This window comes from Lontra canadensis, unplaced genomic scaffold (genome assembly GCF_010015895.1).
Source record: "Lontra canadensis isolate GAN:19392208 unplaced genomic scaffold, GSC_riverotter_1.0 scaffold545, whole genome shotgun sequence".
In the NCBI taxonomy this organism is placed as follows: Eukaryota; Metazoa; Chordata; class Mammalia; order Carnivora; family Mustelidae; genus Lontra; species Lontra canadensis.
In genome coordinates, this window is record NW_022631535.1 from 1 (window position 1) to 57,529 (window position 57,529).

Below are 57,529 nucleotides of genomic sequence, written 5' to 3' on the forward strand. Positions count from 1 at the left end.
CTCCCCCTCTTTCCCTCCGCCAAATAAATAAAAATCTTTTTTTTTTTTAAGATTTTATTTATTTATTTGACAGACAGATTACAAGTAGGCAGAGAGGCAGGCAGAGAGAGAGGGGGAAGCAGGCTCCCTGCTGAGCAGAGAGCCCGATGTGGGGCTCGATTCTAGGACCCTGGGATCATGACCTGAGCCGAAGGCAGAGGCTTTAACCCACTAAGCCACCCAGGCGCCCCTCTGCGAAATAAATAAAATCTTAAAAAAAAAAAGTTCCAGCAGTTTTTGTTTTGTTTTGTTTTGTTGGAACCTTTAGGGTTTTCTACTTATAAGGCCAAGTCTGCAAACAGAAATCATTTTACCTCTTCCTTTATAGTCTGAGTGCCTTTTAAATCTTTGTATTTCCTATATTCTCTGGCTAAATCTTCCGGTACTATACTGAGTCGCTGGGGAAAGGGAGGACTTTATCTCGTTCATGGTCTTTCACCACTGAGTATGCTGTTAGCTGCGGGTTTTTCATATATCGCCTTTTTTATATTGAGGAAGTTCCCTCCTATTCCTAGTTTATTACCATGAAAGGTCATTGTTTTTAAAGATTTTATTTTATTTTGGGGGGTGCCTGGGTGGCTCAGTGGGTTAAAGCCTCTGCCTTAGGTTCAGTTCATGATCCCAGGGTCCTGGGATCGAGCCCCACATCGGGCTCTCTGCTCAGCGGGGAGCCTGCTTCCCCCTCTTTCTCTCTGCCTGCCTCTCTGCCTACTTGTGATCTTTGTCTGTCAAATAAATAAATAAAATCTTTTAAAAAAAAGGAAGTGCTGTGTGTAAAAATAGATCATAACACAAGCAAACTATCAAAACTCATTCAAGAAATAGATAATCTGGGGACACCTGGGTGGCTCAGTCAATTAAGCATCTGCCTTTGGGGTGCCTGGGTGGCTCAGCTGGTTGGGCAACTGCCTTCGGCTCTGGTCATGATCCCAGAATCCCAGAATCAAGTCCTGCATTGGGCTTCCAGCTCCGTGGGGAGTCTGCTTCTCCCTCTGACCTTCTCCTCTCTCATGCTCTCTCTCACTGTCTCTCTCTAAATAAATAAATAAAATCTTAAAAAAAAAAAAAGGCATCTGCCTTTGGCTCAGGTCATGATCCCAGAGTCTGGGATAGAGCCCAGCGTTAGGCTCCCTGCTTACCAGGGAGTCAGCTTCTCCCTCTCCCCTGCTTGTGCTAACTCATGCTCTCTGCTGCTATCTTCGTCTCTCTCTCAAATAAATAAGTAAAAATTTTCAAAACAATTAAAATAGAGCACCTGGGTGTCTCAGTCGTTAAGGGTCTGCCTTCAGCTCAGGTCCATGGTCCTGGGATAGAGTCCTACGTCAGGCTCCCTGCTCAGTGGGGAGCCTGCTTTTTTTCCCCCTGCTCCCACTTCCCCTGCTTGTGTTCCCTCTCTGGCTGTTTTTCTCTGTCAAATAAATAAATAAAATCCTCAAAAAAATTAAAAGAAAAGAAAAAAAAAGAAGAATTAATACCAGCATTCCTGGCTGGCTCAATCAGAGGAGCATGAGGCTCTTGATCTCAGGGTTGTGACTTTGAGGCCCACACTGGGTGTAGAGATTACTAAAAAATAAATTTTTTTTTAAAAAGTACTAGAACAATTGGGGTGCCTGGGTGGCTCAGTGGGTTAAAGCCTCTGCCTTCGGCTCAGGTAATGATCCCAGGGTCCTGGGATCGAGCCCCACATCAGGCTCTCTGCTCAGCGGGGAGCCTGCTTCCTCCTCTCTATCTCTGCCTGCCTCTCCGCCTACTTGTGATCTCTCTCTCTCTGTCAAATAAATAAATAAAATCTTAAAAAAAAAGTAGTAGAAGAATTAACACCAAACCTTCTTAAACTCTTCCAAAAAACAGCTGAAAGAACACATCCTACCTCATTTTGTTACATCAGCTTTACCTGGCCCTCTAACACCAAAGCTGGACAAAGACATGACAAGAAAACTGCAGGTCAATATCTTTTATGAATAGCTGCAAAAATCTTCATCAAAATCGGGCACCTGGGTGGCTCAGTTGGTTGAGCGACTGCCTTCAGCTCAGGTCATGATCCCGGATTTCTGGGATCGAGTCCCACATCGGGCTCCCAGCTCCTTGGGGAGTCCGCTTCTCCCTCTGACCTTCTCCTCTCTCATGCTCTCTCTCACTCATTCTCTCTCAATAAAAAAAAATCTTCATCAAAATAATAGCAAACTAAATACAGCAACAAGACTGTTGCGCACTTCAGATGCCAATTGCAAATAGTGGGTCTCCAGGTTATCTACACTTCTGTCCAACGTGGCTACAAATTGTGAATTATCATGATTTTTCAGGTTTAATAGTTTGCTCTGGTAGTTTACAGAATTCAGGGAAATGCTTTACTTATCTTACTGGTTTATTATAAAGAATACAAACAACCAGATGAAGAAGCACATAAGGTAAATTCTGGAAGGGTCCCAAGCACAGGAACGTCTGAGCCTCTGTGGTTTAGGGTATGCCATCCACCTCCTGGCATGTGGATATAGTCACCAATGTGGAGTCTCTCTAAACCCCATTGTTTGGGGGGCGCCTGGGTGGCTCAGTCAGTTGAGAATCCAACTCTTGACTTTGGTTGAGGTCATGAACTCATGATTTGGCTCAGGTCACAATGGGCATGGAGCCTGCTTAAGATTCTCACCCTTTCCCTCTGACCCTCCCCTTGCTCTCTCCTCAAAAGAAAAAAAAAAAAAACAAAAAACAAGTGGGGAGGTGCTCCTGGGTGGTTTGGTGCGTTAAGTGTCTGCTTTTGGCTGAGGTCATGATTCTGAGATCCTGGGATGAGCCCCATGTCAGGCTCCTCCTTTAAATCTTAAAAAAGAAAAAAAAATTTTTTTTATGGCGTTTCCATTATTTAAGGCATGATTAAATCATTGGCCACTGGTGATTAACTCCCTTCCCAGCCTCTCCCATCCCTAGAGATCAGGAGTAGTGTGGGTAGGGTTAAAAATTACATCTTCCAGATGCTTGGGTGGCTTAGTTGGTTAAGTGTCCCACTCTTGATTTCAGCTCGGGTTATGATCCCAGCATCCTGGGGTAGGGCAGAATGCTAGGCTCTCTGCTCAGTAGGGAGTCTGCTTCTCACTCTCCTTCTTTCTCTGCCTCTCCCTTCCTCTTGTGTTCTCTCTCTCTCTCTCAAATAAATAAAATCTTAAAAAAAAAATAGAAAGCGGGGCGCCTGGGTGGCTCAGTGGGTTAAGCCGCTGCCTTCGGCTCAGGTCATGATCTCAGGGTCCTGGATCGAGTCCTGCATCAGGCTCTCTGCTCAGCAGGGAGCCTGCTTCCCCCCCTCTCTCTCTGCCTGCCTCTCTGTCTACTTGTGATCTCTCTCTGTCAAATAAATAAATAAAATCTCAAAAAAAAATAGAAAGGGACTTATTACATATAACAAAAGAAGCTCCTCACCAGTTCAGGAAGTTTTAAGAGTTTGAGGAGCTCCATTCCAGGAATCAAGCATAAAGGCCAAATATGTTTGGTTTTATGTGTTTGTTTTTGTTTTAATTATATCACAACATCTCAGTATGTTTCTAGGGATTTGTCCATTTGTTATCCAGTTTATTGGCATACCATTGTTCATAATAGTCATAATCCTTATTTCTGTAAAGTTTGTAGTAATGTCACCAGTTTCATTTCTGATTTTATACTTTTTAAAAAGATTTATTTATTAATGAGGGAGAACGAGAGGATAAGCAGGGTGAGGGACAGGGGGAATCTTCAAGCGGACTTCCTGCTGAGTGCAGAGCCCTATGTGGGTCTCCATTTCACCACCCATGAGATCATGACATAAGCCAAAACCAAGAGTCAGATGCTTACCATAGTGAGCCACCCCACTGCCTCTATTTTTTTTTTTTAAGATTTTATTTATTTTAGAGAGAGAGCATGAGAGCAAGTCCAGGAGGCAGAGGGAGAATCTCAAGCAGACTCTTTACCCAGCGCAGAGGCTGATGCAGGGCTCAATCCCACCACCCCAAGATCATGACTTGATCTGAAATCAAGAGTCAATGCTAAGCCGACTGAGCCACCAGGTGCCCCTTGTTTGATTTTAATTTTGAGCTTTTTTTTTTCCTTCTTAGTCAATCTAATTAATGGTTTTTCAGTTATCCTTTTTCAAAGAACCAGCTTTTGGTTGAGTTTTTTTTTTTTTCTATTTTCTATTTCATCTCCACTTTAATCTTTATGTTTATTTCCTTCTGCTAATTTCAGGTTTAGTTTGTTCTTTTTGTAGTTCCTTAAGGTGTTTAATAATAGTTATTTATTAAACAAAGTTTAATGACAAAGTTATAAACAAAGTTTAATAACAGTTTAGTACTTTGAAATCTTTCTTTTCTAGTGTAGGCATTTACAGCTATGAATTTCCCTCTTAGCACATTTTTGTTGCATCTCAGAAGTTTTGGTATATTGTGTTTTGGCTTTTACTCATCTCAAGGTATTTTTAAATTTCCCTTGTGACTTCTTCTTTGCCCCATTATTATTTAACAGCATTACTTAATTTCCACATATTTGTTAATTTTCCAGTTTTTATTTTTAGTTTCAATCCATTGTGATAGGAAATGATATTTTGTATGATTTCAGTCTTTTAACATTTATTAAATTTGTTTTGTAGCCTATCATACAGTCTCCAGTTCTTTAACTTACAGAGGAACACAATGTTTGCTGAAGGGCACATATTATAGAATAGAATTAGGACTGGAACCCAGATGTTTTCTCACCTTTACCATTAAAATTTTTTTTAAAGGTTTTATTTATTTATTTGAAGTCAGAAATCACAAGTAGGCAGAGAGGCAGGCAGAGAGAGTGAGAGAGAGGAGGAAGCAGGCTCCCCGCTGAGCAGAGGACCCTGAGATCATGACCTGAGCTGAAGGCAAAGGCTTTAACCCACTGAGCCACCCAGGCGCCCAAAAGTAGGTATTCTCCAAGGTCTGTTTGGTCTTCTACGTGCACATATTCTCCAGCTGCTTCCATGGCAGCCTCCTTTCAGTTTGGAAGGCCAGTCGCCTTTTCAAATTCCAAGTTTCTATGATCTGTGGGTGATCTGTGAGAACCTTAGAACTAAAACGTGCTAAAAGGAACTCATGTCTTTCTGTGGCATCCATCAGCAACTTTCCCCATCAATCTTATTTTTTGTTAATGGTACTACCACTCATTATCCCAGGAACTCAGGGTGGGAAGATGGAAAGTCAATTTTAATTTTTGTTCTTCCTCACAAAATCTACATATCTGATCAGCTATAAGCTTTTTCCCTCCAAATCTTATTTACTATGTTTCACGATTTTTTTTTAAGATTTTATTTATTTGACAGACAGAAATCACAAGTAGGCAGAGAGGCAGTCAGAGAGAGAGAGAGAGGAGGAAGCAGGCTCCCCGCCGAGCAGAGAGCCTGATGGGGGGCTCCATCCCAGGACCCTGGGATCATGACCTGAGCCGAAGGCAGAGGCTTTAACCCACTGAGCCACCCAGGCGCCCTGTTTCATGATTTTTTAAAAAAGATTTGACACAGAGCAAGCAAGAGAGAGAGAGAAAGAGAGTGAGCAAGCACAAGCAGGGGGAACAGCAGCCAGAGGGAGAAGCAGGCTCTCTGCTGAGCAAGGAGCCCAATGCGGGGCTCAATCCCAGGACCCTGGGATCATGACCTGAGCTGAAGGCAGACGCTTAACCAACTGAGACACCCAGGCGCCCCAAGTATTTTTTTTTAAGATGTTAATTTTTAAGTAATCTGTACACCCAGAATGGGACTCAAACTCACAACCCTGAGATCAAGAGCTGCATGCTCTACCAACTGAGCCAGCCAGGTGCCCCCAGTTACAAACTCTTGCAGCTTTTCTCTGCAATACTATTCCTATTTGTCCTTTCCTTCCCATTTTCACCACAACCGTGTATTACCTTTTACCCGCATTATTATAGCCTGATAATTTAATCTCTTCTTTAATCACGACTGTGTGATCTTTTTCGTATAGTTTTTATTTTATAATCATAAATGTAACTCTGCAATCCAGCTAGACTTGGAAGGGAGTAAAGAAAGTATGTAATCTATAGAATTGCAATGAGAGCACAAAGATAGGATATTTCAACCAGATGGGTGTGGAAGATGTGCTCTCCTGAGCTACAGAAGGAATGTTGTGGTAGTCAAAACACAAGTCAAATTTGTTAGATTTGTCCACAGTCAGCAATGGTGATCATCGGCTGATCTTGCCATTTCTGTACCCAAGGCTCTCAATGGCTTCCACAATAACCTTGCCAAAGACCACATGCTTGCCATCCTTCCAATCTCTCAATCTTGGCAATGCAGATAAAAAACTTTGTGTTGGGTCCTTTATTTGCCACGCACAGATGCTAGAATCTATATGCTTCAGGATGAAATTTTCACCATTAAATTTTTACCCATAGATGGCCTTGCCACCATTGCCATTGATGGTGTGTGAAATCATCACATTGGCGCATACAATCCCGTGAAAGCAGGAATCTTCATAACCAAATCCTTTCTCCCCAGTGCTCAGAGCACGAAAGTTTTCTGCTGTCTTTGCAACTTTGACTGCAAACAATTTGAAGGAGGAGGGCCCAAGGGCTCCCCATCTAGAGCCTTGACGGAGGACACGGTGGCATTATCCTTCGCTGGGTGGCACAGATGGCTCTGGGGCAGCAGCTCTGCAAGGACTGCTGTGCAATCTTTATTGATCTTTTCAGAGTCTATCTATGATGGCAACCTCCATGCAAAATCATAGAAACATAACTCCCTTGTGCCCACAGAATAAGGTGCATCTAAGGTTCTTCATAATTTGGTTACAACCTAAGGGTTTTTTTTTTTTTTTTTTTTTTGGGGGGGGGGGGGTTTTTTTAAAAATAGGTTCCACGCCCAATGTGGGACTTGAACTCAGGACTCGGGATTGAGAGTTGCGTGCTCTAAAGACTAAGCCAACCAGAAGCCCCCAACCTTGTTTTTATTCCACATCTATTGCACACCCCACCACATGGTTTGTATTTTAACGTGAGCTCCAGCCTTGCAACCAATACTTTATTGGGTACAAGGTGCTGGGGATCCACTGGGAAGCAAAACAGGCCAGGTTCTTTCTCACTTCTGCCTCTTCAATCTCGATTAATCTTGGTCCCACTCTTTCACAACTTGCAGTCCAGACTAGACTTCTCTAACTTCCTTGTTCCTATCCATGGCAGACCTAGGGTGAAAAGGAAGGCTAAAAGGGAGCAGACTGCAAAATCTTCTATGTGAGCTGAGGTGCGAAAACTGCGAGGCCCCTTCCCTTACCATTTATAGCAGACTCCCACTCTTTACCCCGTGTCAAAAGGGTGTGAAAAAGGCCCAGGACTGGGCTTGGCTGGGAAAACAGGTTAGGTAGAGAAGTTGGTTTCAGTGAGGAAGGCCTGCCATTACAAAAACCGTTAGAGCTTTCTCTGCCCTCAGGTCTAGGCGTGGGCCCTCCGCACACTCAGGATCCCTCGCTCACTCTCTTCAGAATTGGTCCAGGCAGCTCCCCCCACCCCCGACTCTGTCTCCGGGCTGCTCTCCCTCCCAGCCGTCGCAGTTCCCGCCTTAGCCCTCCAACGCCCTCGGAGTCCACGGAGGAGGGACCGCTAGCTGGTTCCAGCCTCTTCGGGCTCTGAGCTCCCGGATCCGCCCCCCGCGCCAGTTGCCAGGGAGCGGTTGCCATAGAGCTGAGCAGTTGTCCGCGTGCGCAGGCGGAAGTCCCGGATTGAGGCGCCGCCATTTTTGCTGCCCGGACACGGAGCGAGAGGCTGAGAGAGTCGGAGACTCTATCCGCTTCCATCCGTCGCGCAGACCCTGCCGGAGCCGCTACCGCTATGGATGATCGGGAGGATCTGGTGTACCAGGCGAAGCTGGCCGAGCAGGCTGAGCGATACGACGGTGAGTTGGGGGGGCAATAGGGGGCTGGAATTCTCGGACCCTCTGCCGCCGCCCACAGAGGCCGGGAGCAGGAGACAAAATGGCGGCATCGTCTCCGAGCTTGGCCGGGGACGTGGATTCGGAAAGTAGGAAATGCCCTGTGGGCTCCCGGAGCGGCGGGAGGCCCCAGACCCGGGAATTTGACCCCTTTGGCGTCTTCTGCTACACACACTCGCGGGCCAGGAGGCCGAGGGGAAAGGGTGGAGGAGTTGGTTGTAAAATGGCGGCTGGGGGGAGGGCGAGTCCCGGGGCGGGGGAGGGGGAGGAGATGGCGGGTGCTATCTCCGGGCGAGCGAGCCCCAAGGGAGCATCTGGGCCGTCTTCGGATGTGGAGAACAATTGGGTGGGGTGATGGGGGGGGGGGGAAGAAACACTCTCCACATTAGGGAGAGTAGCACCAGGAGCTGCACGGGCGCCTTTCACAGAAATATGGCGGGTGGGGGCGGTGGCTTGTCCCCGGAGGCCCAGTGTGGGGCGGCGGCTGTGGAGTCTCACAAAGGAGAATCCTTGCGAGCGGAGGGCTGCTTTGGGTTTGTGGTGGAGGGCAGTCTTGGGTGAGGGTTGGGGAAGGACAGAGTGGGAATCACTGCAGTTCATCCTTGAGCGGAGGCCAGCTGAGATGCTGCGATCGGATTTCCTTTCTGTAGGCCGACACACCTTGTGTTGAGGGTTTTTAAGGCTTTCCGTTCAACCTCGCCTTCTTCTGGGGAGGTCTAGAAAAACCTCACGGTCCCTTTCCTGGCCTTATCCTGGAGAGCTCGAAGTTCTTGTAATCATTTTCTGGCACCGTTAGCTGGAGGTTCTGGCGGATAGAGCTTTGAACAGGGAACAAGGAGACCATGACTCTGAATCCCACAAATGCCCGTGTCTCAGTTTACCAGTGTGTAAAAATGTTGATTTTCCTATTTACACGAACCATCATGATAAATGGAAAGACCTGTGGGAAAATAAAGTTATTTCAAATAAGGTTTAGTAATTGTATCTTGGTCACTCCCCGGGATTGGAATGCGTGTTTGTTGTACTTCGTTGGGGATCGTAACCTATCCCAGGCACTCACCCGATGCTTGGGTTTTTGGATTTTGAACATAGGGCATCCCGGCAGATCCTATTTTCTTTTTTCTCTTTTAAATAAATGGCTCTGTGTACAGTTTTGAACAGTTCTTTGTTCATTGCTTCTTTGCCTTCTAGGTTCTTTAGTTTTTTTTTTTCAGAACTTGATCGAAATGTCCATTGTGTCCGTTTTAGTGATTCTCAGGCTGCTTTTTAAAATTAACCCCCCCCCCACTACCTTTAGTTTTGACCTAGGTACTTGAATTACCCCCATATCTGTTAAACTGTAGTATTATAAAAAAAAAAAAAATTCTTAAATGTGGCTTCTGTGCTTCAGAGGCTCTCCAGGGTGAGAGAAGTTTGGAATCCAGTGCCATCGATGTTCAGATTTTTTCGTAATTACTGAAGCCACTTACTTTTCAAAATGCTTTGTAGGGCCCTTGCTTTCCTTGAATGCCTGGTTGGTCATGTGTATAGCCACAGGGGTAGTCCCAGTGTATCGTACATTAGGATTCAGGAATTTGAAAATTAGGCTAGGGACTCAAATTGAAGAAGGGTGTAGTGCACTAAAATTTGTGTTTTAAATCCTTAAATGTCTCTTTGTATTGAACAAGATTCTTGGGAGGGGGAGGAAAATAAGATGGGGAAGTACAGCTCGAGGTCGGATTTGTCTTTATTTCAGTGTTTAAAAGTGAAACAATGTAGGTGTGCTGGTAGTGAAAGTTCTTTCTTTTCCCCCCTTATGCCCCCAGTGGGTTCCTCTCTTAATCTGTTAGTCTCCTTGGGAGGAAACCTGAAATTATATTTGAATGCTTTCTGGTCTGTGAGAATTTAGGTTTTGAGTCAGCTTGCTAGGATAACCAAAAAGGATGTGGAGGAAGGGTTTTTTGTTGTTGGTTTCTTCTTCTTCTTCTTCTTTTTTTTTTTTTTTTAATTTGTTTTAAAAACTGAATTGGAAGCTCATGGTTGTAGCTTCCAAGTGAATGACGGTTTAGTAGTAATATTTTGGATTTGAGTGTTGAGGAATTTTAATGAAACCCTTACTAGTTATTCAGCATAGCACTGTATAGAGAGAGCCACATCGTTAATTGTATCTTCTTCAGGATAGAAAGCGGGAGGGAAATAGGATCTACCCGGTGGGGAGGAACTCCACTGTCTGTCGGGCACAAGATAGGAATTTTTTGGAAGGGAAGAAAAGAAAGGCAGTCATCAGGAATCAGCCTCTACCTGTGTCCATTCTTTCATTGGGTACAACAGTTGAGTTTTGTTTGTGGTGACTAAAATTTCCCATAGTTTTAGTCACTGAACAGTATGTGGTGTGGGAGTGGAAGATAGGAAAAGTGAGTTTGAATGATTTGGTTTTGGGTACTTGGATGTAAATATCAGCTTTTCTTGTTTCCTGCAGTATCTTTTATTTTGCATAGTCTGTTGACCTTAATACTTATTTGTAGCATTATTTAGTTATGTCCTGGGGAATTGGAATCAATTTATATGGATCATTTAATGGTACTAGAGGAAGAGCTAAGCTGTGTTCAGGAAAAGGCTGCTGGTGGGTTCCAGATAGGCTAGGACTGTTCATCTTGAAGATTAAATCTAGCCTCTCATCACTTAATAAGTCTGAAGTCTAAGGGATAGTTTTTACAACATTTGTAGCTGTATGAGTCAAATCTATTACCTTTTAACATTCCTTAACCAAGTCTTACTCTCTCATATATATATATATATAAACCCCATTGGTAAAGAAAAGAGAAGATTTCACGTTTTTCAAATTCGAGGGGGTCAGCATAAAGTACGTTTGGGTTTGTGAGGTAGTTGCTGGCTTTGTCCTTCCCTTACCTTTTCCCTGTGATGATTGCTCCATGTGGGGCAAGAGTAAAGTTTTGATGGTTGCTGTTGATTATTCATTCTCTCTCTGAATGCATCGATACTAGGAAGGCATTTATTTTGAGTCTACTTATTGAGAGCTGTCCTTTTAAAACACCAGAGCCTTATCTCTAGCTTATTTTGGTAGTCAGTGAAAGGTGGGGAAATGTTTTAAAATAACTCCTTAATACATGTTATGGGGAAAATAGGTAAATAGTAAATTAACTTTAGAGAGGGAGGGAGTGAGAGCAAGGTGTGATCAGGGGGAGGGGTACAAGGAGAGGGGGGAGAGAGACTCCTAAGCAGGCTCCACAGCCATCTAGAAGCCTGGTGCAGGGCTTGATCTCACAACCCTGAGCTGAAACCAAGATCCCTACGCTTAACCGCAATTGAGCCACCCAGGCACTCCAGCAAATTAACTTTAGTAATGAGTTTAAAACAGGTTGCTGTCAATTCTTTACTTAGGCCAGTAATTTTTATTACTGCATTTTCAGTTAATGGAGTTAACTTTATCGTATATATTTTTTCTCCTGCCTAAACGTAAGCTGAATTGGATACTCTGCTCATTAAAGCAAATGCTCCATTGTGTTTAGAGGGGTTTTTCTTTAAGCACTTAAAAAAATTTTTAAGTAAACTACATCACATGTGGAGCTTGAAGTCACTGACCCCAAGATCGAGAGTCACATGGTCCACCACCTGAGCCAGCTGGGCACCCCTACTTTAGACTTCCATACAATATTGTGTGTAATGAGCAAATTTCAGTTTATTTTATTGGCTTCCCAAACTATGGAATATAATGAAATTGTAATCTGAGATGATGGGAGTAAATGCTTACTACTGTGCACATACCTAGGTATCCTTTTCACCTTTATGTGAAAAGGTCTCAGCTTGAATTATATGAGGTAGAACACATAGTCTGAGCAAAATTTGGATTCAGTAAGTACAAGAAAACACACTGAAAATTTATATAAACAAGCAGGCTTATCATAATTGTCTAATAGTTCGGTCAAGGGAATATGAAATATTGGAAAAATTTCCTGACTTTAACCTGGTATAGCAAGTGAATTTTCAGTCTGGTAACTTAATGTACTGAATTTTACAAATGAGTTACCAATACTTTTAAGAAGTTGAAAGCATGATTAAAAAAAAGGCCTGTAGGCTGAATTTGCAGCAGATTTCCTTTTTACCTTACATTTGTGTATTTAAGCAATAATGACAGGAGTAGGGTAAAGTTTAAATTTTTAAACTATTTAATGCCGCATTTATATAGAACTTCACTCAGGAACCACTTTCACAGACATTTTTACCTATTTCAGGTATCAGTGAACTAGATAATGTTACTTCCATTTAGTGGTTCAGAAACGTGAATTTGAGATGTCGTGATTTTTTTTTTTCTCTGCCACATGACTGGTACGCTAGTAAATGGCAAAGCCAGAACTTGTCTGCTGACCTTTAGATGAGTACTCTTATTTTCCTAAGCCACTGACAAAAGACCTATGTGTAACTAAGTAAGGTAGTACCTTGGGAGTGTGCCTATTTCTTTAGCAGTTACTTCAAATAATATGTCTTGGTGTTTATGACTGGTATCCATCATAAATAGTAGATAAAATATCTTAATGCTTTTCTGAAGAAACCTTGTACTTCCAGAACAATCCCACCTTGGGGCACCTGGCTGGCTCAGAAGAGCATGCAACTCTTGATCTTGGGGTCCTGAGTTCCAGCCCCAGGATGAGTGTAGCCATTACTAAAAAAATAATAAGCTTAAAAAAAAAATCTCATTTTAAGGCACAGTAAATTAAGTTAGAATGAGGGATTTTAGGTAATCTCAAAATGTGTGTTTGCATATTGTTTTCTTGGTTTGTCATGGTGTCTGTGCTGGGGTATGGCTAATGCGTGCATTTCTGCAAATTGCTTTTTTAAAGGCAATCCCCACCCCCCCCAGCGTTGTCTTGATGGATGCAGCCTTTTAGTTAATGGTATAGTCATAACACTTTCAGGAGGGGGAAATGTTGGCAAATAATTTGCAGAGGTTCCAAATATTAACCTAGATAACTATCAAAAAGAATCTGTTAAGGGGTAGTGGGGAACAGCAACAAAAAGTTTTGTCTGTTTTTGAAGTGGTCACGTAACAATTTGGTACAGTTAAATACTGATATACCCTAGTTGACAAATTGGTTTGCCAACATAATTGTATGTTTTAAGCTCATTAACTAAATATAACTAAATAAAAACTAAAACATGTTAATGAGGTTACATCATAATAACTGGGTCGTAATAACTGCCATAATAATTAAAGGGTCATCAAGATTTATCATTCGAATCAGGATGCCTTGAAACGAAGGGGTACCAGTTCATAATAGTGCTGGGATAGCAAGCGTAAACTAGGATTGTCCTGAGCTGCAAACTTGCCTTATGGTTATCATACTTATGACCATTTGTTCTACTCATCTCATTTGGGTTCATACAAAAGTTCTTTTTTTTTTTTTTTTTTTTTTTTTTAAAGATAGTTATTTATTTGAGAGAGAGACAGACACAAGAGAGGAAATACAAGCAGGGGGGAGTGGGAGAGGGAGAAGCAGGCCTCTTGCCGAGCAGGGAGCCTCATACGGGGCTCAGTCTCAGGAAAGACCCTGGGATAGTGACCTGAGCCGAAGGCAGACGCTTAACGACTGAACCACCCAGGAGCCCCTAGATTGATACAAAAGTTCTTAAGCTTTGTCCATCCCCTCTACCACAGAAGTATCTTAGATTCAAGTCCCCTTTCTGAAATGAAGTTAACGTTTGGCAGAACATAAGAGAAATCAAAGGCAAAGTAAAAGATTTCCTCCTCCCCTCTCCCCCAGTTGGGAACTTGAAAAGTCAAGGATAGTTGCTGAAAATAGAGCTTGCTGGCATACCAACTAGTCAACCTGACTGATAGTGTCCAGGCCAAGTATGTTGGTTTTATGTATGTCTACCTTGAGCTAGATGAGTGTTTAAAAATACTTAGAAGCAGTATTTGTCCCTAAACTCAGAACTTTTTCCCCAGATATGTGTTTATAGTCTCACCCATACCTTGTTAGGACTATTTTGTTTAGAACACCGAATTCTGTTTTAGAAACATGGCCATGATCCTGGTTTATCTTGTTTGAAATTTAATCTTGAATTTATTGCCCCTCTTCCAGTGATCTAGCTCAGTAGTTGGGCAGATCTGTCATTGGTAGCCTTGTGATCAGGTCAGGATTTTATTCAGCTAAAGTGATAAGTATTTTTTTATATATAAAATTTGAAGGAGACACTTTATACTAAGGGTTATGGCTATTTCATACTTTGGCAGATGCAGTAGTGCAAAGGCCTTGGAATCATCTGGATTCTCTATCTTATAAAATGGCGATTCCGGTAACTTGCGTTGCCTGCTGATTTACAGGGTTGTATTGAAATTAAAGGGTTTAGTAAAGGGCAGAGTATAATACTTGGCCAGGTAATATTACTTATTGTGAAAAACTCCTTCTTTCCAGTGTGAAAGATGGAAGTGTATGTTTTTGCTACTGATACACTATGGTTGTATTAGAAGATGACCTACCCGCCCCCCCCCCTTTTTTTTAAAGATTCTATTTATTTGACACAGAGAGAGAGATCACAAGTAGGCAGAGAGACAGGCAGAGAGAGAGGGGAAGGAGGCTCCCCGCTCCCAGGACCCTGAGGCCATGACCCAAGCCAAAGGTAGAGGCTTAACCCACTGAGCCACCAAGGTGCCCCATGACCTACGATTTTTGAATTATTCCTAGCAAGCATTCTCTTGTCATTTTAGTACCCAAGTTATATTTGCATAAAGAAAAGTTAGTTCTCAAAATAAAATCCTTAATTGTAATTCAGATGTGAAAATACTCATATCCTGAAAGTGAATGTGGCTAAATTAAATCCAATCAAGATAATCTATAATTTGGCCATTTTGAGCTGCTATGTAGTATTTTTGATACTAATTTCAGGTTAATATTCAGGAGAATATGCATGTGTCCCTGGCAGATACAACACTTGTTATATGTGGATTTGGAATGAAAGGTTCCATAGAATAAAAATATAAAGTAATTCAGGGTTAAAATATTTTTGTTAGCGGTCTCAGATTACTGACTAGGAACCTAGAGCCAATTTTGTGAATTGTGATTCTAAAGATGTATGGTAAGCCTTGGGTAGTGAATGGGTTCTGATTTAATAAAATGTTACCAGTTAATACTACTTAATCCTTGGTGGTTAGTCGGTTGAGGTCTTTGGAAAAGTTATTGTGAACACCTTTGTTTTGTAGAAATGTGTTCTGCTTAAGTTTGTGTGATTAATTGATTCTTTCATTAGTTGATTTTTTAAAAAAAAATTATTTGAGAGGGAGGGGAAGGGCAGAGGGACTGGGAGACTCCCCACTGAGCAAGTAGCTGGACCCTGAGATCATGACCTGAGCTGAAGTCAGATGCTTAACTGACAGCCACCGAGGCACCCCTTAATTGATTTTGTTGTTGTTAATAGGTTAAATTTTATGTTACATAGTAAAACTTTATGAAAGTACTACCATGAAAATTTCAAAACATCTTGTGCTCTTTGACAAGAAAATATCTGACAGTTATGATACTATTTTTAGATTTTCCAAAAGGAATTCATTAATGAAATTTCTTTCTGTGCAGTATAGACTTCTTCCTCACAATTTTAAAACTGTTGAAATTTTGATGATGTTTTTTTTTTTTGTCTGTTCAGAGACTTAGGAAAAGTCAAATTGGTAATAAATCTGAATAAATAGTATAACTTCCCTCTTAAAGTGTATCAGTACAAGGGTTATTTCTGTTCATTCCCCTCTCCCCATGTATTTCACAACAAAATGTTAATGTTTCTTTTTTGTGTCTTCTAATTCTATAGAAATTATGAGAAGAAATTTAGACCTTGAGCTCTTTTTTCCTTTTTCCCCAGTATATCAGTGTCTTAGGTAACTTACCTGGCCAATCTTTTACTTTCTACCTCTATTTTCTTTGCACCTCATCTTTAAAAAAAATTTTTTTTTACTTTGAAGATTTTATTTGTTTATTTGACAGGCAGAGATCACAAATAGGCAGAGAGGCAGGCAGAGAGATGGGGGAAGCAGGCTCCCTGCTGAGCAGAGAGCCTGGTGCGGGGCTTGAGCCAAGATCCGGAGATCATGACCCTATGACCTGAGCCGAAGGCAGAGGCCCAACCCACTAAGCCACCCAGGCGCCCCACACCTCATCTTTTTGTTTCTAGCACAGCTAAACATGTTAACTGCCTGAGGGAATATCGTCCTAAACTCTGAAAGGAGAAATCTCCTGTTTTGATGGGGTAAGGGAATTCCGCACCTCCCCCAATATTGAGACTGATGGGAGAGGTACATTTTTGCAGTCAAAATTATAGAATCTGGGTAGAAGGTTGTCTTGTTTTTTACCTAACAGGATAATTGGAAGTTCTTTAGAAGGCTTAAACAAATTTTTTTCCTGTTTCTAGGGAAGTAAATTTTACAGTGAGAGGTAGTTCTGTTTAGGGTGGTACCAGAAGAAAAAAATAGTATGTGCTTGAATGTCGAGATTATTGTGTTTTGAAAAGTTTTAGTATTCAGAGTATTAAAAGTAAGTTCCAAAGGCATTTGACAAGTATACATATTGAGATCCAACTATGTACCAGGCACTGTTCCAGACACTTGGGATTCATCATTAAACAAAATAGACAAAGGGTTTCTTCAAGGAGCTTACATTGTAGTGAATGTTATAAACACTTTAGAATTATTCTTCTGTTAGTATGTGTAATAGAGTTAATTTGAATTAGTAACAACAGTGGTATTGGACATAATGCACTATATATACCTAATGCAGGTCCCTGTCCCATATCAAAGACTATAGAAAACTTGAAAGTGTGCTTGTTTTCTCTTTTCTTTCTCTTTCTCTCTTTTTCTTTCCTTCTCTTCTCTTCTCTTCTCTTCTCTTCTCTTCTCTTCTCTTCTCTTCTCCTTTCATAGGCTCCACGCCTAGCGTGGGGCTTGAACTCAAGACCTGAGCAGAGATCAAGAGTTGGATGCTTAGGGGCGCCTGGGTGGCTCAGTTGTTACGTGTCTGCCTTAGGCTCAGGTCATGATCCCGGGGTCCTGGGATTGAGCCCTGCATGGGGCTCCCCACTTGGTGGGAAGCCTGCCTCTCCTCTCCCACTCCCCCTATTTGTATTCCCTCTCTAGCTGTATCTGTCTCTCTTTCTCTCCCTTTCTCTCTGTCAAATAAAATCTTTAAAAAAAGAAGAGTTAGGGGCACCTGGGTGGCTCAGTGGGTTAAGCCTCTGCCTTCAGCTCAGGTCATAATCTCAGGGTCCTGGGATTGAGCCCTGCATCAGCTCTCTGCTCTGCGGGGAGCCTGCTTCCTCCTCTTTCTGCCTGCCTTTCTGCCTACTTGTGATCTCTGTCAAATAAATAAATAAAATCTTAAAAAAAAAGTTAAAAAATTTTTTTTCATGGACTTTATGATTATAAAACTCTATAATTACTACTAACAACTATATATATGCCAGGTTCTTATTATTTCTCTGAATCTTCAAAAAAACCAAAAAACAAAACCCTGCATAGTAAATACAACACCCATTTTACAGGTAAGGATTAAGAATTTTAGGAAAGGTGACAGGTAATAGGTAACATCACTGGGATGCATCTGTTTTACTCCCAGGCTGATAAGACTTCCATACTTGTGTAAAATAAACATTAGTCTAAACTGCTTTTGAAGCTCTATTTCTGTTCCTTAGATTTTAATTTGATTTAATTTTTAAAAAGATTTTTATTTATTTATTGTTAGAGACATAGTGAGAGACAGAACACCAGCAGGAGGAGTGGGAGAGGGGGAAGCAGGGTTCCTGCTGGGCGGGGAGCCCAATTCCGAGCTTGATCCAGGACCCTGAAATGACCTGAGCCAAAGGCAGCTGCTTAACGATTGAGCCACCAAGGTGCCCCTAGATTTTAATTTTATAACTTAAAAGTTGCCTCGAATGGTCTTTTGACTTCATGTCTCTTTGTAACATTTTCTTTCACACGAAGGAGACAGAAGGGTATGCAGATTGAGTATATTTTCCAGTGAAGAGGCAAAAAGAGATGGTAGAACAAACACTGGACCAGAAGTAATTAAATTTAGGGAAGGTCTGTCCTGTCCAGATTTTTTTTTTTTCCCTAAAGATTTTATTTATTTATTTGACAGAGATCGCAAATAGGCAGAGAGGCGGTATTGGGGGGGAGGGAAGCAGTCTTCCTGGAGGGAGCCTGATGTGGGGCTTGATCCCAGGACCTCGAGATCATGACCTGGGCCAAAGACAGAGGCTTAACCCATTGAGGTACCCAGGCGCCTCTCATGTCCAGATTTTATCTCAATTATTCTTCTTTTAGACATGTTACTTTCAGGGCTTGTTTTTCCCATCTGTATATTAAGAAATTTCTGAAAGTTATTTTATGAATTTGCAGGTAGATTTTTTAAAAAAATATTTGCCTTGTGAGTAGTGGATGGAGAGCTATGAAATCTAAATTCAGCTCTGGGATTACATCTATGCAGTTTTGATTCTACTCCAGCTAATTTAGCTACTGGTTTGTTGAATAGAAAAGTTGCGTTCTCCAAATTTGCATTTATATTTCTACTTGTGTTGAATGAGTTATAAGGTTGAACAATATGAAATTACCAGTTTCCATCATTTTTTTAGTCGAAATGTAGTTAACATATGATGTACAGGTGTACAATGTAGTGATTCAATAATTCTGTACATTGTGCAGTGCTCAGCACACATGTGTAGTTAACTGTCTCTAACCATACTAAGTTATTACAGTATATTTGACTATATTCCCTATGCTGTATGTACTTTTTATCATGGTGACTTTTTTATAACTGGAAGTTACCTCAGTTTCAGTCATTTTTGACCTACAAAAATGATCATTTTCTATGGTACAACCTAAGTTAAGTAGTGGTTGGAAGGTCTGGAAGGTGAGGCCTCAATATACCCCAAAAGACATTAAGGTTTTAAGGAAGTACCAGGGTTATTGAGGTACTGTACATGAATATTTTCTGAGGTTGGTTTTGCTTTTTTGTAATTGTGTAATTTTTTTTGTTGTTGTTATTTTGTAATTCTGTGTTGGCTGGTTTATTTTTTTTTGGTAATTGATTTTAACGTATTTTAGTTTTCTGGGTCTGTTGTCTTTTATTTCTTTTTCAGGATAATTAAATTTGTCCTGTTTGCAGGGTTTTTGTTTGTTTTGTTTTTGTTTTTTAAGATTTTATTTATTTGACAGAATTGAGAGAACAAGAGAAGGGGAGAGTAAGAGGGAGAAGCAGACTCCCCACTGAGCAGGGAGCCTGATGCTAGACTCTATCCTGGGACTCGTGGTTCATGACTTGAGCTGAAGGCAGTTTTCTTTTTTTTTTTAAGATTTTATTTATTTATTTATTTATTTATTTATTTATTTATTTATTTGACAGAGATCAAAGTAGACAGAGAGGCAGGCAGAGAGAGAGAGAGAGAGAGAGCGGAGGAAGCTGGCTCCCTCCTGAGCAGAGAGCCCAACACGGGGCTCGATCCCAGGACCCTTGGGATCATGACCTGAGCTGAAGGCAGAGCCTTTAACCCCATGAGCCACCCAGGCGCCCTGAAGGCAGTTTTTTAACTGAACTTCCCAGCTACTGGGTTTTTTCCCCCAAATATTTATTTATTTATTTGAGAAAGAGAAGGAGGGTGTGTGAGTGGGGGGGGGGGGGGGGGGGGAGAGAGAGAGAGAGAGAGAGAGAATCCCAAGCAGACTCACCACTGAGCATGGAGTCCCATCTCACGACCAATGAGACCACAACCTGAGCTGAAATCATGAGTTGGACACTTAACCATCTGAGCCACCCAGACGCTCCTGTTTGTAGTTTTTTTGTTTTTTTTTTTAAGATTTTATTAATTTTTTGAGAGGGAGAGGGCACAAAGGGAGAGTGAGAGGGAGCAGCAGACTCCCTGCTGAGCAGAGAGCCTGATCCAGAACTGGATCCTAGGATCCTGAGATGGTGACCTGAGCTGAAGGTAGATGCTTAATTGATCAAGCCATCCAGGTGCCCCAACAATTAATTAGTATTAACATATAATTTGTTCTTTCAGGGCTACAGGCTTGAGATCCTTCAATTTTATACAACACACAGTGCTCACCACAGTGCATATCCTCCCCATTGCCTATCACCCAGCCACCCTATTCCCCTACTCCCCTCCCATTCAGAAACCCTCAGTTTGTTTCCTGAGATTAAGTGTCTTATGCTTTGACTCCTTTTCTGGTTTTATCTTGCTTCCTTTTTTCCTCTCTTCTCCTTCATCCTCTGTCTTTTTTCTCAGATTCCTCATATCAGTGAGATCATATGATAATTGTCTATCTCTGATTGACATATTTTGCTTAGCATAATACCCTCTAGTTCCATCCACGTTGTAAATGGCAAGATTTCCATTTTTTTGATGGCTGCCTGATACTCCATAGTGTATAATATACACCACATCTTCCTCATCCATTCATCTGTCGATGGACATCTAGGCTCTTTCCATAGTTTGGCTATTGTGGACATTGCTGCTATAAACATGGGGGTGCACATGACCCTTTGGATCACTACATTGGTATCTTTGTGATAAATATCCAGTAGTGCAATTGCTGGGTTGCCCCTACAGTTCTTTTGATGAATCACTTTTAGGGTCACTGTGCAGTACAACTTCTGGAGCTGTGTAACAGGTACTGCAGATACATTTTGAAAATTTTGGAGAAAAGGTGGCCCATAAAATTCTTCCCCTCTCAAAATGAATTTTTTTAAGAAAAAGATTTTTTAAAATTTTATTTATTGGGGCGCCTGGGTGGCTCAGTGGGTTAAGCCGCTGCCTTCGGCTCAGGTCATGATCTCAGGGTCCTGGGATCGAGTCCCGCATCGGGCTCTCTGCTCAGCAGGGAGCCTGCTTCTCCCCGCCCTTCCTCTCTCTCTGCCTGCCTCTCTGCCTACTTGTGATCTCTCTCTGTCAAATAAATAAATAAAAATCTTAAAAAAAAAAAAGATTTTATTTATTTATTTGACAGAGACACAGCGAGAGAGGGAACACAAGCATGGGGAGTGAGAGGGAGAAGCAGACTCCCTGCTGAGCAGGGAGCCCGATGCAGGGCTCAATCCCAGGACCCTGGGATCATGACCTGAGCCGAAGGCAGACACTTAACGACTGAGCCACCCAGTTGCCCCAAAATATTTTGTTTTTATTTATTTAGATTATTTGAGAAAGAGTGAGTACACAAGTTGGGGTAGGGGCAGAGGGAGAGAGGGAGGGTAGCAGATTCCCTTCTAAGCAGGGAGCCTGACTTGGGGCTGGATCTCAAAACCCTGAGACGATCTGAGCGAAAATCAAGAGTTGGATGCTGACTCAACTGACCCACCCAGGTGCCTGTAAAGATTTTAGTTTTAAGTAGTCCCTGAACCTAAGAAGGGACTAGAACTCTCAACTCTGAGATCAAGAGTTGCATGCTCCACCATCTGAGCCAGCTGGGCAGCCCAGAATTTATCCTTTTTGGCTAGTTGTCAGAATAAAGAGAATGGAAAAGACCATGGTGCTCACTCACTTACTTAGTTTCTTTCTTTGTTTTTTTTTTAAGATTTTATTTATTTATTTGACAGATCACAAGCAGGCAGAGAGGCAGGCAGAGAGAGAGGAAAGGAAGCAGATCCCCCCGCCCCCCCTCAAGCAGAGATTCCCTATGTGGGGCTCGATCCCAGAACCCTGGGATCATGACCTGAGCCGGAGGCAGAGGCTTTAACCCACTGAGCCACCCAGGCGCCCCTGGTGCTCACTTTCAGAAGAAAATTGGTCTTAATGATATATTTCGCAGTTGGTAAACTACAATTGTAAAAAGATATTTGGATTTATTAGATTATGCAGTAGTAATATGCTTCCTTGACTGTAACCAGTAGAATCTCATTTATAAGTTTGGAAGTTATCTTACTATTTTATTTATTTTTAAAAGATTTTATTTATTCGAGAGAGGGGGGAGAGTATACAAGCAGGGGGAGGGGCAGGGGGAGAAGGAGAAGCAGGTTCCCCCTCTTGAGCAGGGAGCCTGATGTGGGCCTCCATCCCAGGAGCCTGAGACCATGATCTGAGCCAAAGGTAGCTGCTCAACCAACTTAGCCACCCAGGAGCGCGCCCCCCCCTCCCCCCCCCCGCCGCCTTTTTAAATAACTGGTGTTCTCCCTCTTTCCCCTCCCCCATTGTGAGATTCTTTGTTTCTAGCTTTGAAATCTTAGAAATCCTTGACATGTTTCTTAGCCTTCTAGCTTTCAACATGGTCATTGAATATGTTCAAATGTTATTTAATCAAGGCATAGAGAAATTAAAATGTCGAGTATAAGAAAAATACCACTGCTTGTAACTTTTTAATATCCAAGACAAAAGCTTTATAAAGGGCTGGCTAGGAAAGTAGTTCTGGGAACTTAATGATACAGCAATATGGCCCTCTGCTTTTTACTTTTTCTTTTTTTCTTTTAAGTTTTATTTATTTAAGTAATCTCTACCCAAAGCAGGGCTTGGAACCCCAAGATCAAGAATCAAGTGTTCTGACTGAACCAGCTGGGCGCCCCTGGCCCTCTACCTTCTCCTCATGTACCTTTTCAGTGTGTGACCTTTTTTTTAAAGATTTTACTTATTAGAGAGAGAGAGAGAGAGCGCGCGCGCGCGCACAAGCAAAGGGAGTGGCAGGGAGAGGGAGAAGCAGGTTTTCCACTGAACAGGGATCCCAGTGCGGGGGTCTATCCCAGGACCCTGGGATTATGACCTGAGCTGAAGGCAGACGTTTAACTGACTTAGCCATCTAGGCGCCTCCCGGTATGTGACTTTTAAAGCATGTAATTTGGGGGTGCTGGGGAATGGTCAACGAGGACCTTGGTTTTTTACTAGACTAGATGCTGTTATTTTTCCTCTTCCCAGTAATTGACAGATAATACACCATTAACATGGTTCGTTATACCTTCATCTTTTAGACATCTTTGCTGCAGCTTGCTTAGAAATTTGTTGATTTTAGCCTTCCTTGTTTCAGAGTGCTGTTGGCCAACATTTTTTTCTTTTTAAGATTTTTATTTATTTGACAGAAACACAGCGAGAGAGGGAACATAAGCAGGGGAAGTGGGAGAGGGAGAAGCAGGCTTCCCACTGAGCAGGGAACCTGATGTGGGGCTTGATCCCAGGACCCCTGGACCACGACCCAAGCCGAAGGCAGATGCTTAACTCTAAGCTACACAGGTGCCCCTTACCAATATTTCTTTAGTCATTTCAAATTTACCTTTTAGTCTTTCTTTTTTTTAAAAGGTTTTATTTATTTAACAGAGAGAGATCACAAGTAGGCAGAGAGGCAGGTGGGGGGGGGGAGCAGGCTCCCTGCCGAGCAGAGAGCCCGATGTGGGGCTCTGTGGGGCTCGATCCCAGGACCCTGAGATCTTGATCTGAGCTGATCTGATCCACCCAGGCGGCCCTTTACCTTTTATTCTTACCTATCAGACTGCATTAACATTGTTTCCCAATTTTCTGTCCTCCGCTTCTAAAAGCTGAAAGAGTTTTGGAACGCTAGTATATGTAGAGCAGTCTATTTTATTTTAGTTTTGTATGGCTTTGAAGATAATTAGATTAAAAGAATTCTTTATGCCTATTTTAGGGACCTTCAGATCAAGTCTAGATCATATAGATTTATTTCACTAATCAAGATGGGATTTAAAGAATCAAAATTACTTTTTTCTCTTTTATTTGACGTTCAGGTTTTTAAGCTTAAAAATCTGAAACTGATTTTTTTTTTTTTTTAAGGTTTTATTTATTTATTTGACAGACAGATCACAAGTAGGCAGAGAGGCAGGCAGAGAGGAGGGGGGAGAAGCAGGCTCCATGCTGAGTGGAGAGCCCGATGCGGGGCTCGATCCCAGGACCCTGAGATCATGACCTGAGCTGAAGGCAGAGGCTTAACCCACTGAGCCACTCAGGCGCCCCTGATTTTTTTTTTTTAAGTTTACTGACACTTGTGAAGCAGAGGAATTTAGGAGGACAGTCATTACTAAAAATAGTAGCTGGCTAAATTGCATTAAAATTAACTTGAGCCACTTGGATATTTTCCAGCTTACGTATCTTTTCAGAATATTTTCTGTATTTTTTTTTTCCAGTTTAGATGTATTTATATATTTGTGAAAAATCAAAGGTGGGAAGAAAACCTGTATTAACTGGTGTTTTCTGCACAGTAGTTTTTTGTTCTGTTTCATTGTGGGGTTTTTTTTTTGTTGTTTTATTTTTTATACATCTTTATGTCTGGTTTTACTTAATTTTGCACTTACTATTTTTTACATTTGGAAATACTTACTTAAAGTGAGCTGTATGCCCAACGTGGAGCTTGACTTTAGAACCCTGAGATGGAGAGTTGCATGCTTATGCTCCACCAACTGAGCCAGCCAGGTACCACTGGTTTTACCTAGTTTAAGGAGTTATTGTTTATTGTTTATATATTAGCAATAAGTATTTTATTTTTTATTTATTTGTTAGAGAGTGCAAGCACAACAAGCAGGGGGAGCAGCAGGCAGGGGAGAAGCAGGCTCCCCACTGAGCCAGGAGCCTGACATGAGGCTCAATCCCAGGACCCTGGGATCATGACCGCAGCCAAAGGCAGCCACTTAACTGACTGGGCCACCCAGGTGCCCCTGGTTTTACTTAGTTTTGTATCATGGACATTTTTCTTATATGAACTATTTGTAAAGTTTTTTTAAAAAGAATTTGTTATTTTGTTTATTTATTTTTAAGATTTTATTTATTTATTTGACAGAGATCACAAGTAGGCAGAGAGGTAGGCAGAGAGAGGAGTGGGGGGAAGCAGGCTCCCTGCTGAGCAGAGAGCCCAATGTGGGGCTCGATCCTAGGACCCTGGGATCATGACCTGAGCTGAAGGCAGAGGCTTTAACCCACTGAGCCACCCAGGTGCCCCAAAAAGAATTTGTTATTTTAGAGAGAGCGAGCAAGCTGAGTGCTCATTTAAGAGGGGAGGGGTGGAGAGAGAGGGAGAGAATCTCAAGCAGACTCCTAGCTGAGTGCTGAGCCCAGCGTGGGACTCAATCTTAGAGTGACCTTAGCTGAAATCAAGAGCTGGACACTTAACCGACTGAACCACCCAGGAGTCCCTGTTTGTAAATGTTTTTTATTGGCTATGGATCTATCCACTAAAAAACTACTTTAAGTTTTTGGTTAGTATATTGCTAGTGATAACTGTAGTGAAATACTTCTATCCAAAATAGATTTTCCTGTAATTTGGGCTATTTGCTTAGGAGAGATTCTGAGGAGTGGAATTTATTCGTCAAAGTAAATAAACCTGTAGCTTTTGGCTTCTTTGCTTTCACTGTTCTCTGAAAGGATTTTTTCATTTTACAGTACCACCAATTTATGAAGGTGCAGTGCATAATTTTTTCACTACAAAACTTCATGTATTGAAGTATTTTAAATGTTACTTAAAATATGAAATGTATACTTTAAATTTTTGAATTACAAAATCTAAAATAAAATGTAATAAAGTTAGGGTGCCTGGATGGCTCAGTTGGTTGGGCGACTGCCTTCGGCTGAGGTGGTGATCCCAGGATCCTGGGGTCCAGCCCCGTGTTTGGCTCCCCGCTCAGTGGGGAGCCTGCTTCCCTCTGCTGCTCTGCCTCCCTCGCTCTCTCAAGTGAATAAATGAGATCTTAAAAAAAAAAAGTAAGAAAGTTAAATTGTACAGCCCCATGAAATAAATACTGATAGCTACTCTGCCCTGCCAGTAGTTAATATTGTTATTGTTAATGTTTTGAATATACTTTGAGAATTTTCTTTTTGCTCAAGTGCCAGTGCATGTATAAGTGCAGAAACATACATCACTTTATAGACACCAACATTCTATTGGTTTAACATGCATTATTATTTTAAATAACACTAATAAAGAAAAATGCTGCCAATCACACCATTGACATAAAATCACTAAGAAATATCTGGATTTCATTGATGTGAAAAAATGTTTCCTGAAACGGCTGATGCATACATCTGTATTATATTTTTTTGTGGAAACATACACATTATTTAGCAAAATGGGATTTTCTTTTTTCCATCAAACATTGTGAATGTAAGGAAATACTTTGGGGGTGCGTGGGTGCCTCAGTGTGTTAAAGCCTCTGCCTTTGGCTCAGGTCATGATTCCTGGGATCCAGCCCCACATCATGCTCTTTGCTCAGCAGGGAGCCTGCTTCCCCTTCTCTCTCTGCCTGCCTCTCTGCCTACTTGTGATCTCTGCCTGTCAAATAAATAAAATCTTAAAAAAAAAAAAAAAGTTCTTTGGGGGCAACTGGGTGGCTAAGTTGGTTAAGCATCTAATTTTGATTTGGCTCAAGCCATGATCCAGGGTTGTGAGATCCACTCTTGGCATGGAGTCTGCTTAAGATTCTCTTGGGGCGCCTAGGTGGCTCAGTGGGTTAAGCCTCTGCCTTCGGCTCGGGTCATGATCTCAGGGTCCTGGGATCCAGCCCTGCATCGGGCTCTTCGCTCAGCAGTGAGCCTGCTTCCTCCTCTCTCTGCCTGCCTCTCTGCCTACTCGTGATCTCTCTCTCGTTCTGTCAAATAAATAAATAAAATCTTAAAAAAAAAAAAGATTCTCTTTACTCCTCCCCCCTCTTAAAAAAAATCTTTAAAAACAAATTGGATGGTTTTAGCCAGACAACATGAAGGTTAAGGTCAATCTAATCTCTAAAAAAGAAAAACTTCTTAAGGAATTTTAGTGTGCAGCTGGGGTTGAGAACAACTGGAATCAATCGTTATTTCTCATATGCCTCACTGAGTGTGCTTATTAAAAGTTTAAGCATTTGGTCTGTACTCTAAATTTCATGTGTGTCCTGGTTATATAGCTGGGTTTGACTAGATGACCTTGTAATGTTCCCTGCTGCAGACTGTCCTGTCTCAGCTGTTTTTTTCAGCAGTTAAGTAATTGCTAGGGATTGAGTTTTAGAATATTGGAAGCTATGTAGTAGTACTGCATAGCTTCTTGTCTAATTTTTGTCTGTTAAACTTTTAACAGACAGTGGTTAATGGTTATGGATATAGTTGCCCAAGCGTGCGGTATTAAGAGTTAGTTACTGCCTTGCAAATGATAGAATGAATATTTAACACAGCTTCAGCTTTACTTTTTTTTATTTTTAAAAATAAATTTATTTTAATTTTTATTTATTTATTTTAAAGATTGTATTTATTTATTTGACAGGGATCATAAGTAGGCAGAGAGGCAGGCAGAGAGAAAGGAGGAAGCAGGCTCCCCACTGAGCAGAGAGTCTGACGAGGGGCTCGATCCCAGGACCCTGGGATCATAACCCGAACCAAAGGCAGAGGCTTTAACCCATTGAGCCACCCAGGCACCCCTAAAAATAACTTTATTTTTAAAATAGGCTCCATGCTTAGTGTGGAATTTGAACTCACAACCTTGGGATTGAGAGTTGGGTGCTCTACTGAATGAGCCAGCCAAGCAACTCCATATAAGTTTAGGTTAAAGTTGGGCGCCTGGGTGGTTCAGTGCGTTGGGCCTCTGCCTGCGGCTCGGGTCATGATCTCGGGGTCCTGGGATCGAGTCCCATGTCGGGCTCTCTGCTCAGCGGGGAGCCTGCTTTCCCCCTTCTCTCTCTCTGCCTGCCTCTCTGCCTACTTGTGATCTCTCTCTGACAAATAAATAAACAAAATCTTTAAAAAAAAAAAAAGTTTAGGTTAAAGTTCAGCTATAAATGCTAATCAGATTTATCCTGACTTAAAAAATAGTATCTTGTTTTGTGGTTGCACTGCATGCCTTATGGTCTTCTTAATGTTTTTTCCCTTCATTTTACTCTAGCTTGTTGATTTTTGTCATTTTGTTCCCCTGTGTTGGCTTCTGTATTTTTTTCTTTAAGATTTTTATTTATTTATTTGACAGAGACTGCAGGAGAGGGAACATAAGCAGGGGGAGTGGGAGAGGGAGAAGTAGGCTTCCCATTGCCAAGGAGCCTGATGCAGAACTTGATCCCAGAATCCTGGGATCAGGACCCAAGCTGAAGGCAGACGCTTTAATGACTGAGCCACCCACGCACCCTGGCTTCTGTGTTTTTTTTTTTTTTTTTTTTTTTTTTAAGATTTTACTTATTTTAGCAAGTGGGGGAGAGAGTTGGTGCCTCTGCAAACAAGTTGGGGGAGGAGCTGAGGGAGAAGAATAGAGACTCCTTGCTGAGTGTAGAGTGAGTGCAATATGGGACCTGAGCGGCAATCAAAAGTTGGGTGCTCACCTGACTGAAGCCAGTAAGGTACCCCCAGTCTTGGGCTTTGTAATCAATAGGTATTTTAGTGAGTTTTGGGAGTTTCCCCTTAAGAATGATAAAAGAATTTATTATACCTCATGCAGAAGAGCTTACAGTCTAGTTTAAGGAAAACTGTGTATAAAAACAATGAGGGACACTTAAGTGGCTCAGTTGGTTAAGCTTCTGCCTTTGGCTCAGGTCATGATCACAGAGTCCTGGGGTCAAGTGCCTTGTGGGGCTACCTGCTGGGTGGGGAATCTGCTGCTGCTTCTCTGTCTCTCCCCCCTGCTCATGTCCTCTGTGTCTCTCTCAGATAAAGAAAATCTTTTTTTTTTTTTTTTTTAAGATTTTATTTATTCATTTGAGGGACAGATCACAAGTAGGCAGAGAGGCAGGCAGAGAGAGAGGAAGGGAAGCAGGATCCTTGCTGAGCAGAGAGCCTGACGGGGGTGGGGGGCTTCATCCCAGAACCCTGAGATCATGACCTGAGCCGAAGGCAGAGGCTTTAACCCACTGAGCCACCCAGGCGCCCCCAGATAAAGAAAATCTTAAAAAAAAAAAAAAATTATTGCTAACTTTGTGATACAGGAATTTCAGAAAAGGAAAACTGAAGGCATTACAGGCTCTGGTTATCAGGGAAAGCTTTGAGTAATAGAATTGAATAGATAGAATGAATTCATTGGGGTGGGTAAGATTTGGGTAGTGGGAGAAGGAGGTTCTTTCAGATATAGCATCAAAAGTACAGTATTGAAATTAAGCATATGAGGCTTAAGAATGGAGTTTCCCTGGGTGGCTTAGTTAAGTGGCTACCTTCAGCTCAGGTCATGGGTCCTGGGATCAGGCCCGGCATCGGACTCCCAGCTCAGCAGAGAACCTGCTTCTTCCCTCTCCCTCTGCTTGCTCCTATGTCTCCTTGTGTTCTCTCCGCATCTCTCTGTCAAATAAATAAATAAAATCTTACAAAAGGAAAGAATGGAGTATCTGGCCTAGAAAGAAGAAATGAAGTCAGATTATGCAAAAGGTTGTATTAGGTTTAGATTCTAAACTATTTATGTAGCTCATAACTGCATCAAGCACATTGTTAACATTCCTCTAAAGGGCTTACGTCCTCCTGGATTCCTCCTTCTCCTTTTTTTTAAATCTTGGAAGATAGACAAGCAAAGAAAAGCATTTTAACATATTGTCAAGTTCTCTTATGTGCCAGAAGATTTGCCTATGCACTCTTCTTTTTAACTCTAAGAACCCAGTGAGAGATGGGTATCGTCAGTTGGGAGTCTGCTTTGGTTTCAGGTCAGGATCCCCGGGCCTGGGCCCGAGCCCTGTGTGGGATTCCCTGCTCAGCGGGAAGCGCTACTTCTCCCTCTGCCTGCAGCTCTCCCTGCTTGTGCTTGCTTGCTTGCTTGCTCACTCTCTCGGACAAATAAATATTTTTTTAAAAAATTTGCTTAAAGAAAAATCCCAGGAGCGGTTTCCAAGCCTTGCCGAATTGTTCATTATAACTCTTCTTTTTCTTCTTTTTTTAAGGTAATTTTTACATACAGTGTGGGGCTCGAACTTGCGACCCTAAGATCAGGAATCCTTTGCTTTAGTAAGCCAGCCAGGCTTTATAATTTTTTGTTTTGTTTATAAAGATTTTATTTATTTATTTGACAAAGAGAGATCATAAGTAGGCAGAGAGGCAGGCGGGGCGGGGGGGGGGGGGAAGCAAGCTCCCTGAGCAGAGAGCCCAATGCGGGGCTCTGTCCCAGGACCCCGAGATCCCGACCTCAGTGGAAGGCAGAGGCTTAACCCACTGAGTCACCCAGGCTCCCCAGGCTTTATAGTTCTTAACCGACTCTTAGATACATATGCTGGGGTGCCTGGCTTGCTCAGTTGGTACAGCATGTGACTCTTGATTTCAGGTTGGGGGTAGAGCCTACTTAAAATGCATGCATACATACATACATATTATCCTAATATTTTGCGGATTTTAACTAAACATGTGTAGTGATTATTACAATGGCATTTTATCTTCCCAGGAAAATATAAGTGATACAAGACCCCAAAAAGCTTACCTTAGGTTTTCATTGTAATCTTAGATCCTTTCTACATTATTTGCTATTTTCTGGGGGTGGGGGTTGCCTGGGTGGCCTTGTTGGTTAGGCGACCAGCTCTTGATTTCAGATCAGGTCACGATCTTGGGATCCTGGGATCAAGCCCTACATTGGACTCTGTGCTCAGTGGGGAGTCTACTTGAGAATTCTCTCTCCCCCTCTCCCTCTGCACCCCACATCCCCATGCTTGCTCTCTCAATCTTTTTTTTTTTTTAAGATTTTATTTGTTCATTTGACAGACAGAGGTCACAAGTAGGCAGAGAGAGAGGAAGGGAAGCAGGCTCCCCGCTGAGCAGAGAGCCCAACGCGGGGCTCGATCCCAGGACCCTGAGATCATGACCTGAGCCAGAAGTAGAGGCTTTAACCCACTGAGCCACCCAGGCGCCCCAACAAATTTTTTTTTTTTAAAGGTTTTGTTTATTTATTTGACAGAGAGGGAGGGGGAAGCAGGCTCTCCACTGAGCAGATAGCTGGATGTGGGGCTCAATCCCAGGACCCTGGGATCATGACCTGAGCTGAAGGCAGAGGCTTAACCCACAGAGCCACGCAGGCGTCGCCAAATTTTTTTTTAAGTGTTTTTTTTTATAGATTACAGTTTTGAGTAATGTTAAATTTCAGACTGTGTTTTAGCATCCCATAGAGCTCTTAAGTGATTTGGAAGCACACTCATACCAGTGCAAATAGCCTTTAAAATGATGGTACCACCACCTTTGAGTGTACCTGAGCAGACAAATTATTTATTAAAAATGTATTTGAAAGAGGGAGATTGAGACTGTGAGCAGGGGAGGGGTGGGGGAGAGAATCCCAAGCAAACTCTGCTGAGTATGGAGCTTAAGTTGGGGCTCAATCTCACGACCCTGAGATCACCACCTGAGTCAATACCAAGAGTCAGATGCTTAACTGGGGTGCCCAGGTGGCTTAGTTTAAGCTTCTGACTTTTTTTTTTTTAATTTTTAAATATTTTATTTATTTATTTGACAGAGAGAGAGATCACAAGTAAGCAGAGAGGCAGGCAGAGAGAGGGGGGAGGCAGGCTCCCTGCAGAGCAGAGAGTCCGATGCCGGGCTCAATCCCAGGACTCTGAGACCATGACCTGAGCTGAAGGCAGAGGCTTAACCCACTGAGCCACCCAGGTGCCACCCTGCTATTCCCTTTTTAAGTAAAGATTCAGATGGTAAGTTCCTCTTACATCCCCCCCCAGAAAATTTGCATACATTTTGATAAAAATAAAAACAATTTAATGTCAGGCTTTTTTTTTTTTTTTTAAACAAATTTCATTTATTTTAGAAAAAGAGAACACAGGCGGGGGAGGGGCAGAGGGCTAAGCAGACTCCCTGCTGAGCAGAGAGGAGAGAGCAGGGTATGGGGCTGGAACCCAGGACCCTGAGATCATGACCTGAACCAAAGTCAGACACTTAATTGACTAAGCCACCTAGGCGCCCCATAACTTCTAAGTTTAAAATTGTTTCTTTAATTGCTGTTAACCATAGACAAAATTTGTGGACTTAATTGCTTACAATTCCTGTGTTTATCTCTAAACTAATGTTCAGTTTGACTTGACAGCCCCCCCCTTTTTTTTTTTAAGATTTTATTTATTTGACAGAGATCACAAGTAGGCAGAAAGGCAGGCAGAGAGAGAGGAAGGGAAGCAGGCTCCCCACTGAGCAGAGAGCCTGATGCGGGGCTGGATCCCAGGACCCTGGGATCATGACCTGAGCCGAAGGCAGAGGCTTTAACCCACTGAGCCACCCAGGTGCCCCCCCATTTTTTTTCTATTCATCTATGATGGAGAGATAGCAAGAGAGGGAACACAAGCAGAGGGAGCTGGAGAGGGAGTAGCAGGCTCTCCGCTGAGCAGGGAGCCTGATATGGGGACGTTGGGATCATGACCTGAGGTAGATGCTTAACGACTGAGCCACTCAGGCTATTAGATAGCAAGAGTGAGCACTAGCAGGAGGGGCAGACGGTCTCACGCTGATTCCACACCTGGTACAGTGCCCAACTCAGGGCTTAGTCTCACAACCCAGAAATCACTAGCCAAGCTGAAACCAAGAGTTGCCGCTCAACTGGCTGTGCCACCCAGGCACCCTGACTTGACAGCCATTTTTTTTTTAGTGTGGTTTCATTGGCTTTTCTTTTTCTTTTCTTTTGACACACTGCAGTGCTCCCTCCTCTCTTTTCCCAACTTCTGTACTTAGGTGGAAGGGCCATGAGCCATTCTTATCAGTGAAACTTAAGCAGAACTTTTATAACTATAGAGGCCTTGAAAACCCTTCCTCATTATTTTGTTTTTCCTTCTGCTTTGTCGAGGAATCCTCAAACACCAAGAGGCATAGATCCTCACTTAAGAAACCTTTGTTGTGTGAAGTCTCTGAAATTTGGGGGAGTAATTTGGTTCTCAGGCATTCATATCCTAACCTTTCAGAATACAGAATTAGCAGTCACAATTTAAGGTTATATTCCCCTTCCCCCAGGTTTATCAGTTCTTTAGAAAAGGTTTAAAACATGTTTACAGCCTGTTTTGTGTTTTCAGTTTTGAGATGCTAAATAGATTACATTCACGCTGTTATGCTTTCCAGAATCTTAGGGGATTGTTTAAAATTATGTGTTAGCTTCTTTGAAGATGAAAATCGTCCTTTGACTTAGGTTAAATATGTGCATGCTATATGAAGGATACTTTACTTCCATGGCAACCTCAGAACATGAATGAATCATAAAGGGGCATGACACTTAATCTCTGTATAGAGTAAGTCTCTGGTGGAGTTCCTTCTTTTTATTCCTTAATTTCCAAACTACATCTCTTTAGAACTATGTACTGAGATTTATTTATTTATTTATTTTTTGGTACTGAGATTTAAAAAGAGACATCACATTGAAGTTCTCTGGCCAGCCAGAGCTCTTTTAAAAGACTCTTAGGTCTTTTAGTTCTCCCATTGGCCCTCAGTCTAGCAATTCTCTGATTTATTTGCTGGCACAGGTCTGGATTAATGTTTTTTATTCATTTGGGACTCCCCCACACAGACATCAGGTTTTCCCTTGCTACTGTACTTACTCCCTTTTTAGCGCAGAAGACAGAAGTATTTTTTCTATGTAAGGTGCAAGATACATTCATCTTCATGCAGGGATCTCTCTTCCCATTGTTAATAGTATCTTTGATAATCATAAGATGGGAACATTGCTGAATTTAAGGTATTGACACTCTTCCTCCTAAGTTCAACTGTTTTTTATCATCAGAGGATAAAATACCTTTTTGCAGCAGCTGGGAAAATGCTGGAAAGATGTTTTTTCTCTTCCTTCTTGCTGTTTTCTTCTAGTGCAAATGACTTTCTGTGATGGTAAGTCCTCTCTATTATATTCTTGTTTTTAGGTTTTTAGTTACTTGTGAAGGGTCTGTGTGGTAATTAATAATCCTCACATGATAAACTCAAGATTTTTGGAGATTTATTGGAATGTACAGGTCTTAAACTGCCACTTAAAATTGTATGGTAGATTTTCCTTTTTTCGTAGAACTGCTTTTAATAGAAATATTTTATTTAATTATACCAAGGTGAATTTTACAGTTTTATAATTTACAGAGGTAGCTTGTTTTTTTCTCCCTCCCTCCATGGTAGTTCTGCCTCATCCCTGAGATAGCTTTGCATTCTTTCCATTTGACATAGTGATTTGGGAAACTTGCCCTCATGCAAGCCAGCCTTTGGAGAAGTTTCTTTTCAGCAAGTCTCTAGTCAGCTGAAGATTGCACTGTCGTCGTCATCATGTCTGTCATCCAAGTTACTTTTCATTGAGAAGGGGACTAGAGTTTGGGACATAGCTGTGTAATTCATCTTAGTTTATCTTTTTAATTTGTGTTAAAATACACAACAAAATTTAACTCTTCTTTTTTTTTTTTTTAAGATTTTATTTATTTCATACAGAGAGAGACCGTGAGAGAGGGAACACAAGTAGGAGGAGTGGGAGAGGGAGAAGCAGGGTTCCAGCTGAGCAGGGAGCCGAATGTGGTGCTGATGTGGTGCTCCGATCCCATGACCCTGGGATCATGACCGGAGCCAAAGGCAGCTGCTTAACCAACTGAGCCACCCAGGCACCCCGATTTTTACTTTTTTTTTTTTTAAGGTCTTATTTATTTCTTTTAAAGATAGATTGATTTAGGAGGGTGAGTGAGCAGGGGGTAGGGGCAGAGGGAGAGAGAGAGAATCCCAAGCAGGGCCCTCACCCCGCCCCCGCAGAGGATATAGCCTCACCCCAGGATCCTGGGACAGTGACCTGAGCTGATACCAGGAGTCAGATGGCTTAACTGACTGAACAACAAAGACCACCCCCCCCCACATCCCGCTGCCCCAGTATTTTATTTATTTGAGAGAAAGCGAACAGTTGCGGGCTGGGGGAGGAGGGGCAGATGGAGAGAGGGAGAGAGAGAGAATTCCAAACAGAGCTTGATCCCAGGACCCCAGGATCATGATCTGAGCCAAAATCAGAGTCTGATGATGAATTGACTGAGCCACCCAGGCATCTCTGTCTTAACCAGTTTTTTTTTTTTCTTTAAGATTTTATTTATTTGATAGAGACGATAGCAAGAGAGGGAACACAAGCAGCGGAATGAGAGAGGGAGAAGCAGGCTTCCTGCCAAGCAGGGAGCCTCATGGGGGGCTGGATCCCAGGACCCTGGGATCAGGACCTGAGCCGAAGGCAGATATACTTAACAACTGAGACACCCAGGCACCTGTCTTAACCATTTTTTTTTTTTTAAGATTTTATTTTTTTATTTGACAGAGATCACAAGTAGGCAGAGAGGCCGGCAGAGAGAGAGGAGGAAGCAGGCTCCCTGCTGAGCAGAGACCCCCCCGCCCCCCGCGATGCGGGGCTCGATCCCAGGACCCTGGGACCATGACCTGAGCCAAAGGCAGAGGCTTTAACCCACTGAGCCACCCAGGCGCCCCTGTCTTAACCATTTTTAAAAATACAGTTCAGTGGTATTAAATACATCACTTTTCTGTGCAGTCATTACCACCATCTATCCTCCTATCTCTTTTCATCTTTTCAAACCGAAACTATATACCCATAAAATAACTTCCTGTTTTCCCTCCCCTCCAGCTTCTGTTAATATCTGACTTTATGATTCTGACTAAGTACCTCATATAAGAAGAGTCATACAGTATTTGTCTTTTTGTGATTGGCTTCTTTCACTTGGCATAATGTCAAGGTTCATCCACGTTGTAGCATATTTCAGTTTCCTTTTTTTAAGGGTGAATAATATTTTATTGTGTGTATTTATTACATTTTGATTATCCATTTATCCAGTGATAGACACTTGGGTTGTTTCCATGTTCTAGCTATTATAGATAATGCTGTTATAAACATCAGGGTGCAGGTATCCCTTTGAATTGGTATTTTTATATTCTTTGGGTAAATATCTACTAGTGTGATTGCTGGATTGGAGGATAGTTATATTTTTAAAACTATTTTTAGACTTTTTTTTTTTAAAGATTTTATTTATTTGACACAGAGAGATCACAAGTAGGCAGAGAGGCAGGCAGAGAGAGAGGCGGGGAAGCAGGCTTCCTGCTGAGCAGAGAGTCCGATGTGGGGTTTGATCCCAGGACCCTGAGCCAAAGGCAGAGGCTTAACCTACTGAGCCACCCAAGTGCCCCTTAAGTGTCTGACTCTTGATCTCAGCTCCGGTTTTGATCTTAGGGTTGAGTTAGAGCTCTGTGTGGTGGAGGCTACAATTAAAAAACAAAACCAAACCGAAAAAAAAAAAAAAGACAAAACCAGTGTCCTCACTGGTTTCATGAGACCAGAAATATCAAAATGAAAACTGCTTCTTACATAAATCTAATCAAACATTTCCTACTCTTCCCTTTTTTTAAAGGTTCTTTTTTTTTTTTTAAGATTTTTTTTTATTTTTTATTTTTTTAATTTGACAGAGATCACAAGTAGGCAGAGAAGCAGGCAGAGAGAAGGGGAGGCAGGCTCCTTGCTGAGCAGAGAGCCCGATGCGGGACTCGATCCCAGGACCCTGAGACCATGACCTGAGCCAAAGGCAGAGACTTAACCCACTGAGCCACCCAGGCGCGCCCCATTTTTAGACCTTTTTAAAAAAATATTTATTTGAGGGCGCCTGGGTGGCTCAGTGGGTTAAGCCGCTGCCTTCGGCTCAGGTCATGATCTCAGGGTCCTGGGATCGAGTCCCGCATCGGGCTCTCTGCTCAGCAGGGAGCCTGCTTCCCTTCCTCTCTCTCTGCCTGCCTCTCTGCCTACTTGTGATCTCTGTCTGTCAAATAAATAAATAAAAATATTTAAAAAAAAATATTTATTTGAGAGCGCGTGAGTGAGAGTACAAGCAGGGGGAATAGCAGAGGGAGGGGGAGAAGCAAACTCCCCACCGAGCAGGGAGCCCAAGTGGGGCTCTGTTCCAGGACCCTGAGATCATGACCTTAACTGAGGCAGCTGCTCAACTGAATGAGCCACCCAGGCACCCCTGTTTTTAACCTTTTTTGAGGAACCTCCATACTGTCTTCCACAGTGGGTGCCCCAGTATGCATTCTTAGTCATTTATTTGTTTTAAAGATTTTATTTTATTTGACAGAGAGAGACACAATGAGAGAGGGAACACAAGTAGGGGGAGTGGGAGAGGGAGAAGCAGGTCTCCAGCAGAGCAGGGAGCCCAACGTAGGACTTCACCCGAGGACCCCAGGATCACTACCTGAGCAGAAGGCAGATACTTAAGGACTGAGCTACCCAGGCTCCCCCTTTGTCTATTAAAGAAAGACCTAGGATTTTTTCTTTACTCTCTTGGTCTAAATGAGGCTCTTGATTGGGAAAAGTGGCATTTTTTCAACCCTCTGTTATAGATTGATGGGCTTATTTTCCCACCCACCCTCCTTTTTTACACCGGCCAGTCACTTTCCTGTGTAAAAGACAAGTTACAGTCCTATTCCTTCTGCCTTCTATTTTCTTACTCCTTCCATAGCAGAGGAATTGGTAAGGCTTCTGAACCAGGTTCCTGGAATATCCTTAAATGCTTTGACTCCTGTAAATTACGAAGTGGTATTAGTTCTCCGTTAGTCATTTGGTGTATAGGATTCAAGGTCAAATCTCTGTATATAGTTTAGTCTTGTTAATTTTTTTTTTTTTTTAAACAGTGAGGGACGGGGGAGGCAGAGGGAGAGGAGAGAGAATCTCAGGGTCAATGCCCAGGGTGCTCTTCCGCGATCCTGAGACCATTACCTGATCTGAAATCAAGTCAGATGGTTAACCGACTGAGCCACCCCGGTGCCCTGTTAATTGGGGATATTATTTGAATGTATAGGCACTTTACCAAAGTGTGTTAACATAGGACACTATTAAATTTCCCTTTATATATTTAATGGACAGGCCTCAGGTCGTCTTGGGTCTCAGGGGACTTCTTTAGGGACAAATATAACAAAATTTTCTGCTAAATTATACTGGGTGCAGGAAAAATAGGTCTGTTGAAACTGCTGAGAAAGGACTGTAGACTCTTTGGTCTTACCCAGAGAGGAATCCTTAAAGATTCATTTACCTCTAACCTGTTCACTCAACCCCACCAGAATATATTTGTCAGTCTTTTATTTAACATAATTTGTCTTAACCATCTTTATTCTTTCATCAAATGTTTATGTGCCTTTTGTGGCATTTGATACTGTGCTCTTTTGGGAATATACAGATGAAGACACTATTGATGCCCTTTTAGATAATTTTTTTTAGGAAGGTAATATTTGATGGGGAGAAAAGCATTGATCCTCAATACAGAGAAATGTGAACACAGATTGGAAGGCACAGGAGGGCTTTACAGAAAAAGATGTTTGAGTTTGATTCAGAGAGATGCAGAGGAAGGGTCATTGGCCAACTGATTGACCTTTACATAAAGCAAACCAAAGATCCCTCTAGAACTTTGAGTGATAAAACCTTTTTAAATCAGTGTCTGGTGCTCTGACCCCTTTCTTTTCTTCTCTCAGGGTGATTACTCTCAGTGTTCTTGGACTTAAGAATTTGTTTCTGTGAGCACTTGGGAAAGATTGTCTGGGTTTGAATTGGTTTTACCACTTACTAGCTCTGTCGCTTGAGGCAAGTTATTCAGCCTTAATTTTTTTCTTTTTGTCTTTAAAGTCAGGATTACGATTTGTAACAGCAGTATTTTTTCTGTGTTGGATGTAATTACGGTTATAAGCCTGTATGCTTCTTGAGTACAAGGTACATTAATTCTGTCAGCCAGTACTGTGCCTGCTCATTTTCCCACGACTGATTCTGAACAGTTTGCTTCCATCCTGACTCTGGGTCGCATTAGGAACTGTAGAATTAGGCTTTGTGGTAACTTAAAGTCAGTCTAATAGGTGGAAACACAACCCTGTGTAGATTTGTACTTTGTCTTTATAATATTACAAGAGTATTGAGTCTCAGCAGAGACTTGCTTTACCAGCTGTCAGAGACCGTTTTGGGAGAATCTTGTTTACTGGGATGTTGATGTGGAAATACTATTGGCACGGGAGTATCTGCTCTAGTAGGCATTGGCATTAAGTTTTTTGGAGATAGTTGTTCTGGAGGGTTAACTTGGTGGAAAAGGGGAACTTTAAATGGGACTAAACCATGTTTTAATGCGCTAAGCTTGTGTCTCTTGTCATTGCAAGCATTTATTGCATCTGTTCTTAGAAAAGCAAAGGGTCCTGGGGCACCTGGGTGGGTGTCCCAGATGGTTGAGTGTCCGACTCTTGGTTGACTCTTGGTTTCAGCCCAGGTCTGATCTCAGGGTCCTGAGATGGAGCCCCATGGCAGGCACCTCACTCAGTGGGCAATCTGCATGAGGTCCTCTTCCTTTGCTCCTCCCCCTGCTTGGATCTGTGCTGCCTCTCACTCTCTAAAAATAAATAAATAAATCTTTAAAAAGTAAAAGCAAAGTATCCTGTCAGTTACACTTTCAATTTAAAAAAAAAAAAATCCCCCATTCAGAGGAATTCAGATACTCTGATTTGAGGTAATGTGATTAAATCAGAGTACAGCTCTGGAGTCAGATTGTCTGGATTTGTAATCTACTGAATTTGTGATTTTTTTTTTTTAAGATTTTATTTATTTATTTGACAGAGAGAGATCACAAGTAGGCAGAGAGGCAGGCAGAGAGGGGGAAGCAGGCTCCCCGCTGAGCAGAGAGCCCCATGCGGGGCTTGATCCTAGGACCCTGAGACCATGACCTGAGCTGAAGGCAGAGGATTAACCCGCTGAGCCACCCAGGCACCCCGAATTTGTGATGTTTGAACAAGTTTAATTTTCATATTCCACAGTTTCCTCATAAAGTGGGGATAATACTGCTACCTACTTCAAAGCTTCATTGAGAAGAGTAAATGCATTGATACATGCCAAGTATTTGGAACAGTGCCTGAACTCATTCAATGAGTTTATTGAATGAATGTATTTACACAAATGCTTCAAAGAGCAAAACCAAGAACCAAAGCTAAATTAAGGTCAGGATGAAAAATAATGGGACTCTCCTTCTGGCAGGATAGTCCAGTAATGAATAGGGGCAAGCTGGTTTAACGTAATGGATGTCTAACTAGGGCTGTTACACAGTGAAGGGGAAATGACCTGGAACTAAACTAGTATGTTTGATTAAGATGTCTTTTCAGTTGTGGATATTATAAATTTCAGAATTCTTGTAAATGGTGATTTTCAACCAGCCACCCATTGTCCCCAAACTGATTGGAAGTCCCCTGTGAAATTTTATTGCACAGACTTTATGTAACAAACGGCCTGTGCATCCACATGTAGCCGTTGACTCTCCATTCTCTGGTTCATCTAAGTTGTGATCATACCTGTTGGCAAACAGATTTGACAGCCATCCTCCATCCCAGAAATGCTTAGGTTACATTGATAAAATAGTTATTGTAAAGATTTTATGAGGGGTGCCTGGATGGCTCAGTCAGTTAAGCGTCTGAGTTTGGATCATGTCATGATCCCCTGGGGTCCTGGGATCGAGCCCTGCATCGGGCTTCTTAGTCAGGAGCCTGCTTCTCCCTCTGCCTGCTGTTCCCCCTGATTGTGTCCTCTCTTGTCAAATAAATAAATAAAATCTTTTAAAAAAGATTTTATGAAATACTAGTTACGTTGAGAATTTTATGTGAATATAATTGTATTAATCCTCTGCTGATGGTGGTTTTGAGGGTGTGGCCAGTTTTGGGTAAATCTGAGCTTTCATATAAAGTTTTGGGATAAGTTATAGTTAGAATCATGTTTCTGTTGCTGGTGTTAAAAGGGTAATAAGGATGACACCAGAGTTTTCATAAGAGCTTCATTATAGTTGTATTTTGTGCAAATTGGTATAGAATTCCTAGGGGATCGTAGGAAGTGCTTTCCTTTTCTGACTTAGGCTACTCCTGTCCTTTAATCTACTACCCTTAGGAATGGAGAAATTCCTGAAGATGAGGGACTAAGAGGAGGAGTATTTAGGGTTTTAAAAGTAAGTAACTCCCGAAGCCCCTGGATGGCTCAGTTGGGTAAGCACCAGACTCTTGATTTTGATCTCAGGGTCATGACCTCACGCTCCATGCTGGGAGTAGAGCCTGCATAAGATTCTCTCCCCTCCTCTTTCTGCATCTTCCTTCATAAATAAATAAATTAATTAATTAAATAAATGTAAATAATTTCTAAAACTCAGTAATAAAAAGGCAAATAAGCCAATTAAAAGGTTGGTAAAGCAGGGTGCCTGGTGACTCTTGGTTTTGGCTCAGGTCATGATCTCAGGGTCCTGAGATGATCCCATATCCGGGTCCTTGGATGGTCCCACATCCAGTTTCCTGAGGAGTCTGCTTGTAATTCTCTCTCCTCTGTCCCTCCCCCGTGTGTATGCACACACTCACTCACTCTCAAATAAATAATTGTTTAAAAAGGCAGAATGTCTGAATATTTTCCAAGTATTTTCCAAAGAACACACAAATGGCCAATACATTGCACATGAAAAGATAATTGATGTCATTAGCCATCACAGAAATCAAAATCATGACGTATATAACTTTACATGCACTAAGGTGATTTTTTAAAAAAAAAGATTTCATTCATTGATTTAGTTTTTAGTTATTTATTAATTAGAGCATGAGAGAACACAAGCAGGGGGAGCCGGGAGAGGGAAAAGCAGGCTCCCTGCTGAGCAGGAACCTGATGTGGGGCTCCATCCCAGGACCCTGAGGTGTAGGACCTGAGCCTGAGGCAGACACTTATCCCACACCTTTTTAAAGAAACTAACAAATGTTAGTTAGAGAAATTAGAATCTTCCTGTATTGCTGGTCGGAATGTAAAAATAGTGCATGCCTTGTGAAAAAGAGTTTGGCAGTTCCTTCTTCAAAAAGTTATTGTGATGACCCTGCAGTTTCACTTCTACATATATACCAAGAGACCTGAACGCGTACTTGCATAAATTTACGTTCATAGCAGTATTATTCATAATAGCCAAAAAGTGAAAATTCAGTTCAAATATCCATTAGCTGGTAAATGTATAAATAAAATGTGGTATATCCATGTAGAATGTGAAGTATATTGTTAGGTGCTACACTCTGGGTGAACATGGAGACATGCTAAGGGAAAGAAGCCAGTTATAAAAGACAACATATTACAGGCATACTTGGAGATATTGAGGGTTTGGTTTCAGACTACTGCAATAAAGTGAACATTGCAATAAAGCGAGTCATGAAATTTTTGGTTTGCCAGTGCCTATAAAAGTTACCTTTACAATATACTGTAGTCTTTTAAGTATGCAATAGCATCATGTCTAAAAAAATTTACATACCTTCATTAAAAATACTTTATTGCTTAAAAATGCTAACCATATCTGAGTTTTCAGTGAGTTTTCATCAGAGTTTTGCTGATGGAAGGTCTTTCCTCTGTGTTCATGGGTGCTGACTGATCAGGGTGGTGGTTACTGAAGGTTAGGGCAGGTGTGCCAGCAATGAAGTTTTTCTGCATCGATTGACTTTCTTTTAGGAGCTGTTTCTGTGTAGTACGGGATGCTGTTGGCATTTTACACAGGGTAGAAATCCTTTGAAAGTTGGGAGCCGGGCTTCTTAAGTCCTGCCGCTGCTTTATTAACCAAGTCTAAGTAAATTCATCTCAAGAAAACACTTTCTTTGCTCTATTCATAAAAAGCAACCTAACTTCTTGTTTTTTAGTTTTATCATGAGGTCAGCTTCAGGCCCACTTAATTTTGTTATTTGGCTTGGTTGGTAGGGCATCTGCCTTCAGCTCAGGTCATGATTTTAGGGTCCTGGGATCAAGTCCCACATCGGGCTCCTTGCTCAGTGGAGAGCCTGCTTCTCTCTGTCTACTATTCCCCCTGCTTATGCTCGCTCTTCCTGCCTAATAAATAAATATTACAAAAAAAAATACTTTATTTGAGAGCAAGAGAGCATGCATGTGAGCTCGAGAGCGTTCACACAGTTGGGGAGGGGCAGAGGGAGAGAGAGCAGCAGACTTAATGCTTAGCAGGGAGCCTCATGTGGGGCTTGATCGCACCTGAGCCAAAGCAGATGCTTAACCAGCTGAGCCACCCAGATGCCCCACCATACAACACTATTACAGCACCACTGACTGTGTTCCCTGTGCTGTAGCGTTCATCCATGTGACTTAACCCATTCCAAAATTGGAAGCCCATACCTCCCACTCCCCTTCACTCTTTTGCCCATCCATCAACATCCCTTTCCTCTGACAACCACCAGTTTGTTCTCCGTATTTATGGGTCTGTTTCTGCTTTTTTGTTCATTTGTTTTTTGGATTGCATGTATCGGTGAAACCATGTTATTTGTCTTTGTCTTACTTCACTTAGGACAATACCCTCTGTGTCCATTCATGTTGTTGCAGATGATAAGATCTCATTCTTTTTTATGGCTGAGTAATATTCCATTGTAAGGATTTAGGGGTGTATGTACATTTGTACACATATATCTTCTTTATCCATCTGTAGATGGACATTTAGTTGCTTCTCTGTCTTGGCTGTTATAATAATGTAATAAACAGGGGTGCATGTGTCTTTTCAAATTAGTGTTTTCATTTTCTTTAAGTAAATGCTCAGTAGTGGAATAACTCAATCATGGTATTTCAGTTTTTAATGTTTTGAGGAATCTCCATACTGTTTTCCACAGTGGCTGCACCAGTTTACCTTCCCACCAAAGGTGCATTAGGGTTCCTTTCTCTCCACATGCTTACCAACACTTGTTATTTCTTGTTCTTATTTTGTTTGTTTGTTTGTTTTTGATACTAGCCATTCTGACAGGTGATGTATCTTATTTTGGTTTTAATTAGGTCCACTTTTTAAAGTATATTTATTTAAGTAATATCTATATCCCACATGGGTCTTGAACTTATGACCCCGAGATCAAGAGCCTCATGCTGTACTGACTGAGCCAGTCAGGTGCCGCAGGTTAGGTCCACTTCTAATTCTAGTTCTTTTGCTGTTTCTATCACATCTGCAGTTAACTTCCTCCACTGAAGTCTTGAAGCCCTCAGAGTCATCCAGGAGGGTTGGAATCATCATCTTCACAAACTCCTATTAATGCTGATATATTGACCTCCTTCCATCAGTCATGTTCTTAATGGCATCTAGAATTATGATTCCTTTCCAGAAGTTTTTCAGTTTATTTTACCTAGATCTGTCAGAGGAATGACTATGTATGGCAGCTGTAGCCTTACAAAATTAATTCCTCCCTTACTCTCTTCCTTCCTCAGTAATTTCTACACCCAGTGTGGGGCTTGAACTCGTGACCCCAAGATCAGGAGTGGCATGTTCTGCTGACTGAGCCAGCCAAGCACTTCCCAAGTGTATTTTTTTTTTTTTGAAGATTTTTATTTATTTATTTGACAGAGAGATCACAAGTAGATAGAGAGGCAGGCAGAGAGAGGGAGGGAAGCAGGCTCCCTGCTGAGCAGAGAGCCCAATGTGGGACTTGATCCCAGGATCCTGAGATCATGACCTGAGCCAAATGCAGCAGCTTAAACCACTGAGCCACCCAGGCACCCTCAGGTGTATTTTTTAAATAACAACATTTTAAAGTCAGAATTACTCCTTGATCTTCGGGATGCAGAATGGATGTTGTGTTAGCAGGCATGTGAAAATATTACTCTTGTCCATTTCCATCAGAGCTCTTGGGTGACCAGGTGCATTTTCATTGAGAAGTAATATTTTGAAAGGAAAAAAAAATTTTTTTTCCTGAGCATTATGTCTCAACAGTGGGCTTAAAAAAAAATACTCGGTAAACTGGTGTGCCTGGGTGGCTTCGTTGGTTAAGCCGACTGACTCTTGGTTTTATCTCTGGTTGTGATCTCATGGTTATGGGATTGAGCCCCATGTTGGGCTCCTCACTTGGGAGGGAGTCTGCTTGGGATTCCCTCTCTCCCTTTCCCCCTTCCCCCCCCCAAAATAAATAGATTTTTTAAAAATACTTAGTAAACCATGTTGTAAACAGATGCACTGTCATCCAGGCTTTGTTCCCTTAAACAGCACAGGTAGAGTAGATTTAGTCTTACTTGTTTTTTCCTTTTTTAAAGATTGTGTTTATAAATAATTGCTACATCCAGTGTGGGGCTTGAACTCAGAACCCTGAGATCAAGAGTTGCATACTCTACAGATTGAGCCAGCCAGACACCTGGATTTAGCATAATTCTTAAGGGCCTAGGGTTTTCAGAATGGTCAGTGAGCATTGGCTTCAACTTAAATTCACCAACTGCATTAGCTCCTACCTAACAAGAGAGTCAGCCTGTCCTTTGAAAAAAAAAATTTTTTTAAAGATTTTATTTATTTATTTGACAGAGATCACATGTAGGCAGAGAGGCAGGCAGAGAGAAGGCAGGGGGGAGCAGGCTCCCTGCTGAGCAGAGAGCCAGATGCGGGGCCCAATCCCTGAACCCTGGGATCACGACCTGAGCTGAAGTCAGAGGCTTTAACCCACTGAACCATCAGGCACCCCTGTCCTTTGAAATTTTGAAGCCAGTCGTTGGCTTTTCTTCCGTTCTGAAAGTCTTAGATAAGGCTGTTTCTATTACAGTGAGAATCTGTTAGTGTAACCACCTTCATTAATGATGTTAACTAGATTTTCTGAATAACTTGTTGCAGCTTCTACATCAGCACTTGCTGCTTTCACTTGTTAGGGAGATGACTTCTTCCCTTGAACCTCAGGAATCAACCTCTGCTGTCCTGACCTTTTCTCCTGCAGCTTCCTCACTTCTCTTAGCCTTCATATAATAAAGTTAGGGCCTTGCTCTGGATTAGGTTTTGTCTTAAAAGAATGTTGTGGCTGGTGTGATCTTCTGTCCAGACCACTGAAACTTTCTCCCTGTTAATGATAGGGCTGTTTGCTTCTATTCCTGTGTTAACTGGTGAAGTACTTTTCATTTCCTTTAAGAACTTATACTTTGTATTCATAACTTGGAGGATTGTTGGCCTAAGAGGCCTAGCTTTTGGCTTGTCTCAGCTTTCAGCACACCTTCCTTACTATAAGCTTAATCATTGCTAGCTTTTGATGTATAAGATCTGTGAAACTTCCTTTCACTTGACTTAGGGGCCATTTTAGTGTTACTAATTGAGCTAATTTCACTATTGTAGAGTCTCAGAATAGGGAGGCCCGAGGGAAAAGAGGGAGAGGACAGTGGAGGGTGGGGAGACATGACATGGCACTGAATGTCAGGCAGGTCAGTGGAACAGTCAGAACACAACATTTATATTACTGAAATTTGACACAGAAACATGAAATGAACAAATGGTATTGGAAATAAGATGCCAATAGGCTTCCTTCACATAGGGTTGCCACAGATGTTCAGTTTGTAAAAAATACAATTCTGTGAAGCATAATAAAACAACGAATGCCTGTATATGGTTCTTTTTATATGGAATGTCCAGAATGGACATAAATCCATAGAGATGAAAGTAGGTGGGTACCTAGGATTGAGGAAATTGGGGATAGATGGGGAGTGACTGCTAATGGATATGGAGTATTTCTTTTTCAAGTGATGAAAATATTCTAAAATTGGTTGTGGTAATGGTTGCACAACTTTGTGAATATACTGAAACTATCACTACATTTTAAATGGGTGAATTGTATATGTGAATTGCAGATCAGTAAAGCTGTTATTTACTAAAACTGGACAACTGCTGCTTCTGTAGTTGTACCATAGTCTTTTTTGCCTTGTTTTTGGCTTTCCTTTTTTTTTTTTTTTAAAGATTTATTTATTTATTTGACAGAGATCCCAAATAGGCAGGCAGAGAGAGAGGAGGAAGCAGGCTCCCCGCTGAGCAGAGAGCTGGATGTGTGGGGCTCAATTCCAGGACCCTGAGATCATGACCGGAGCCGAAGGCAGAGGCTTTAACCCACTGAGTCACCCAGGCGCCCTGTTTTTGGCTTTCTAAATGAAGAGAATACTGAATTTAATCTGGGATGGAGTATTATTGAGTGCTTTAAATATATTTCTCCTCTTTCCCCCATATTGTAAAAATATTGTTGGAATGTTGAAAACTTTGGGGGTGCCTGGGTAGCTCAGTTGATAAGTGTCTGCCTTTGGCTCAGGTCATGATCCCAGGGTCCTGGGATCGAGCCCCACCTTGGGCTCCCTCCTCTGCATCAGGTGGGGTGGGGGTGGCCTGCTTCTTCCTCTCCCTCTGCCCACCATTTCCCCTGCTTGTGCTTGCTGTCAAACAAAAAAAAAATCTCTCAAAAAAAAAAAGAAATGTTGAAAAAAAATTTTTTTTAAAGATTTTATTTATTTGTCAGAGAGAGAGAGAGCACAGGCAGATGGAGTGGCAGGCAGAGGCAGAGGGAGAAGCAGGCTCCTTGCAGAGCAAGGAGCCTGATATGGGACTTGATCCCAGGACGCTGGGATCATGACCTGAGCCGAAGGCAGCCGTTTAACCAACTGAGCCACCCAGGCATCCCCAGAAATGTTGAAAAATTTTAAAGCACAGAAAAGTGAAGGAAATGTAAATTATCTGGAATAGTACCCAGAGACATACTGTTAAATTTTTGGTGGTATTAGATACTTGTGTATAGTTTTTTCATATATAATGTTGCAGAGTCTTACAGTTTAAAAGGATTAATGGTGTGCTAGGTTACTTTTTAAATTGCTTTGTTAGAGCCAGTTTAGAAAAGTTCACTGGTTCACTTCTGAGGAATGTTTAATTTGTTAGTTTTTGAAAATGCAAACTAGTATGGAAGTGAGCTTGAAATTACCTTCCGACTTCACTGCCCCTGAATTTAGACTTTCTTTTCATGACTATTAAAAAAAAAAAAAGGAACGCTTTCAGGCTTCCACAAATGAATTAATGGTCTTACTACTGTACTTCCTAATACTTCTTTTATTTTTTTTTTTAAGATTTTATTTGTTTATTTGACAGACCGTGAGAGAGGAAACACAAGCCAGGGGGAGGGAGAGAGAAGCAGGCTTCCTGGTGGGCAGGGAGCTTAGGGCCGATCTCCATTCCAGGACCTTGGGATCATGGCCTGAACTGTAGGCAGACGCTTAATGACTGAGCCATCCAGGTGCCTGCAATATGTCTTTCCTTAATGTTCCAGGACTACATTAAAAAATCTGTCTGCTTTATTGGGGCGCCTGGGTGGCTCAGTCAAATAAGCGTCTGCCTTCGGCTCAGGTCATGGTCCCAGGGTCCTGGGATCCAGTCCCATGTCAGGGTCCCTGCTCAACAGAGAGCCTGCTTCTCCCTCTCACTCTGCTGCTCTGCCTGCCTGCGCGCACGCTCGCGCTCTCTCTCTCTGTCAAATAAATAAATAAAATCTTGAAAGAAAAATCCACCTTATTAAAGTATTTGTATATGATCTCTTTTACATGTATAGTTGACTCTTTTTTTTTTTTAAGATTTTTTAAAAAATTTATTTGTCAGAGAGAGAGAGAGAGAGTGAGAGAGCAAGCACAGGCAGACAGAGTGGCAGGCAGAGGCAGAGGGAGAAGCAGGCTCCCTGCCGAGCAAGGAGCCCGATGTGGGACTCGATCCCAGGACGCTGGGATCATGACCTGAGCCGAAGGCAGCCGCTTAACCAACTGAGCCACCCAGGAGTCCCTGTATAGTTGACTCTTGATGAACAACATGGGTTTGAACTGTGTGGGTCCACTTAAATATAGATTTTTTTTTTTTTTTTCAGTGAATACCGTGAATATTTTTTCTCTTAGGATTTTCTTTCTAACAATTTCTTTCTCCTAGTTTGCTTTATTGTGGAATACAGTATATAATACAAATACAGATGACATTAAAAAATAGGTGTTAATTATCAGCAAGACTTCTGGTCAACAGTAGATCATTAGTAAAGTTTTGGCAGGGGGAGTCAAAAGGTATGCTTGGATTTCTGACTGACTCCTTGGTGGGTCTGCTCCCTCTGTTTTTCTGTGTTGTTCAAGTTTTAGGCTGTACAATTCAGTGGGTTTTTGGTTTTGTTTTTAAAATTCAGTGTTTGATAAATCTGTTCAGTTGTAGAACCACTGCAGTAGAGCAGTTCTGTTATTCCTTACATTTTCTTTGCACACACGCTCCCCTCACTTCACCTCCATACCTTGGTAATCACTTATTTGCTGTCTTTATAGTTTTCCGTTTTCTATAACTTAAAGTGAATCAGTCTTTTTGGCCTGACTTTTTTCAGTTAGCATGATTTTGCAACTCTCAGCCATGTTACTTGAATCCTTGGTTCATTTTTTGTTCTTGAGTTGTATTCCATTGTATACATGGACTTTTGGGTTGTCATCTTAACTATTTTGAATAAAGCTTCTGTGAACATTTGTGTAAAAAGTCTTTGTGAAGATGTATTTTCATTTCTTTTGAATAATGCCTATAGTGGAATTGCTGAGTCTTAGGGTGTTCTAACAGTATAGGAACTACCAAACTATTTGCCAAAGACCTTACCATTTTAATGTTTCTCTTAGTTTCCTGATATTCCCGAAAGGATGATGTTTTTTAAACATATTTCCTTGGGATTACACATAATTTAACTATTCAGCAGTGTATCATAAAGTTACCATCTGCATCATACCTTAAGGTATTGCTTATGTTTAGAGTGTTAAGTATGCTAAGGGTGCTTATTAAAATGCAGATCCTTGGGTCTTAGTACTAAAGATTCTGAATCAGTAAAGTTGGAGAGCCATATGGTAATACAGCACTTAGTTTTTTCTAAAAGCATAGTTTTCATTAATAGGTTAGTGTTCATTGAGCTGTTTTTGGTTCTTCCTCTGCATTCACATGCATTGTTTTTATTTTTTTTTTAAGTTTTCTAAAAAAGATTTATTTTATTAGAGAAAGAGATCGTGCACACATACACAGCGGATGGTGCAGAGGGAGAGACCTCCATCTCGCGATTCTGAGATCATGACTTGAGCTGAAATCAGGAGTCAGATGCTTAACTGACTGAGCCACCGAGTGCCCCTTGTTTTCAGTGGGCCCCATGCCCAGTGTGGGGCTTGAACTCATGGCCCTGAAATCAAGACCTGAGCTGAGATCAAGAGTCAGATGCCCTTTTTTTTTTGTTTGGTTTGGTTTGGTTTGGTTTAAGATTCTATTTATTTATTTGACAGCTAGAGAGGGAACACAAGCAGGGGCAGTGGGAGAGGGAGAAGCAGGCTTCCCGCAAGCTGAAAGTGAGATGTGGGGCTTGATCCCAGGACAGTGGAATCATGACCTGAGCCTAAGGCAGACGCCTAATGACGGAGCCGCTCACTTTCATTGTGTTACCTATTTTTTCCTTTACTTGGGGATCGGCTAAGATTTATCTGCTCCCCTTTCTTTGGTTGCCACCTAGTGGTAACAGATAGGAACCATCAGAAGTTTTGCTGATGAACTGAATTCGTAGGAGGTGGACAGTGCCGTTCTAAAGAAGGAGGGGTGGAAACCAAAGATAAGTTTGGTTTGTGTTTGTGACTAACCAGATGCTCAAATGTGTATGCTTCCTATATGAATGCTTTTTACTCCCATGACTTGGAAATACAGTTTATTTGTATTTACTTGGGAAATTATTTGTAAGAAAATAATTTTCTTACAAATTATTATAACTTTGTAACAGGGCCTGTAACTTTTTTTTTTTTTTAAGATTCATTTATTTTAGAGAGAGAGTGATTTGGGCAGAGGTGAGGGGCAGAAGGAGAGGAATGAGAAACACAAGCAGACTCCCTACTGAGCGTTCGGCTTAGTCTTACCACCCTGAGGTCACAACCTGAACTGAAAGCAAGAGTCAGACACTCAAATAACTGCGCCACCCAGGTGCCCCTAGAGCCTGTAACATTTTAATCTTTGTCTAAACTGCCAACTCAATTATTTGTACTAGGAAATGGGCAGGTGTCTTCCTAGTTCTCTTATTTTTAAAAAGTTTTTTTTTTTTTTAAGATTTTGTTTATTGTCAGAGAGAGAGCAAGCACAAGCAGGCAGAGTGGCAGGCAGAGGCAGAGAGAGAAGCAGGCTTCCTGCCGAGCAAGGGGCCTGATGTGGGACTCGATCCCAGGATCATGGGACCATGATATGAGCCGAAGGCAGCGGCTTAACCATCTGAGCCACCCAGGTGTCCCTAAAGATTTTTTTTTATGTGTTCGACAGAGCAAGAGAGCACAAGCAGGGGGAGCAATAGAAGGAGAGGGAGAAGCAGGCTCCCCACCAAGCAGGGAGTCCTATGCAAGGCTTAATCCCAGGACCTTGGGATCATGACCTGAACCGGAGGCAGATGCTTAACCATGTGAGCCCACCAGGTGCCCCCCCTAATGCACCTTATTTAATGAGATAAATCTTTCCAAACCATACTGTGAATTACAGTTTTGAAGTATATGAAGTTTTGATTCCATACATATTTTATTATCGATTCTCTTGTTCTAGGCTTTTTGTTTTCTTTGACATGTTTTTTTAGTTTTTTACTCGTGTTTTAAAAGATTTCGTTTATTTGTTTGAGAGAAGGGGCAGGGGAAAAGAGGAGAGCCCCCAGTGCGGGACTCTATCACAGGATCATAACCTGAGTCAAAGGCAGGTGCCTAACTGAGTCACCTAGGCACCCCTACTCATATTAGTTTCAATGATTGTATTTTTGTTAAGATTCTTGACTTTTTATGCTAGCTTGACAGGGAAAAAAAGATGTATTGTGAAGGAATATTGTATAACAAAACTTACTCGTGTAAGATCTGATTTTACTTTTACCTTATAGAAATGGTGGAATCAATGAAGAAAGTAGCAGGGATGGATGTGGAGTTGACAGTTGAAGAAAGAAACCTCCTATCTGTTGCATATAAAAATGTGATTGGAGCTAGAAGAGCTTCCTGGAGAATAATCAGCAGCATTGAACAGAAAGAAGAAAACAAGGGAGGAGAAGACAAACTAAAAATGATTCGGGAATATCGGCAAATGGTAAGATTATCATATCCTGGGCATCTTTAAAGAAAGATGCTTTCTTGGCATCTGGTTTGGGATATTTTATTTTAAAGTTTTATTTATTTAATCTCTGCACCCAGTGTGGGGTTTGAACTCATGACCCCTAGATAGGAGTCACATGCTCTTTCTGACTAAGCCAGCCAAGTGCTCCAGGTTTTGGACATCTTTTTAAAGATTTATTTATTTATTTATTTATTTGAGAGTCAGAGTGCATGAGTCGGGTGAGGGGCAGAGAGGAAGGGAGAGGCTGGCTCACCACTGAGCAGGGACTGTGACATGGGACTCCATCCCAGGATCCTGGGATCATGACCTGAGCTGAAGGCAGATGCTTAACTGACTGAACCACCCAGCCACCCCGGTTTTGGACATTTTGGATCACAGCCTAATGCACATGTGTTGTGTACCTGTGTAATGACATTTTTCTATTTTAATGAATTTTCATTTCAACTTATCTGGATTATGGTAGGCCATACAATATTTCAGGAAAGAGGTGTGAAGAATTTTTCTCTGGAAGCTGTAGAGGGTGTTTAGTTTTCAACACCACACAAGTAGAGAACTATTTTCTTTTTAAGATTTTATTTATTTATTTGACAAAGATCATAAGTAGGCAGAGACAGGCGGGGAGGGGGGAGCAGTCTCCCTGCTGAGCAGAAACTCCATTTATTAATTATCTCTACCTCTTTTAGACACTGTTTTGAGTGGAGAGATATTTATTAGTACATGTAATTGTGCATGGTAGGGTATTTATTTAAATGACCCTGTAAAGACTAGATTATTGTTCTGCTTTATAGATGGGAAAACTAAAGTTCTGAGTGATTAACATACCTGGGGTCGCATAGAAGGATATCAATGTGTCCGTTAACCTCAGATATGTTGGAACAAGAATATGGATTGTAAGTAGAAAAGTTTGGTGTCTTCAGCAGGAATGGGATTTGGACTAAGTAGGAAAGGAAGCAGGAAGTAAAGAGAGGGACTGATAAATTGGGGCAAGATGAAAGATTCAAGTGGCTGGGTGTCTTAATGTGTCCCTAAGTAGGAATAACAGGAATAAAGGAAGTAAAAAGGAAGTTACAGTCCAGTGGTGAAATAATTTAAGACTTCTTGGATACAGCAACGCAGTTAGGGATATTGACAAAAAAGGTCATGTAGTTGAGGTCAAGGAACTCTGTTGAAAGGAACATGGGTGTGATACCTTGGTGTGATACTAGGAATTGGTGAGGTAGGCTGTGAATATGGATGAAAGGCATATAGAGATCCACTGATGACAGAGGCTTAGAAATTCGAATGTAGAGGATGAGCTTCCACGGGGGAGCCATTTGGAATAATAGCAGCCAGTCATAGTGGGGAGCTAGGAGAATTCAGAAGATGTCTTAGTCCTACAGTAATTGCCACTTGAAAAGCCACAGGGAGGTAGTTTATTCAGGAAAGAGCTAGTTTAACCTAGCACCAGAATGAGATTAGGAGAAGAGAGAGTGGGGGAATTCTTTACAATGGAAAGAAAGTTCCAGAGGGCGTAAGAAGAACTTGGAAAGGTTCAGCAGTGTTACTGTGTATTAATGGAAAATAGAGAACAAGATGTGTATGTGTCTTGGGTGGTGGTATGCGTTTTAAGTGTGATAAATTTTAGGTAAGTAGCAATATTTACTTGTAGTATACAGATTTTGGTGCCATAACTGCTGTGGATCTCAGCCACTAAAGTGAATGCCTATTGAACATAGTAGTGGTTAGGAATGTGAACATTGGAGGCAAACTGCCTGGGTTTGAATTTTTATTCCATCCCTTAAAAAATGTGACCTTAGGCTCTATAGCCTGTCTGGGTTCAAATCCTAGCTCTCCCTCTTGAAGGTCTTTAAATTGGTGATTTTTGGCCAAATACCATAATCTTTGTTTCCCCATGTACATGATAGTTTCTACCTTATATGCTAATTAATAGAAGTGTGCAGCTCTCAGTAAGTAGTAATTAGTGTTACTTTCAGGTCTGTAGCTGAATCATGAGGTTGTTGGTATGGGTTTTGTTTTGTTTTTAGGGTTTTAATTTTAAGTAGTAATCTCTACACTCAGCGTGAGGTCAAGAGTCAACATGCTCCACCAGCTGAGCCAGCCAGGCGCCCCGTATGGTGGTGGTGGTTGGTTGGTTGGTTGTTTTAAAGCACTAAACTAACCGCATGCAGAAGGAGGATAATTTCTATAGCCTGGAGACAACTATTCTCTGCTTTTTAAAATCAAGAGTGGGGAAGAAGGTTTGATAAAGAAATGTATTATGTTTACTATGACTCTCTTCCTAAAAACTAGAGGGAGAATATGTCATAGTTTATGCAGTTTCTTAGATTTAAACAATTTTTGACTTTTTTTTCAGGTTGAGACTGAGCTAAAGTTAATCTGTTGTGACATTCTGGATGTACTGGACAAACACCTCATTCCAGCAGCTAACACTGGCGAGTCCAAGGTTTTCTATTATAAAATGTAGGTTCTATACTAGAAGGGAAAATGTCAGATTAAATGTTGGCCCCCTTAGAATTACTACTTCTTCTGTGTTAGGTGTTCAGCTTTTATTTAAGAATAGTTGTTTAATGTTAGGAGGATAGTTACATGGGAGGGATGATTTTTAAAACTTAATTTTTGAGTGCTCATTTGCATATTCACTGCTAATGAACAATTATTGTTGCACTTAAGATGGTTAGACTGTTTAGTGTAAGAGTACTAGGTTTTATCTATTTGCTTTTTTTTTTTTTTTTTTTCCGTCAGAGAGGGAGGGAGTAGCAGAGAGAGCAGCAGGCAGAGCAGGCTCCTTGTTGAGCACGTTCCGAAGAGGGACTCAATCCCAGGACCCTGGGATCATGACCCAAGCTGAAGGCAGCCACTTAACCAACTGAGCCACCTAGGTGTCCCTGTTTATATTTGTTTTTTGTGTAGAGTTACCCGCCAGCTGTAGCAATGTATTACAGAGTTCAGTTTTACCATTTTATGTCGAAGTTTTATTTCAAAATTAAGAAACTGCCATGCCATTTTTTTTTGGAACCACTTTTTTGTGTTTAATTTTAGCCAGCGAAAAACATACTGATTTTTGAGGTTTTGCAGTTAATTTCGCTAGGTTTTTGCTTATATTTGGTATTCTGAACTCTGAGGAGGAAAACTGAATAGTCAGTCTTTGCTGAAAGAGACTTTGTGAAATTATTGAAGTATCCATGTTAATTATTAAATATATTTCTGTCACATTTCACATTACAGACTACAAAATTTTAAGTTTACTTTCATTTAAAAAGTATTTTTCCTAATTCTGTTTGTTTTATTTTGTTTTGTTTTAGGAAAGGGGACTACCACAGGTATCTGGCTGAATTTGCCACAGGAAATGACAGGAAGGAGGCTGCGGAGAACAGCCTAGTGGCTTATAAAGCTGCTAGTGATATTGCAATGACAGAACTTCCACCAACGCATCCAATTCGCTTAGGTCTTGCTCTCAACTTTTCCGTATTCTACTATGAAATTCTTAATTCCCCCGACCGTGCCTGCAGGTAAGTCATGGAAGAGAAACAAAAGCTCTCACTGTGAAAGTGAAAAAAGTTACAAAAGAGAATTGTCTTGTTTCCTGGGATTGCCTTTGCAGCGTTGGCCATGTAACAGAGAATTCTTTTAGCTCTTAATGAAACTGCTTTGGATGATTTTAAGACCAACCCTATCTCAGTTCACTAGGATAGCAGTTTTGGATTATGTTGACGGGGAAAACTTTTGTTGGTAGGTTGCATTTTAAACTTGTTTGTGTGAGAGTGGAATTACAATAGATTTTTTTTTTTAATATTAGCTTTTAGTCTTTGTAGGCATGTTCACATAGTTAGGCTCTTAGTGTACGTATTTTTATGTTTTCTATTTTAATATGAGCAGTTCTCCATCTTTGTATGTTGATTCCCCCATTTATATTTTAGGTTATTCCCAATTTTTTGATATAGATAGAAAATTTAAAGGATAGCTTTATGTACATAGCTTTTTACTTGAAAAAAAATTATTGTAAACTCTAACATGAGGTTTATCATTCTAACCCCTTCTAAAAAGGATTTATTATAGAATGAGTAAATGGGGGGACAGAGGGAGAGAATCTGGCAGACTCACTGCTGAGCGTAGAGCTAGACGTGGGACTTGATCCCAAGACCCTGATCATGACCTGAGCCGAAATAAAAAATCGGCTCAGTTGACAGAAATTGGCTTAACTGAGCCACCTAGGCACCCCTCATTCTAACCATTTTTAAGTTGTACAGTTGAATGGCATTGAATATACCCACAATATTGTGTAATTGCCACCACGAAGGTATTTCTAAAACTTTTTCATCACCTGAAACCAACTAACCACAACCCAGTAATTCTCTAGATTTCTCCACCCCTGCCCCCACTAATCTCTACTTTCTTTCTTTGTGAATTTACCTATTTTAGTTTCCTCATATAATTGGAATAATGTATGTAGTCTTCCTGAGTATATAGGAGCTAGATACTCCATGAAAGAGATTTTCCTGATATGAGGTGGATTCATTTGAATGCAAACCATTATTTATCTATCTAAAAACATTCTAAATTCCTAGTTGAGTTTGTCCAAAGAGGTACAGGTCTTAACTGAAGAAGTTATAGCTATCTGTTTAGCTAATAGTATTGATTGGATCTTTCATTGTCATTCTCCAGTGTAGCTCTCCATCACTTTGATTTAAGTCTTCTCCATGCCTTTGCTCTTAAGCATTTGCTTAACTTATTTTTTAAAGATTTTTATTTATTTATTTATTTGACAGGACATAAGCAGGGTGAGCAGTAGAGGGAGAGGGAGAAGCAGGGTCCTCACTGAGCAGGGAGCCCAATGGGGGGATCAATCCCAAGACCCTGGGATCCTGACCTGAGCCAAAGGGAGACGCTTTAACCAACTGAGCCATCCAGGCGCCCCTGTGAATTTAATTTTTAGCATTCCATTCATGCTCTTCTCCTTCCCTTTCAGATGAGTTCGTATTTGACTTCCTGATTTGCTCATTCTCTAGGGTTTCTTTTTTTCTTTTTCTTTTTTTTTAAGATTTTATTTACTTATTTGACAGAGAGATCACAAGTAGGCAGAGAGAAAGAGAGAGAGAGGAGGAAGCAGGCTCTCTGCCAAGCAGAGAGCCCGATGCAGGACTCGATCCCAGGACCCTGAGATCATGACCTGAGCCGAAGGCAGAGGCTTAACCCACTGAGCCACCCAGGCGCCCTCTCTAGGGTTTCTTAAGTACTTTGTCCAGAGTAGCACTTCATACTTGTTTTATAATAGTTTTGTGTATCAGTCAGTCCTCTATTCCTAGATGTTCATTGTGGACTGAGAGTGTTTCTTTCCTTTCTTCTGTTTCTCCTTAGTGTCCTGCATCACTTGGTGTACATCATGCACCATACATAGTAAATGTTGATTTTGTTTCTTTTAAATTCTAGTAAAATGGCTTATATACCTCATTTCTGTGGGTTCTATACCCTCCCCCCTTTTTTTTTGCTTCTGTTAGCATTAAAGTCTTTGGAATTAAACTGAGCTGTTCAACATTTCATCTTTTTACCTTAAAATTTTATTAAATAAGTGAGCTGTTGACTAGAACTTGGTAATACTTTTATTATGCATATATTTTGGTGGTGGTTCAGGATAGAATTTGGTCTGTGTATTGTTTACTGATAGGCTTGTCAAAAGCCTGGTAAGAAATGGTGCTCTAGGGTGCTTGGCTGGGTCAGTTGCTAGAGTGTACAACTCTTGATCTTGGAGGTCATGAGTTTGAGCTCCACATTGGGAGTGGGGTTTTTTTTTGTTTTTGTTTTTTTGTTTTTTTTTTTTGTTTTTCTTTAAAAAGTAGTAGTAGTGGTGCTCCAA

The 57,529-nt window shown here is 41.5% G+C and overlaps 1 protein-coding gene across 1 annotated transcript; it reads left to right on the forward strand.

Annotated features, from left to right (window-relative positions):
* The first annotated feature begins 7,736 nt into the window (after window positions 1–7,736).
* LOC116863109 (14-3-3 protein epsilon) lies at window positions 7,737–55,210 on the forward strand. Its single transcript, XM_032850614.1, has 4 exons — window positions 7,737–7,921; window positions 51,452–51,651; window positions 54,032–54,138; window positions 54,981–55,210. Exons 1-4 carry the CDS (start codon window positions 7,858–7,860, stop codon window positions 55,189–55,191), a joined length of 582 nt encoding a protein of 193 aa, XP_032706505.1. The 5' UTR covers window positions 7,737–7,857; the 3' UTR covers window positions 55,192–55,210.
* The last annotated feature ends 2,319 nt before the right edge of the window (window positions 55,211–57,529 follow it).

Bases quoted from the DNA above. Each gene is read 5' to 3' on its own strand.
- LOC116863109 (XM_032850614.1), top strand. From the start codon at position 7,858: ATGGATGATCGGGAGGATCTGGTGTACCAGGCGAAGCTGGCCGAGCAG. The intron at 51,652-54,031 runs GTAAGATTATCA...CTTTTTTTTCAG, and splicing joins TTCGGGAATATCGGCAAATG to GTTGAGACTGAGCTAAAGTT. The intron at 54,139-54,980 runs GTAGGTTCTATA...GTTTTGTTTTAG, and splicing joins AAGGTTTTCTATTATAAAAT to GAAAGGGGACTACCACAGGT.